Below are 70,310 nucleotides of genomic sequence, written 5' to 3'. Positions count from 1 at the left end.
AGGGAAGGTAATTTACCCTTCATTAATCAGCTCCATACGGAACGTGTAATCCCACAACTAACTCCAGGTACATATACGCTATTAACCAACATAATTCCATTAGTACTTACGTCACTGGAGTATTCTACCACCATTTGCTTTATCTTATGTCAACACTCTAAAAATGTGCCAAACCTTTATCGATTTTATGGATTGCAAACACCAAGTTCCTCTCTTCTTTATCGGAACAAAACACCAGCCACTTCTAACAAGCTGACCTGCCAAAATCCATCAAAATGCATTCCAGTCCTATCAGCCTATTGCAGGATTTCTTAACCCTTTGAACCCCTGCTAGCAGAAACCTCCACAAACCACGGTTCTTTCTTCGGAGGCACCGTTGCACATCAGGGTTTTAGCTCTTCATCAGAAATGCTGGTTCGCGTGTGACTTATCTGAGCTGCACAGTGCACGTTCCCCATTGTCAGTGGTTTTGGACTACTACCTGTTTCAATTTTTAACTCGACAATGGAGCACGTATCTGGAATTTAGTCTTAGCCTGCTCAACTGAATTCAGATCATGTGAACAACTCATAACTGCCATTTTTAATAAAAGTGAGGGAAAACACGTCACCCAGTATACCATGTTTACCAGGAACAAAATAAAAACTTGGAATGACCCCTAAACAGAGTCCACCCATCACAAACTGTAAAACACAAAGGACAATTCATATTTAGCCCTTCCCAAGCCTGATGGCGTATGCTCAAAGGGGCACCCTCACACAGGCCTGCAAGCCGTTGTTTTCCAGGCAGTCAGGTCGTCCAAAAGCACCTCCCCGGGGGCTGCGACCCAGCTGCTGGGCCTGGCCCTGGACGAGAGGGTTGAGGTCTCAGAGGTCGTGACTGCGGAGCGTGGCAGCTCCCAGGCCTGACCTCCCCCCCCCGAAATGATGCCGCCCGCACAACCATGCCCGTCCTCCCCGGGAGCAGCCCCAGTGCCCTTCACCCTCAGCATCCCCTGGAGACCAAACGGCTCCGACGCGGTGATCCGCGCTCCGGCCACCCCCGACACCCACCCGGCTCCAGCCAGCAGCGGGGCCTGCACCGGCGGCGACCCCTCAGCCCCCACTGCAGGGCCGCGGAGGCTCGGCCCACCCCGCCCCAGGGGCCCGGCCTCCCGGGGTGCCGCCGTCATGGGCGCGCCTCCTCCCACCGAGCAACCGATCGCCGGGCCCCGGGGGCGGGAAGCGGCGGAGCAGGGAAGGGAAGGGCAGGAGCCCGCCCGGCCTCCCCTCAGGCCGCCCCCAGCGCAGCCCGCACCGGCCCTACCTGCGGCGCGACGCCGGCGACGGACCTTCGCCGGTCCCCGGTCCCCTCAAGCCCCGCCCTCGCCCCATTCTCTGCGCGCCCATTGGCTGCGAGGGGTGATGCCCGGTGACAGGCAGTACCCGCGGCCAGTCGGAAGGCAGGTCGCCCCACCGCGTTCTGAGGAGCCGGAGCGCAGCGCCTTCCCGCCCCGCGGAGCTGAGGGGAGCGGGCGGCGGGCGGGCGGGCGCGGGTGTGTCCCCATCGCCGGACCTGGCCTGGGGCAGCTCCCTCCCGGCTCCCCCCTCGTCGGGCCGGGCAGGCTGCCGCGTCCTGGCGCTGGGCCCCGCGAGAGCCCCGTTCTCCCCCCGAGCAGCGGGCGCTCCCCTCAGCCTTGGGCCCGTCGCACCGCGGGTGTTGCTGTGGCCGTCAGAGGGGAAAACCCGGTCCGCAGTGGTGCCCCCGGTTGTGTTCTTTGGCTGGTGGATGGTTATAGATGATACTCATGATCCCCTAGGCTCGAAGGCCGTGGGTCTGCAGGTATTCTCTGGTGTCAGGAACCAACGACCCCGTTCTGCTCCATCGCTGTGCCAGGGAGAATGCTGCCCCTTCCCAAGGCCGCGGAGTCTTGTGTCTGCCCAAAGGAACGTTTCAGAGATCTGTCTCTGGAAGCGTCTCGGGTTTGCCCCGTTGTCTGCGGCCGCGGCCTGAACTTCAGGTGTGCGAACGGCCTCGGCCTTGGCCCGGCTCCCTGGGAAGCTCTGCTTCTCTGCTTCTCTGCTCGCTCCGGTGTTTGGTTATTTACCTGAGCTCTTTGTGGTGCCGGATAAAGTCAGGATCTAATCCCTTTTCAGGTAAAAAGCTTCTGCTGGTGGAAGGGGGGGGGGAAGAGACCCAAACCTTTGGTTTAACTCCTTGTAACCGTGGCTCTGTGTAGTGATGGGGCCCCGTCCACCTCGGTGGCAGGAACCTGCTGTGACCAAAGCCGCGTGGAGCCGTGGCCGGTGTCGGAGGGGTGGTTCCTGTCCTGCCAGTTTGCTTCTTCGACAGAAATAAAAACGAGAAGACTAAGGTGAGCCAGGTATATGTGTAAATCAGCAGGGAATGCCTGTCTGGCATAGAGAGTTTAAACTGTTTAGGAAGGAGTAAATTGATGGAGACTGCTTGTTTTAGGGTTTGTAGGATCGGCTGTGGAGACTGCCAGCCTTTGAAATGCCCCACACTGCCCCGTGCACCCAGGTATGGGAATTACTGATGTAAAAGCATTTTCTCACCCCACTGCTGTAACATGTAAAATCGTGACCCTGCTGTGACTGCATTCCCCGCACACTCAGCTGGAGTCTGTTATGGGACCATGGCCTGCATCAGCGGGACTGATCCAAGGAAATATTCCATGAGAATAATCCTGGGTATTAGATGCACATGGGACTTTTAATTCTTTCCTCCTACTCCAGTGCTGCCAAGCGGAAGAACCTCTTTGGTGCTAACTCACGGATCTCACTTCAGAGCAGAACCTTAGTCCTGGCTGTGGGACGCTGTCAATGTTGTGAAATGACTGAGATTTTGCAGGTTTAAAAGCCAGATGGCCACAGGGATTTGAAGTAACCAACTTTCCCAGCATGACTGATAAGGAGGTATTTTTGTCTTCTCTGCCATGCCTGTTGTCACAGCAATGTTTTTCTGTGTTCTTTTTGGAGCCCAGAGGTCCATATCACTGCTTGTTGTGGGGCTGGAGTAAGCTGGATAGACACCTGGAGGAAGCAGCCTGCGCTGGTGACAAGACACCGAGCAATCCCCTTGGAGAGAGTAAAGGCACGACCCAGGCAGCTGAGACACTGAATGCAGGGATCAGGTTTTTTGGGTGAGTGCCTCAAAGACAGACCCACCAAATACAGGGTGAGCTTGAAAGCTCCATTTCAGTTTCAAGTCCCTATTTCAAGAGACTTGTTTCTGGTTCCTTGGAAGGGAGGGTTGGCTGCATGTGCATCTCCTTTGTAGTGATGGGAGGAAGATCTGACACACAACACCTCCAGGAGACTGTTTTCTGTTCGCTTTCTTGCTGGCTTTCCCCCAGCCCATCAGCCGTCTTGTTTGTCCCAGGTAACTCGGACTCAGCAAGCTCAGTTATCTTCTGGATGTCATCCCTGTCGCTGTGTTTAAAGCCCAGCAGCAGTGGAAATAGAGGGAGTTTGGCTGGAGGGAGCAGGATTTGCTCCTTTATTTCTCCCTACCTGTTGCTCAGCCTTGTCCTCATTTGTAAAGATACAACTATACAGATCCAACAGATGTGGTCATGTTTCCTAGTTTGTCGGTCTGCTGAATGCAGGTCCTTTCAAAAATCTGGCTCCAGTAGAGAGTCCTGAACCTTTAGAGATCTTGCCTGGAGTTCTGAGTAATTTGGGTTGACGTTAGCCACAGCAGCTGGCCTGCAGACATCTGTGACTTGCACGGTGGTTGGGCAAGAGGCTTCATCGTACTGTGGAGACCACAGGACTAGCAAAGGCTTTGCAGGGCTGTTCATTCCTGGTTTCTGCCTCTTGCTTTGTTGGCAGCAGGTGGGTGGCAGAGGTACCTCAGAGGAACCTTCCGTAGGCAGTGCCCTGGGAATAGAGGCCAAACACAAATGACTTGGCAGGGAGGGAAAGGGTATCAGAGATCAGCGTAGGAAACAAAGAAACACAAATATGTAAAAGAGGGGAAATGCATCCGAGTCGCTGTTAACGCCCTGAAGTCTCCCCTTACTCATGTAATTAGTTCTTATTGGTATTCGTGGTGTCATCTTCTGAAGGACAGGTGGCATTTTTGTTAACATGACCAGCAGCTAACGACACACAAGAACAACTAGTCCTTGTTCTTTCTGGAAAAGGGTGCTAGCGACTACACTGTAAACCTTTTTCCAGCACAACGATAGGGTCACATCAGCTGCCAGATATTTAAAGGGCAATTTATTTTAAATTGTATACAGAGAGATTGACTTGTAAATGTCCTGGAGACACATCCTACCATTATAAAAGGCATCCTATAATTCAGGGAGAAGACATTTCGTTCTTTATCTGCAACAAAATGATCTGGTCTTTGTATTAAGGAAGAACTTCTTCCCTCTGAGGGTGACGGAGCCCTGGCCCAGGCTGCCCAGGGAGGTTGTGGAGTCTCCTTCTCTGGAGATATTCCAGACCCGCCTGGACGCGGGGTGCTGTGCAGCCTGCTCTGGGTGACCCTGCTTGGGCAGGGGGCTGGGCTGGGTGACCCACAGAGGTCCTTTCCAGCCCCTGCCATACTGTGATTCTGTAAGCACAAAATGAGATTTGCTTTCAAAATGTTTTCAGAATTGTAAACTTCCAAGAAAGGATGCAAGGGTCCTTGGTCATTGGGCCAGCCTCCTTGAGCTGTCTTCCTCGTGTGGGATGGTTGGTTAGACCAAGGAATAGCAATTCTCTCTGCTGTCAGCTCCCTTACAACTCCAAGGAGGTGGCTTCTGGTGACGTGCCTCAGTGTCCTCAATCAGATGGTGCACAGGGTATCTGTGAGGGTGACTGAAGAACTTGGGAGGGTCACAAGAACTGCTTGTAAGGGTGTGTTAAGGTCTCAACATGAGAGACCCGACGATCTTAGAAAGATGTATAGAAGCCTCACAGAGATTTCTGAGCATATGTCAATGAACAGACATTGTCAGTCACAGGCAGGAGCAGCTGGTGTGTGCGTGGGGCTTGACAGAAGATGTGGCTTTCCCAGAACACTGGACTCTGATAACCCAGGAGATATGGTGTCAGTACATGTCCTTTGGTTGTGAACAGACCGGCTGACGTTGTGAAGGACCCTCTGTCAAGCATGAACTCCCATGGGATGAGCGGGGTAGAAAACAACCATTAATGTAACAGCCATGAAAGGATAAATCTGGACCATGGAATGTGGTGTTGGGTCTCGCGGCTCACAGCTGTGCAGCAATTGCTCACTCGCACCTTGAAGTGCCAGGGTGAGGAGACTCTGGTGTTGGCAGCAGGCTGTCTCTGGGGCGGCGAGGGGGAGCAACCCAGACAGGGCTTATGTCCCAAAGGGCTTGACTCACGCTTTTCCACCTTAGTTGTGTTTAACTGTTTCGTAGGCTGCTTCTGCCCCTGTATTGGAAACCGTTTCCAGTCTAAATATTCATGGTTTACAAACAGGACAGCTGAGAAGGAAGGCTGTGTCCAAGTTCACCCAAGCTTCTTGCTGTGCTAAGACTAGAAGAGAGAGCTACTACACCCCAGGGCACTGCTCTGGGCACTGGTCCACTCTGCTTCCCTCTACTTGAGTTCGGTGTGCTTTCCCAAGTAAAGACCAGAGGCCTTGTTAGAGGGAAAAGGGAATTCTCTGTGGCCAGAAGTACTTTACAAAAGCCGATGCTCCATCCTGGAGCCTGTGAACCTGTGTGGTGATGCAGCCCTATTGTCAGCCACACAGGAGCTTGAGAAGCAGCCTCATCTTGCTGGAGCTGCTGTCTGAAGGGGTGGGGGAGTGTGCTCTTACGGAGCTGGGGCAGATGGAGACCTTGCAGAGCCAGACACAGAACTGTTTTTCATCTTTGCAGACACCAGCGTAGATCACTGCCTACAGAGGCGGCGCTTACAGCACATTTGGGGCTGTAGATGTCTACGAAGCATCAGTCACACGCTTCCTGCTCTCCTCCCACTAACGTATGTGTGATGTGGGGGAAGAGCGGAAGGAATCAACTCAGGCTGGGTGGGACAGATCGTGTTTGTGAGACTGAGCAGCTGCAGCCTCTGGTGACAGTCCTCTGCTGTTTGATTGCTTTGCACCCATCTCTGCACTGCGCGGGCTTCCCTGTAAGTCTCCTTCTGACTTGGCAGGGAAACACTGCCGCTGGCACCCTTTTCTGTGACACCTGGTTGAGCCAAAAATAAGTTTCTCCAAGTTTTTTGATGGAGTGGCATGGAACACTGGAACATTTAGGCCTAAGTGTATTATTGGCATCAGGCCTGCTGCGACTTGGTTTTGCATTCTAAGGTCATGCTCCTGCTGGGCTGCAGTCATCCCAGCCCATCTCACGCTGTGATCTGCTCCTGTAAACTTTGTCAGCTAAGAGCTTTTGAGCTGGGCTGGTAGTCAGGGATCCCTCTTTCTGGTTCAGAGTGGGGCAAAATACTTCACGTGAGACCAAGGAATGCTTTGCTGTCAGAGGTCGCTGCTTTGGGGACAGTTCCAAGCCAAGTCCCAGTGGTCTGGAAGGGTTGCGTGGTGCTGTGTTTGGAGCAGCAGTATTGGACCAAGTGTCTCGGCCCTCTTCCAACTTACACAGCTGGGGTTTTGTTTCCCTAAAAATTCCCAAGTCTCAACTGGATACGGCATTCGTTGCCTTCTGACCTGCCATGCTGTGCTGCTGCTGAACAGCTGCTCTGTTTTAGGATGGATGAAGTGATTTCTGTGGAGACCCCTGGGCAGGATGAATTTCCAGTGTGTGAAAGGGCTGGTGGGACTGGGAAGGGGGCTCTGGTTATAGGATCCCATCTGTCTTAGGCTCCCTTGGAGCAGCGTGCTCTCCAGAGCTGTTAGTAGCAACTTGGAGAAATTATTCAGTTGCATTCCGAGGAGGTAATTTTCAGTGTAAGTAAAGTGTATGCTCAGTTTCTCTGGCAAAGAAAAGAATGCAAAAATGTTAATAAATGGGCAAGTTCCCTCAGTACAACCCGAACGCTGTGCCTTCTTAGCCGTGCCATCAGCTTTTCGTTTGGGAGTCCCCAGGTGGGCCATCCCTATGTCTCCATCAGTGTGGACGGGAGTTTTGCCTCTCGCTTCAGGGCTGAGCCTCAAGGAGGAGGGCAATGGAGGCTCCAGCTGCAGCAGCTTGTCATCTTCTGCGTCAGCTGACTCAGCGGGTTTGTCAGCGGGTTTTGCAGCTCTTGGAAGAGGGACAGGGAGTGATCAGAAGCCTTTTATTTCTATATTACTTGGAGGAATTAAAATGTAAGCTAGAAAAGCAAGCACTGACAGGCAGGTGGGAAGCCCCTGAAGGCTCCCCGTGTTACACCGGTCACTTTAATACAAGTACATAAGTGCACCTATGTGGGATGACCATAGCATCTAGCCAAATAGCCTGCTTCTCTCTTTGTGTGAGAGCGATGCGTAGGGCAGGGTACAGGAGCCATGCTAGTGTACGAGGATTCATTCCTTGGTTTGCCTCACAGGTCCTTCTGTCTGTCTTAGGAACTTCCTGAAGCAAAGCTCATTTTAGTATTTAGTAGCTGCTCAATGAACTTTCTTTGGAGAACAGGAGTGTTGGCCTAATCCACTGGTGTCTCTGCAGCTTTTGTTGTCAGCTGTAGGGGAGTACATATATTTATCATCAATTATAGTGACATATTACAGTGACATGATGTCATCAGCAGTCACCTGAGCTGTGCTGAAATTAACCCAAACTGTTGTATTTCCAGCTGGGGGACTCCTATCCGTGAGGGGCTGCCCGTGGTGTGGGATTTCCTTGTACGTGATCTTTTCGGGTCAGACTTGCTCCCCAGAAGGCAGGGACACTTTTGTTAGAAAATATTCCACCCTGTCTAAATTAATCTTTTTGTTGCTAATCTTGGAAGTAATAAGATAGCAGTGTGGCAGGCAGTGTGCTCATCACACATGTAGGTTGTTTTAAAAATAGGCTTTAAAAAATAATTTCTTGGGCCCTTTTAAAATGATCCTGGACCTTTGTCAAGAGGACTCCATGCTTTTCCTCCCCCAGCATTCCTCTCTTCTTGGAATCCTGCTTCCCTTACGTCTTTTTGGTTAGCCTTGCTTGCTGCCGTAGATATAATTTCTCATATTATATTTCACCTTCCCCCTCTCCATGTCCCACTGCAGCCACTGAACAGGACAATCCCTCGTTCCAGTCTCAGCAGGACAGGAGGAGATAATGTTGCTGACAGAAGACTATACGAGGCAATTAACAGCTTTTACCAGCAAGTAGACACTGATTGGAAAGCAGGTTGTCCTGTACATGTCAAAGAGCCATTCCTTACTTGTCAGACAGCCTTCTGCTTGGAAGGGAAGGCAAAAGAGGGCCTGGGCACAGAAGCTGCTCTGCACTACTGCTGCGGTGGCTTTCTGCTTGGTCAGGATTTTTTCAAGAGTAGGTTCCAAGTGGTATTTTTTGACAGGAGTGGCCTGTGCCAGTGTGACACGCTACCACTGAATGCTTCCACATCACGGAGACCTGCGCTGGATTGTTCTGGGCTTCTGGCTCTGGGTAACAAAGGGTCCCATGAGCAGTAGAAGTGAGCCAAAAATCATGTTTCTCTCCATTGCTCTTTTGGGCTCAGTGAAAAAGGGGTGTATAATGCAGAGCAAGATTCAGCCTCTGGCTGTAGAGTAAAGAAAGTCTGCAGAGGGAGGTATTTACCTGTGCTGTTGAAACATGGGTGATCTGCGCTGCTGGGACTTGCAAACCGCTGAGAGCAGCCTTTGTGCAGAGGGACAGTTCTGGGCTCCCCAGTTCCAGAAAGATGAGGAGCTACTGGAGAGAGTCCAGCGGAGGGCCACGAGGATGGTGAGGGGACTGGAACATCTCTCCTGTGAGGAGAGGCTGAAGGAGCTGGGCTTGTTCAGCCTGGAGAAGAGAAGGCTGAGAGGGGACCTTATAAATGCTTACAAATATCTGCAGGGTGGGGGTCAGGAGGATGGGGCCAAGCTCTTTTCAGTGGTGCCCAGCGACAGGACAAGGGGCAACGGGCACAAACTGAAGCAGAGGAAGTTCCGTCTGAATATGAGGAAGAACTTCTTCCCTCTGAGGGTGACGGAGCCCTGGCCCAGGCTGCCCAGGGAGGCTGTGGAGTCTCCTTCTCTGGAGATATTCAAGACCCACCTGGACAAGGTCCTCTACAACCTACTGCTTCGGCAGGGGGTTGGACTAGATGACCCACAGAGGTCCCTTCCAACCCCTACCATTCTGTGATTCTGTGATTCTGTGACAGGGATGGGGGCTGCTCTGCCAGCAGGCGTTTGGTGCAACACTGGAATATACTGGTAGGTTATTGGAAGCTGCTGGTAGGTTGGTGGTGGTATCCTGCACCAGAACACACTGCCAGTGGTGGAAAGGCTGACACCAACATCAGCGAGCGCTGCACCGGGCATCCCAAGAATCTCCTGAACCTCACCGTCAGCTCAGCATAGTCTGCTGCAGGGATGTGGGTTCTCTGCTGGAGCCTTGCTGCAGGCGTTGGAGCAGTGTGGGCCTGTGCTCCTGAGGTGAGAGGAGAGCTGGAGAAATGCCCAGAGCCAGTCTGCTCTGGAGGGAGCTTGGGATTCATTAGTGATCTGCCAGACTGCCCCAGCCTTGCAGGGTCAGGCCTTCGCTGCCTAGTGCTGTGTTTACTTACCACTAGCTCCCTCCAGACGTGTGCCCTGGCCTAACAGATATCTGGTGGGTGGCACTGTACATCCCCTGTTCCTCTCCCAGTTGGCCCTATTTATAGATTTCAGATGTTGGCAGGTAGGGGAAAGGAGACATCTGAAGTATGAGGGACTGTCACCAAGAAGGCAGGAGTGTTTATCTGAGTTGATGAAACTTCTTGTCATTGCGCAGTATTAGGAACTCTGCACATGTCTTCTGAATCATCATTTCCAGGGCATTGGTGGGCTTGTTATTCAGCACAGAGCAAACAAAAAGTTGTTAGAGTGCGAAGACTGATTTCTACCTGAATAAATTATACCCAGTTATCACCACCTGGATGGCAGTGACATGCCAGGAAATCTCTCCTGAGGGCTGAGGGCTAAGATAACATCTCTCCCTTTATATTTCAACAGTCTGATCTCCCAGACCAGTATCATTTGTCTTTTCCATGCACACAGTGCAAACTGAGGGAAAGCCCACTCAGCTGCGTGCCAGATGGGCAGAAATCTCTCCCTGCTGATTTAAAGACAGTGGAGAGTGTCTCCATTATTGCCCCCATTCCTTCTTTTTTCTTATCTACAGGCAGCTACTGCTGGTGATGTGCCGTTGCTCAGCAGCAACCTTTGCTGCTTGCTGCTCAGTCCTTGGTTCCTCCAGACTCTTGGAGGAGGGCCCTCAGCATGTCGTGAGACCCCCTTAGATCTCTATATGTTTTCTACCTCAAGTGTAACAGAAATAGGGAAAATTCTCCTGGAAACTGGTCTTGCTGTGATGGGCAGATTTCACAGTTCCTTCTCAGTCTCAATGACTCTTTCCTTGCTGGGGAATACTCATGAATGGTAATGCAGGGATGGCCAGATAGTCCGTAGGAGTGGTGGCCAGCTCTACAGGGTGTCCCAGTGGCAGGAATTTCCATTGCATTCACACTAACCAGTTCATACTGGTGCAGAGAGCTGCAATCCTGTAAACCACTGCCATTTTTTCTGCTTCTCTCCCATGATGGAGCTCTAGCCTGCCAAAAATACCTAAGCAAGTACAGGTCCAGATAAGTTTGGGCTTGGGTTAGAAGCTTCCAAAGTCACTTCCCTTCTGTGATTCTGTGTTTTCTGACACAGACATATGATTCGAGGCATTGCACAGGGACCAGTGATCAGCAGAACACCACTCTGTAGATGGCTTTTCCAGAAGGGATTCATGTCAAACCCAAGGCAGCTAATACTTCAGTGTCTCTGCAGACTCATCTCATGTTTGCCCACTCATGCCAAGCAGATAGTGGTAAGGCAGGCATGCACACCTTGAACACTTGCAGCGTAGGCAACCCACAGCCCAAGTGGCCTCAGACAGTGCTACCACTGCTTCCTGGGCCACCTCCATCACAGCTGCCGATGACAGTCCGTCTGCTGCTGCTGCTGGATGGAGGTGCTCTCTTGCTCACCAAGACCCAGGAGGCATCTGCCACAATTTAGAGAGCCAGGGCTGGAGCAACAAAGCAGTTGAAGAAGAAAGGGTCTTCATTTCATTGCTGTTTCTTCTCCTTTGACAAATATTTCAGTGCAAATGCTGAGCACCTTTTATTTCACATTAATTTGCCTATGTGTGCCATTTCTTCCAAAGTCAGTCCCTTTTTGGGCATCCTTAGGTCCCTCTGCAGGGCTGTAAGAGCTAGATTCTGCGTATGTACAGTCCTGTTCTGGAGCAGAGAAATGAATTTATTCACCCTCCTCAAAGGGCTGGTGAAATATCTTGCTGCTGGTCACTCATCTGAGCATGACCAGGAGCTGGAAGGAGCCAGCTGGCAGGACGTTAATGGCAGCACTAGTTTGTACACTGAAGAGGCCAGAGAAACATGACGCCAGATCAATCCAGGGATCCATGTCCTCCAGAATCTCACCTCTCCCAGTACCCAGAATTGTGGCCATCATTCTGCATGCTCCTGGAGGAGAGGCTGCCCTCATCTCCAAGCTCTTCTTTTCTCCTGGGCAAGTCCTGCAGGGCAGTAGTCCCCAGCCACCCGTTAGCCCCAGCCCCTTGGAGATCCTGCCCAGGTCACCCTCTGTGTGCCACCCAAGCAGGCTGCCACAAGCTGCAGCTGCACGTATGAAGACTGATGGCAGCGCCAGGGAGCACTGCAGTAGGGGACAGTGGGTTCATGCTTCCCCTGAGACTTTTTTTCCTGAGCATGATAAAGCTGAAAGCTGAAATGGGCTCTCAGACCTGACTGGACAGTGGACAGCTGCAGTAGGAGCCATTTTCACAAAATTTAGTTGAACAAAGGTGATATAGAGTGTGGAAGGGACAGTGTACAGCGAGTGTTTTATCCTGAATTGCTCCTGTGCAGAGGAACATTTCACTGAACATTGCAGAGCATCAGATCCTCTTCGCTGGGTGCTAGTTTAGGGGCTGGCAGATGAGCCTGCCGAGACAGGGGTTAGTGCTTCAGCCAGGCTCAGCTTTCCTTGTCCCAGTGTGAGGCCATAACAGTGCTGAGGGGCAGCAGAGGGACAGGGCCTGAGGAAGCAGAGGGGGGAGCGGGTGTGTGCCCCTTCTCCGCAGCCTTCTCCCACGGCAGAGGTGTTTATCCTAATGACAAGTGCTGTGCTCCTTTCATAACTGCTGCATTAGCAGAGGATCGGGTAACACTTAATGGGAGCAGTCTCCCTCGTGAAGTATGATTGAAAAGGTCACCGAGGTGGAAGGGAAAATATTTGCAGCAGGCTGACATAAGCCTTGGCTTCTGATTGACAACAGGTGTATGTTTTATGGGCTGCCCTCCCCATCCAGCATTTTTGCTGCCCTCCCCTCCTTCCGTGTACTGGCTCAATGTTTTGCAGCGGCGCCATGGAGCATCTGCTGAGCTCGGAGGGTGGCAGACGGGGGGAATGCAGCCCAGCCGCAGAATTCAGGGAAAAGGTGATTTGAGGCCAAGCGTTGGCTTCTGAATTAGCGAAAGCGAGGGAGTCAGGCGAGGTGTAAACAAAGCGTTCTTGTGAAACTGCTCCAAGCTGAATTGGGAGGTTGACCGTGGCTGGGCTCTTCACTTCAATGATACAATAAATAGCTTTACTCCTCAAGGCTACTGGTTTTGCTGGGTTTTGTTTCTCCCTTCTGCTGGCCCTACCATGGATTTGCTGAAATGAGGTTGCTGGGTCTCAGCCAACCTATGTTTTGAACATCCCCAGTTTGTCCAAGATGGCAGAAATCTGCACTGCTGCCCCTGGCAAGCCTGTCCCTGAAGTCACAGGCACATATTGATTGCTTTGCATGTCTCCTCACCCTACTCTCTTGCTGCTTTTGGTGTCCCATCTGTCTTATATGGTTTTGTTTGGGAGAATGCAGGGTATTCAATCCAGGCCAAGCTGCTGCTGACAAGCTAATGAAAGATCTAGCAAGAGAGGAGTAGCCTAATGAGGGAGAGGTGGGAGGAAGGGCAGTTTGCCAGGACTGTGCTGTGACACTCTTGCTTGGTGGAGCTAATTGTGTGTTGTAATTGATGGTTCAGGGGAGCTATTCACCACACAGGCTGTAGGGCAGAGTAACAGAGACCTCGTTTGATGGCACGTTCTGAAAGGCTGTGATGGGATCACAACTTCCCAGGTCCAGTTCTTCCTCTACAGTGCCAAGTAAATATCTTTAACATGGAGTTACGCTGTCTCAAACTGCTGTGATAGGTGATCTGGAAAGTATGCTACGGCCGTGTCAGTGGAGACAAAAAGCCTAGAGCAGGAATGACATCTTCTCAGGAGTGCTAGTGGTCATGCTGAAGGTCATGTGCTACCCAGCAGCCCTGGTCACGAGCCAGTTCACCTTCCTGCAGTGTACAGTGCACAGAGAACAACGGTTGGCGTGAAAGGGAGGTGGATTCTGGCACTGGCTGGAGTAGATGCTCTGCTGGATCATCTCATTAGGAACGTGTGTGCTGGGAACTCGCAGGGTAATGTGGGGATGGCCCAGCTCATACTTGCCGGGAGTCAGCGGCAAACAGCCAAGTCACAGCAGCTTGCTGGCGGTGAGGCTGCTGACAGGGCTGCGTGGCAGGGCACAGGTCTCAGTGCCCCACCCTGTGTCTGCTTCTCACCCAAACTAGCCAAAGCAAGGCAATTCTTCACCTTTGGGGGATGCTGGAGTGTGAGGAAAAGCTGATTTATGAGTAAGGAGAGACTTACTTGGTGTTGCTTCCTGCCTACTGTTTCCGTGATGAATTTTCTTTCTGAGTGGTGGCACTGGGATTCCTTTGATTCACAACTAAATTAGTCAGTGCATCTCACCAAACACGGAGAGATGAACCAGAGAGCCTCCGGGTGCTCTCTGTAGCTCTGAAATGGACTGTGGACTGTAGAATGGTTGTGTCAGGTCTTGTGTGTTTTTTCCTGAAGTCTGGAGAAAGATTTTTCTGGTAGTTTCCTTGGGAATGCTCATTTCTCATGTGGAGTAAATCATGCAGCAGCTCTGTGTTTCCCACCTCCCCATGAAACAGCCTGGGGATTCAGGGTCCGGCAAAATGTTCTTAACCAGAAGGCGCGGTACAAGTACTGGTGGTGTTGTAGCAGTTGTGTTCAGCACAGGCCTCTGCCAGGGAGATCTGTTTGCAGAGAGAGCTCCTGTCCTTGAAGCCAAGTGCCCAGCCGTGTCAGTAGGTGCATACAGCCACATTCATGCTGTCCTCCCTGCAGCTGCGACCTCTCCTCGCAGCTTCTAAAATTCCTCTCACCAGGGGGGTTATTTCCTTATTATTGACGGCTGTTTGGACAGGCAGATGCGCTGACCGCTTACAGAGCCACTAGGACTGAAAACTTTTATGCATAACTATATCAAGAGGTGTTAAAACTGGCCGTGTGTAATTTATAGTCTGCGGCGGGGGACTCAGCCCACTAGACGGAGCGTGCTGGAGCATTAGCTCTGCTGTCAGCTCAATTGTCAGCTGGATGCCGAAGGAGGTGGAGTGCATACTCTTTGGGTCACAGCTTTCCGCATTCTTGGTCAGAAGTCAGCAGAGTCATGAACCCTGAGGCAACTGTTGTGATTCTTAGGCCCTGAAGCGCTCAGCAGGTTCCAATAAAATTCCCTCCTGCAGACATGTACACACACACATAAACACACACATACACACCAAATGATGGAAGAATCATCACTGTGACTGGCAGAGGAGAAGACAGACGCACAAAAGTAGTATTGCTGTCTGGATGAAATACCAGTCTGTGATTTCCACCTAAAGGATATGGAGGGCTTGCTAGCAGGTAAGAACTGGGACCTCCTATTCTAAGGGCTTCACTGGCAGGGATGTTGGTAGCGCTCAAAGCTTGTGTGGTGCTGCCTTGTTTGTTCAAATGAGTGCACTGTCTTAAAGCTTTCTTCATGGCCCTACTGCTGGCCCCGCACACATGGGAGCCCTAGCACGGAGTGCACGAAGTTCACTATAGTCTGACTGTTGAAAGAAAATGCCCAATGCTAGGGACAACAAATTGGCAAAATAACTGAACAGCAAGTGACTCCCAACTGGCATTTACTGCAGCCAAGAGTTTCTGAGTTCAGTGTCTCCTGGCCATTTGTCCTCCCAGACTTCTTTCCTGACCTTAGGAAAGATCGCTGGATTTGAGTGACAGAAAACAGTCACAGAGTTCCCATTATAAAATAAATAAATCTATGTTAACTCTGCCAGATGCTCTGCCTATATTCCAACTAGGAGACTGTTAGTCAGATCTGATGGTTAAAAATCCCAAGATATTCCTCTTTATGGTCAATTATTTCCATTTGTCCTGCTGTCACTTTGTGCTCCCTTTTTTATTTACTTTTGCTAGGTATTTAATAGTATTTTCTCCCATCTTTCTGTTGTTGGCCTGAACAAACTAACCTTATTCACTCTTTTTTAACACAGCTTGCCCTCCACTACCTTGAGCAGCCCGTGATGCCATCTCTGTACATCTTCCTCCTTGAGCAAATCATTCTTGAATATGGACAAACAGCAGAGTTCCCTGTATTCTGGTGGAGGCCTCAGAAGCTGAGACCAAAAGCTGGCACTGATATTTTTCTAACAGCAATACTTTGTCAGCTAGTGCTGGAATTGCCCTTGGAGTTTTCCTTCCACTGCTTCCATGGTAATTTCCATTTCTGTATCCTCTGTTCTCAAGTCAGCTTTATTGTCATCGCTATTGCCATCATCATTATTTCAAACTGAGGCTTCACACATTCTCACCCTCTCAACACTGTAGAATGAACCCATTTTCTTTTTTTCTTCTAGATTTTTTCACTGTTTGTTTGAAAGAATTCTTACAATCCTACCTACACTGATATTTGTCAATTCTTACTTGATCAAGCACATCTGGATTTTGAAAACATACCAGGTTGGAAAAGACATAAAACCTAGTAAAACCTCCTTTCTCAAAGTCATCAGGACAAAGAACCTGACAGAATCTGTAGATGTGAAAAAGGTGTCAAAATACTACACTGGGAAATTAAGGTCATAGCAGAAAAACCCACAATATTTTGTTTACATCTGTGTTCGGTGTGTAGGTCCCTACACTTGGGTCTCTCATTTGTGAGTGTCTCCACTGGAATCTGTCTCAGACTGAAGGCTCAGAAAGTTATGGAATGTACAGATGAAATAAAATGAAACCAACAGGTTTCAAGGACCAGATAGATGAAATCTGCCCCAAGGTAGGGATGAAATAGCTGAACCACTGTGTTACACTTAAAACTGACTTTGTACCATGACAAGACTTAAGGAGTAGAGTCAGGGCCCTGAGTGTAGAGTAGGCCCTGATGCCCTGGAAGAAGTGGCATATTCATACCACCTGTGCAAGGTCAAAGGAACCTGATCATTCAGGGTCTCTTCCTCACTGAAGGCAGATGAAAGCAACTTGTATCCTCTCTGGGCATACACAGATTTACTCCTCTAATAAGGTAAGACTGCCCAGTTATTAATAATAACTGATATCAGACTGCAGCATGTCAGGAATTAATCACAGGGCCTTAATGACAGACTTTCATGGCAAGAAAACCATTAGAAGAGAAATGTTGCCAGGAATCCTAAATGCCTGACTGGCATGCTGAGGTTTGGATGCTTCTCCCACAGCCTGCCTTGTAGGGGATGGTTTGTCAAGATGGTTTTTAACTCTCAGAAGTTCTCTTTTCTGCAGTGCTTGCCCTTCTTCCTTTATGGTCATGCTTTTGCAGATACTCACTGTCACTCCATCTGCATTTTGATCTCTATTGTATTCGTGATTGCTCCTCCTTTTAGCCCTTTATCAATTTCCACATTTTTTAACAAAGCAAGTTCCTTCAGTTTTGCCCTAGTACTTCTACCCAGAAAATTTGTATGACTGTCTCGTGTTCAATGGTTAAAATTAGTACAACCATTCTACTTGCTATAGTTACTATTTTGACAAATTTAATTAACTTCAGTGTTATTTTCCTCCTTCTCCATCCTTTTGCCCACTGATGCCTTTATCCTTCAGTTTGTCCTTTTTTTTGGCTAGTCTTTCCATATTCTGGGTCAAATCTTGTGCTCAAAGAATGACCAGTTTGAGAGTAGGTTCCTCTTCAAAACTAGATTAGGTTGATTAGGGCTTTATGCAGTAAGATTTTTAATATCTCCAGAGATGGAGATATGGTGTCTCTGGGCTGCTGTTCCAGTGTTTGACTAGTCTCACAGGATTTTGTTTTCCTGACATCTAATTGGAAGTGCTCTTGTTGCACCTCATATCTATTGTTTCTTGTCCTGTTGATGTGCACTGCTGATAGGAGTTTGGCTCTACCTTCTCTATAAGCCACTCTAGGTAGCAGAAGACTGAAATTCAGTCCCTCCACATAATTTCTTCTTCTCCTGGCTGAATAAATCCAGCTCCTTCAGTCTCTCCTCTACCTTATGGACTGCAGCCCCCTAATGAGCCTTCTGTTTGTTGGCTTGCAGCTGGACTTGCTCCATTATGTCCATGCCTATTTTTTTCTGGAACTGGGGGGCCCAAAACTGTATGTAGTACTTCAGATATGGCCTCATAAAAGGAGGGGAGGAATCACCTTCTTTGACCTTGGTCTTGCTGATGCAGCCCAGGATGCTGTTGGCCTTCTTTGGTGCAGGGTCTCACTGCTGACTCCTGTTGTTTGTCAAGTCGTTTTCTTCAAAACTGCCTCCTAGCCAGTCAGCTCTCTGCCTGCCCTGCTCCACGGGCCGATTCTGGCCCAGGTTCAGTACTTTGTATTTCGCTTCACTGAACTTCAGGGAATTTCTGTCAGCCCATTTCTTCAGCCTGTCCAGGTCCCTCTGAATAGGAGGCCCTGCTCTTCAGCACATTGACTGTACCCTGCCTGGGTTTTGGGTTTAGGTTGTGGGAAGGGAGGATAGAAGAATGTCCCCCATAGATTTGTGTCACTGCACTCAACTTGCACTTCTCACAGCTGCTGTCAAGATCTGAGCGCGGGGTCCCATTTTTCTGTCTGAGTTTGGCTAGCAAGCCTGATCCTTTACGTGTGCCTTTCTTTTCACTGGTTTTGGATCCCAAGGACTCTGTCCCAAGGAGAACTATGAGACTTTCTCTGTGAGGCCTTTCCTGAGACCTCTTACGGTTTTCACACCCTCTGCAATATTGTGTTGCTCCTTCCTGTCTTAGCTGCCATTTGGTAGCACCATCACAACTCTCTTCGAATGGGGGTTCATGGTTTCAGCCCCCAACCTCTGCTTCCATCCCAAATACAGTGGATCCGAAGTCCTGTGGGGCTGTTCTGCAAGGCAAAATCCTCAGATCTCCAAGGAGAAAGGGCTGAGGCAATGTCCCCCCATGTGAGTGGCTTTTCTGTCCAGTCCCCAGCTTGCCGTTCTTCAGATCTGTTTTTAATTATGTAGCTGAGCGTATGCAGAGACAACAGGCTGCTACAATGAGCAGCCTGGAATAGGACCTGGGGTCCTTTAGGAAAGGACATAGATGTTATGGTAGATGCTGAGCTGAATATGAACGAGCTGTGTGTGCTCATCATAAGGCTAACTACATCCTGGGCTAAACTGGAAGGCCTGTGGCCAGCAGAGCAAGGAGTGGTCACAACGGTGACAGCGACAAACATTTCTTGATGGTGCCAGATTATAACAGGCAATGGCCACAAGTTGCACCTCAGGAAGTTCAGACTGGGCTGAAAAGACTTCTCCAGGTAGCTGGTCCCAGCTTGGGACAGGTCATCAGAGAGGGGGGGACCTCTGTCCTTGGGGTGATATGGGTGGTTGTTAAGACTTGGTGGAAAAGCCATGACTGCTCCAATCTGGGTTCAAGATAGCCCTGCCCTGATTGGGAGGTTGGACTGGGGACCTCCAGAGCCCCCTTTCACTGACACCTCTGTGATTCAGTGACCGTCAGTGGCCCAGCTGCAGCTCTCCTTCAGCTGCCAAGTTAGGTGGCTTTCAGGTTCACCAGGGCTTTGCGTGTGCCTGAGTCTTGTGCGAGTGCTGTGACCTTGCTTCCCTGGAAACAATGGTTAGGACAGTGTGATGTTCCAAATAATAAATCCTTTTTAATAAGCACAGCTGAGAGCACTGCAGGCCTTGGCTGCTCTGTAGACTCTCACAGCTTTCCTGCCCCCTTCTGATCAGGTCAGCGTGACTGGCTGCCTGGGACTTGTAGATGGCTTGCCCGATACACCGAATAGCTGAGGGCAAAAGAACATTTCCTGGGTGAAATGTTTAAGGAACTGCTGTAACTACTTGTGTTTGAAAGAGGCCTCAGTTCATTGAGACTTGTAAAGGTAAACTGGGACCAGCCTTCTCCTTTCACCCTCTGGCTGAGCTCAGAAATCAGCTGACATAGTTAAGCTGACAGTCATTAAATTTATATGTCCTTTGCTTCTGGCATTCTGTCCTCCTGTCTGATCCGGCAATTTGGGTCTGTTGACCTTTGTGGCATGTGGCAAGGCCAGTGTATCTTGGCTTCTGCCTCAGACGGCTGTGGCTTGTTGTTGAAGGAAGTTTATTTCTCAAGGATTTAGTCATAAGTCAGCAATGCGCAGGTTCTATTTTTGCAGGCATACCTAGAGAGTCAGGAAGGAGGCCAAAACCCTTCCAGAGAAGACAAACTGCAGATCTCAACGTTCTTATCAATGAGATGTAAGATCCTGAGGTACAAAGAAGATACAAATTGTACAAGAGGATAAATAAAGGGAGAGGCCAGGGAAAAGAAAGGTGCCTGGTATACGAGATAGCCACTTAGAAGGTAAGGGATGAATAGGAAAATACTATACTAGGAAGAAAAAGATGAAATTTTAGGGTAGATTTATGGGATAGAGAACTAAAACTATACTTTGAAAGGTGAGCATGGAGTCTTAATGAACACGAAACCCACAAATTCTGTCTTTTATTCTTGCAGAAGGTGAGCAGCAACAGTTAATGGTTTACTTAATTGCTCCTTGCTTTTTAGAGTTCTTTAAAGTTTTACTCTGTATCTTCCTGGGCTGCTAGGAGTCTTGTTCTCTGCCTAGATTGACCCTCCTGCATCAGCAGCCTCCCACTCTGCTGCTCCTGCCAGTTTGGGGCGGGACCCAAGTTCTTTAATATTGCCATGAAAGGAGTGGTAAGGATGGCCGAGAGGAGCATCTTGCTAGTGCATTCCTCCTCCCAGCAAGGACTGGGAAATTGTCAGCGTTACCCAGCTGGCCCTGAGGAACCAGGGGGAGTCCAAAATTGTAGCGGCACCAAGGAATACAGGCCAGCCCTCGCAGATGATAAACATGTGAGGTTCTCCTGTTTCCTCCACCATGGGCTGCATAAACACCTCTGCCGCTGTATGGTCACTGTGGGAGGAATAATACCTTTGCTCTGGTTACAACCCCTTCCAAGGAGACACATTCACTGGGTGAAGAGAGAGGAGTAAGTGGTGAGTGTAAAATGAAATATGCCCGGAAAACAAGGTGAATGAAGCTGAAAAGCACGTGAATGGCTGAGCGGATGACCCATTCACTGTCATGGTCATAGACTGAACTGTCTGGGACTCTCAATCTGTCAGTCAAAGAGATTGACAAGGACATGCAGGACTTTGTGAAGGCCCAAACTGCAAGCAAGTTGCTTGCCGTTCAGTTTGCCAGAGAGCAACAGACCAGTTCCCTCTAAATGCAGGGTTAATCAGGGCCTTTGCATGGGTCTTTTTTCGTCCTGCTCAGCTCCTGGCACTGGTATTGTCTGCCCCAGCCGCCCTTCCCAGAAGACGGTCCTCCCTCATCCATCACACAGGCTGACACTGGATCCGTCTCTGACACCCACTCCTCCTTTCCTCCCTGCTCCTCGTCTGGCCGTGATGTACCAGCCCCCCTGACATTACCCTGCCTGTTGTGGTGATGCATCTCTCCATCCGTCTGCCCTGAAAAGTGACCTGCTCACTACGTCCCTCCGCCCTGCAGGCAGATGGGAGCCTGCCTGTCTGCCTGACCGCAAGCAGGCAGAACGCGCATGGTGGTGGAAAATACAGCGCGTGCGACTATGCGACACCAAAGGCAATACATAAAATTCATCTCCTGGAGACCGTCAGAGACCAGGCTGTCAACTGGGCTGCAAGATGCAGTGTCATCATCCAGTCCCTATTCACAGGCTCTGCCTTTCCCAGGCAGTTGCAAAGTTCGCTGTGTTGTAGGGAGGGGTGTTGCAACAAGGTGACAGAACTCAGTGCAAGACCTTAAAGGAGAGGAAGGTATTTTTATTTTGAAAAAAAATGTTTTCATTCACTCAGACTCTCATATGCACGTACCCACAAGGACCAAGATGTATATATTCCAGTGGTCTTTCCAGCGTGTGGGCACCAAGGCATGTGCATCCAGGTGATCCCAGTGACGTGAGGGAACACTCCAGGTACTCAGTACCCGTTAGTAATGTCTGGACACTTCAAACTGAGAAGACTTAAAAAATGAAGTTTTGTGTCTTCAGGAGCTTTGAAGTACCGACAGTGACTTCGTCATCTAAGGCCAGGGCTAAGCCACCTGGCAGTCTGACCGTCATTCTTTGGTGCTCTTTACTGGGCATCTCCAGTTCTGTGCTTGTCTCGTCCCTGGGTCAGTGAAATAACTGGCAAAAGGAGACCCCTGTGCTTGGGTTCACAGCTGGTACAGCTTTGTGGCACAATGTGTGGTGCATGCCCTAGCAAGGAACTACTTTGCTGAAGATTGCTGAGATCTTCCTGCAAGAGAGAGCGGCAGTTTTGATTCTGTGATGCTTTTTAGAAAGTCAGCATTACTGTGAAAAGCAAGGCAGTAGTTGCATCTCCAGGGATGAATCTGGATGAAAGCTATTGTGCTAGACAGTGTTGATCAACCCGCTGCATGTGCTCAAGGGAAGAAAGGCACAGGAATAAAATTAAATTTCTTGTGAAAAGTCTTGCAACATTTGTTAAAGGTTAAGACAGTGGGATCTCGTAGATTCATCCTAGAGACTGAGGGAGCATGGAAGCGAGCAACATTTCAGTTTGGAAATCTCAGAACAAGAGAAACTCCTAACAAAAATGGACTTTCCCCTTTAGTTCCAATGTAGTGAATGGTACATTCATGAAATAGTACAATTTTTCCTGTCATATGCTGAGGAGAGAGAGGAGAGGGAGGTAAACCTCCCTGTATTTGACTGTCTGCCTATCCATTGCTCAGTGCATTCTCCGCTTGCTCCCTGCTGCTTCCCACGGCTCCGCTCCCACTGTTCCCTTCCATCATGAACAGTGAAGGCACGGGAGGCAGATGAGTGCTGCTGAGGGCACGGGCGTGCAGAGGGGACAGAGAGGTCATCTGGGCCTGGAAATCAGCAGGAGAGCAGAACCACCCATAGAAGCAGGAGGATTTAGGGGAGGCGGGGTGGGAGGGGGACCTGAATTTGAGGCTGATGCTAAGAGCCCCTGTTGGGTGCAAGGCTTGGGTGAGCTGGTGAGTCACAGAGAGGAAGTTCTCCTGCAATCCAGGGGCAGGGCTGTGAGGGCACTAACAGGCCTTAATTGCTCTGAGCAGCCTCACATGGGACCCCTTCCCACACCCTCTGCCCATGGCTCAGGAGGTCTACTTAAACTCAGACGTGGGTCTTCATTCCCTTCCTGCACTTTGCTGTAGTTGTATCTGTTTTCAGGCTGGTTCCTGAACTGTTGTTTCCATTTCCCAGGTTGACCATGGACCTAGCATTTTGCCTTGCTGTTGACGATTGTGGGACTGTTGCTGGAGCCTGTTGCCATCACCTCTCTGCTCACCCACATCAGGTGCTGGGTGAGTGCTCCTGGTCAGGAAGGTCCCTGCCCTGCTTCTGTTGGGGCTGCCCCTTCATCAGGGCACAGCCTCTTTCTGCTCCTCAACATCCAGCTCTTACAGGCATTTCCCTGCTAAGGTTCCTGGCCTGGCCTTGTGACTGGTAGTGAGCTGTAAAGGTCTGTGTCTGTCACACATTTGGTCACTGTCACATGGGAGAAGGAGTGAGGGAACTGACTGCCACGGGGTGCTTGAGGGCAAAAAGCTCAGCTGCCTTCATGATGCAGTAAAAGCCCTTGCAAGACCATCAAGAGCCTTGCAACTGTCAGCTAAGACAGAGTGACGGGGTGATATCAGACCTGCGTTGGGCCTGGACCCAAGACGGCATTTGTAGGCTGGACTCTTACCGTCTCGCTTAGTGTCATCTGGCCGGTTTTGTGCTCACAGGCAGGAGGTCAGATTACCCAGACAGCCATCAGAGCTGACAAGGGCAGGCTCCTCTCTGTTAGTGGTGCTGGGTCAGGTGAGCCCCACTGAATCTCCTTAGGCACACGCTTCTTCCATTTGAAGGAGGCTGGAAGAGGTGAATCAGAAACCATGTTTGGTTATTCCTGCTGCTTAGGTTTTGGTCCATCTCTTTTTATGTGACTGAATGGCCGGGGCATTCTCATGTCCTCTTCCTGCTATTCTGAAGGTGCAAGTATTGATCCAGTGGATGTGGGTGGCTGAGGGGTGGGGGAAACGGACATGCAATAGCTGAAAAAGAAGCTCTGGTGGAAATGGCCCTTAGTTTGTCTTGTAGCTGAAACAAGGCTCTGAGTGCTTTTGGATGCTTCAGAAACTTGTCTGCCTCACAGCTGCTGACAGCTCCTTTAGCAGAAGGCTGTAGGACAACTGAGAGGGGAGTTTGGCTTTACTCCCTGGGCGTGGGTAATGGAGAGGATCTCCAGCACTTTACCTGGGAGAGTTTCTGTCTTTGAACCATACCCTTCATGTCACGTCTGGGTGCGCACACTGAGCTCCTGGCTGTTGCGTAGTCATTCAGCTGGGTTGGTTCTCCACAGAATCTAGCTACCTGACATGCCTCACCACAGGCAAGACTTCCAGTGATTGCTGAAGTAGTGTGGCCTTTGAAGGCAATAGTGGATTGTACAGGCTCAGGTGCCTGAAGGGACTGACGGATGCTTGAGAGATGGCAAAAGTGATCAAAATAGACCTTTGGCCCTTCAGAGAGATGCTTTGCCACCAGGCTGCATCCTGGTTTGGTATGGAGCCTGTGTTGTGGATCTGGAGCAGCGTTGTAGTGCCTTACTGTAGGACAATCTTGTCAAGACTACATGCTGGGAGCCTGAAAACCAGCTGACATGTGACAATTTGTACAACTGTCTCTGGTGTCCATGTCCACTTCCTTGAGACTCCATGCTTCTTGGGCATAAAGCTTGAGAAGGGCACAAAGTAGATTGTGTTCTTAGCCTGTTACAGAAAAGGTTCAGGGTTCTCAGGCTTAATGTACTAATAGTTCATTTCTGTGTTTTATCCTCATTTGATGTAGAGGTGAGAAGGTTTTTGTGCCCTCAGTACAACCCCTAACAGGCAATTTAATGACTGGGCTGCAAACATGAAAGGGGAGAGGGCCAGGGCTGGCTGAGCTAACAGTGTTTTAGGGTAATACTCTGTGGGAGGGTAACAAAATCTGTCTATGCCATAAATAAATCTGAATGGCTTATTTTGGCAAAGAATATTCATTCCTGACAAATGCAATTTTGAGACAACCAATAACCACTTGCTAATTTGGGATGAAATTACAATTGGAATCTGACATCCTCAGGTCAGCTCAGATGTAATATTTGGTGGGTTTCCAGTAGCGTCCTCTCACATGTCTGATAGGAAATGATCTTTATGAGGGCTGTCAAAGGGAAGGGAATACCCAGGCTTACAAATCATTGAAGTGGGTTATTGGAAAAGGATGTGTCAGAGGATTGTTAAGTAAAGTACATTACATCAGGCTGCCATTTGGGTTTCTGAGGTCTAGTAATTGGGACATATTTTCAGGTCTATCAGACTGATTTTCACATCTCCTGGGTTATTAGTACTGCTCTGCTTTTTGAGGCAGAAGGTGGTTTTGCCCTTCTAAATGGGACCTTCTATGTTTTGCTGACTGTAAATGTGCGTAAAGGTGTGTAAATACGATTCTTTGGGATGTATCATCTGCGCTTTATGACTTGAATCTCTTACAGTATAACCTCAGCAGATTGTGCGACAGCTCAAGCTCTTTCACCGACAGGAAGGATGCTTAGATATTGAGGGGCGAGGTAGGAGATCCTCAGTAGATTTTGGCTGGCCACTGTGATGTCAAGAGACTGAGAATCTGAACTAAAAAACTGGTTAATCTAAAGTAAAAGAATTAGGGAACAACAATTCCATTTGGGTTACCTGATTTCTTGGGAAATACGTAAAAGTACATGCAAACCTGCTGACCTCCTGCTAGTTCATCTTTGTACCTAGTTCATCTTCGCACCTCTCGCTGTGCCTGCTTTACAATGAATTGCTTACCCAGGCTTGGTGCGTTGGAGGCATAGTTTTATGCAGGGGACCAATAGGCCCGTTACCTGTTGTGTGGGGGATTACTTTCAAGTGGTTAGAAGAAAAATCTTTGAAAATGATGTTTGTTTAGATTCTTCCTTCTCCTGGTGGATGGCGCTGGATGAGGTGGCATGATTCCAGGCCAGGATGCGTTGTTGGGGCTGTGGACTTTGCCCACCTTTCAGCTCTTGAAGTCCTTCATGCACAGCCTATCCCACAAGCATGTTTTCTTCCCTGAAGAGGACAAGCTGCTGAACTTTATCCATCTGCTTTTTAGAAGCATTCATGTCTACCCCCCCTCACAGTATTGTATGGGGTTGCCTTTCATATTACTGAATATGACTGACATTATCACCCAAGGTGTGAGAGTTTGAGTGGTCCATGGGTGGCCACTACCCTCTGCGAGCTGAGGAAACTGTGCCTGTAAACATCTTCATCCCCTGCCTTGAGCTCTTTTATTTTGGGACTCTGTCTTATTTCTCTTAAGATTTACCTAGGTCAGCTCCAGGTGACTCTGGATAAATGTCTCCTAGCAGAGGAAGCCTTTGCTGATAAGGAGAACCTAGTCTGCAGGTGCACCTGATCTCCAGTTCCAGCCTGACCTAAAGGTTCCTAATCCTCTGTTAATGCTTCTGAGGTACGTTTTATTCCCAGGGCTGTACAAGGCTATGTAGGTAAGAGGCTGCTCTCAGCCATGTAACGAGTGCAGACTCAGGTTTTTCAACTGCATGCTAATGAACTCACATTAGCACTGTGAGCTGGTGCTGTGGAGTGCTCTGCCCATCTCATATCTTCCTAACATTAACTCTTCAAAGAGTTATTTAACAAAGGAGCGTAGCTGGAAAATCCTCATCTTGAAATGTGCCTGGCCACTCACTTTGAACTGCAGTCCAATTGATCTGGTCAGTTAATAACGCTAGTTATTCTCAAGACTGATTTCAAACCAATTATGCTGCAGTTTCCTTTAAAACATATAGAGCCATGCAGTTGTGTCGAAGTTTTTAAGGAGTTGCCGTGAAGAGGAAACACAATCTGCAGAAAAAGCACCACTCCAACTGACTTGTGAAATGTTGAAGAATTATGTTAATCTCAAATTTGTCCAGGACCATTGCTGGTATGGCCTGAAATAATAATGAATAGGAGGCAGGTGCATGGGGTTCCCGTAAAAAAAAAAAAATCATCTGGATGTCTCACAGGCTAACAGCCCTGTGACAGGCTTCACCTACTAGAGGGAGAGGGCGAGAGAGAGATCAAGTGTGAGAGAAGGGGAGGGAGCAGCTGAGAAGGATCCCAGGGACCCAGTACTGACCCCACAGTGGAGCACTGACTGCGGAAAGGACACGGGGGAGCTGCAGCTCTGACAGCACTCAGGGGAGAAGAGGGCTTCTAGGGTGTCACCGGCAGGTAAGTGCCGTGTACCTGATTCAGGTAAGTAGCTGTGTTTGCTGTGAGCTGAAGTGTGTTTGAGCTCCTTGTGATCGCCTTCACAAGGCAGGAAAGGTGGCTGATGGGGAGCGAGTGACAGACCCTGCTAGTTTCATTCCTGCACAACGGGGAACACTGCGACCCTTTTGTCAAACTACAGGATTCCTGCAGCAAGTAGGGGTGAAAGAGGAGAGACAGATACCCTCCCCTTCCGCTGTGATTATTTCTGTTTTGCTTATTTCTCCATTGGATGCTGTGTTTTCTGGTTCTGGATGACACTTAGTTTATTCCTGTATTTTAGTGCTGGATAAGGAGAGACTTTGACAGAGGACAACCTTCCAAAGAAAGGGGACGGCATTCCCAGCAATGGGAGCCCTCTGGCACCTTGTGGGTGCCAGACATGAACTTGTGCAGTCAAAGGTCAGGCAGGGCAGTACGAGGACAATGTTGAAAATAATGTTCATATATCCCACAAAGAAAGCAGGAAGGTGTTGCATACTGTGGCCTCTTGGAGTTCCAGAGATTTTCTTAGCGTTTGTTTCAGTGTCAAACTTCCTGGCACATCAGGGCATGAAATATTAAAGTAGCTCGTCGTGCGAGGACTGTGCTTTTTTCATCTGTTGCGGAAATAAACAGAGAAATCAGAACTGGGGTATTTGTTATGTGGTCTAGTTTGAAGGACGTGGAGGGGATGAGAAAAAGCCTTATGACTTGAATCTGTTGTTGCATCTGAATAGCACAATTTACTTTTTTTTTACTGCATGTAGTGAGTTTTATTAACCCTCTGCATGCCCAAGGGGTGCACATGCAAAAGGATTTGCATATGCATAGTTAATTTTAGCTGGAGCAGAAGACGTTCAGCAAAGTCCAATGGCCACACAGGGTCAAACGAAAGTGGTGCAGGCCTGCCTGATTCTCTACATTCATTAAAGCACACGATGGGTTAAAATGTTCTTTTCTTCAGTGTCTCAAGGAGGTGAAAAGTACTGATGGGCTGATATGTCTGGTAATACGTTGACATTTAATCGCATCTTTGGTGAGTCTGTATTAAACATCTGTTCCCCTCTGCTTTTTTTTTCTGAATGGAAGAGGGTAAGTAAACTTCACCACTGGCCAGCCCAGGCATTGGAGCATGCAGAAAAGTTAGTCATGAGGGCAGCTATCACAAGGTAGGGATGTCAGGTTTATAGCAGCCAGGCTCCATCTAAATTGTGGATTGTGCTAGCAAACCCCTCGGGTCAGTCATGGATGCAAACAGATTTAATCAGCACTGAACAAGGGAATAGAAGGAATTCTGTATGCTGTGGGAAGGAGGGAGCTAATCCGCAGCGTGAAAGCAGAGCACTGGTGCTTCTTGAATTCGTTATCCTGATTCTAATCTTTTCCTTATGTTGTGTTGTATCTCAGCGTGTGAAAGTCCAGCTAACTGCAGTGGGTCTAATCATGGCTCGGTGTGAACAGTGATGACAGACCTCAGCTTGCTGGTGACAGTGGGGCAGACTGGCATTTTGGGTGTGGGAGGTAAAATAACAAAGGCTTCGAGCATTAAAATAGTCCTTTAAATTTCTTCTGGAGTGTACAACATGAATGATCTGGTGTTGAGGGACTGGGCTGAGTATGGGCATCTTCCACTGAAATCAGAGGGAGCTGCAAGTACTTAATACTCGGTGCATCACATTTATTTAAAATCAAATATTCTGAGTCCAGAAGATTCATTTGGGGCACTCGCGTGCATGGTGTGACTATTCCTCATTCTCCTGGTATAAAACAAATACTGTTCTGAGACCCACCTGGTCCATGGCCTGATCTGAACAAAAGAATGTCCCTTTATTTATACATGACCAGCAAGGTCAATACAGTCAGACTCACCTGATTTGATATAGCATGTTGGGTGGCTGCAGGGCTGCAGGTGACTGGTAGTCTATACTGAATTGGGACCTTTAATCCATTTTCCATGCCCTTGCCCATCCTTAAATGAATGTAACTTTTTTTTCCTTGTATGGTGTTTACGGGGTTCTCATTGCTATTATGTCAAAGCACACTTTGAACCTGACTACTGAGCTTTGCATATCTTGACCCATTACATCTCTGAATATTTCTGTCCAAAAGCCTCCCTGACATCACCTTGACCTTCAGCGCAATGACTGACCGGACACCCATACTGCAGGGGAATGGTGTGGCTTGGCCAAGTGACTCAAGTGTCAGACTGGCTTTTGACCTTGGTCATCTGTTCATGAACTGGAAAATCCAGTCAGCAAGACCTACCAGGTCTTGGTTTCTTCAATTCTTGCTCTGCCTGAGCCATGCGGTGAGCACCAACAGTCTGTAGGAAGAGCCAGTTATCACGGGTCAGAATGGGTAGACTTCATACTAATATACCAAGGAAGGGAATGACAGGGAAAAGAGAAGATCAGAAGAGTCTCGTTTCCAGATAAGATGTACTTTTAAATTCAGTCCTGAAGTAACTGTCCTGCAGCTCTTGCCTTTTGACACTTCTTCACTTTCCTTTGTCAGGGGAATGAACTTGCTTCCAGGGCAAAAGATATCCTCTTTGCAGTGAAAACAGTGACTGCTGCTGAATGTACTAGGCTTCGTTATAACATTTTGCAGGTTTTCAGTGGTAGGCTGTAGCTTACCCACTGGCGTGCAGGGGTTAACAGGACTTTTGGGTGGGCGGGTGGAAAACAAGCTGTGAAATGGAAGAAGGTCAGACTCTTGGAGGAGTTTTGCTCTGTCACAGATGGTTTTAAGTTATCAGTCCATCTGTAGGAGAGGTCTCTATTCCTTTCCCCCCAAGAAAACTGTAAAACTAGGGCTGCAAAGAAGGCAGAACCCTATCACGTCCAGGTTCAGTGGACCAGGCAGAATTGTGGCTCTCCTGGTACTTGCTAGACCCAACTGTCTGTCTAATTAGGAATTCCTCAGTTGTTCAAGCCGACCCCAACAGCTAAATACATTTCAAGACTAAATAGGATCAGCAGTGCACTCTTCAGTGGGGTGCAAATCACTGGGTAGGCAGCGTACATGGGAATGGGACCAGCAGTAAGTCTTGTGGCTCTGGATAGCTCAGGTCCTTTGGTTGGGCTGACTCTGCTAAGTGGAAGGCTCTTGCTGCAGTTGATGAGAGCTGAATTCAGGCTTCAATAGAAGCTGACAAATGCTTCCTCTGGGAGCATTCCCATGGCTTACATGAAGTGTTACTGTCTTTAGAGACTTGTGTTGCAACTGGTTTTATTAAACGTACTTAAGGCTACAGCATCCGATCAACAAAGTAACATTACTGCTGCCCTGGACTAGTAAACTAATTTCTAAGGAAGCATCGTTGGCCAAAACAGGTGGAGGAAAGGCTGTGGGAAACCCACTAGGACAGTGCTAGAAAACAGTGTCTGCTGCTGAGTGAGGGCATTTTCAAGCAGCAGATGGAGAATCTTTGTTGTCTTCTTTTCTTAGCTTGCTAACTTCTAAATTGTTTACATTTGACTTTGGAATTTCTTCTACTTTTCTATCACTGCAAGTGCTACAAGGCATGTAGAACTGAATGATCTTTGCCCGAGCATCAGTTTGAACAATTGCGTTTTCCTCTATTGACATTGTTTTCACATGAGCTGGGAAGCTATAAATACTGTCACCAGCAATAATTGTCAAAATGAAAGAATGAATGAAGAAAATTACTCCAGAATTTTCACATTTATCTTTCAAATTTTTGATTAAAATGGTGGTCCCCACCCCTGCAAAGGAGAAGGCTTTGATATTTGGATCAGAACGGCTGATGGACCGTACTGCTACCACCAGTGTCTTTTCCACTGAAAGATCATCTCTTTAAGACTAGTGGAAATGGTGCCCTTCATGGTTCTTCTGTCTTCATCCTAGCTAACATGAATCTTAGCTCCAGGACCAAGTTTTTGCTGTATGTTTCCTCCCCCGCTAACCACAGATTTTAGAACTCTAATCTGCTGATCAGAAACCAGAGGAAAACCTTGTTCTGGTTTTGTCAGCCCGGACGTCATGTGAACCATGGTCACCACGATAAAAATACTTTCACTGCCAACTTCTGGAGCCAGCCCTTCATCTCAGAGTTGAACATGAGGACTCAATATGAATATATGGCACACAATGCAAAGGAAAAAAAGATTGTATGCTCTCAGCCAGAAGTGAATGAAAGTAGCCTCCCAGATGGAGAAGGCTTTGTTGCCTGCGTGTAGTGCTGCTGGGAGAAGATAGAATTTGCTCCCAGAACAGCCATCTCTGTGAACGTCGGGAACTAAACGGAGGTACCTGTGCTTCTAAGTGAGCTTTCTGAGTGGAGGAAGGAAGGTGTACAAGTTGTAAGGGTAAACTGGAAGCAAAAGGTTTTGGAGCACAATATGCTGGGCTTGCACTTCTAGGGTAAACGTGTCCATGCAAATAAGTAGCCTTGCTGCTGCTCACGGGAACAGGGATCGGGCTGTGGCTGTGCTGGGAGGAAAGACTGCAAATTGAGATGTCTGTTTTGGCTGTAGCAGAGAAGCTGTTCTAGGAGGAACTGGATTTCTTTCAGACCTCTCGGAATGGCACAGACTGAAAGACTCTACTTATGAAGGCCAAGCCCAGGCGTTCTTGCCCCATACGCAACTGCAGTAATCCACTGTTCTTACTTCTCTGCAAAGGAATTGTGAACTCTCCTAAGGACTTGTGGCCTCTGAGAACCAGTCTACTGGTGTGTCCTACAAAACTTGGATGTACAGCTTGTCCCTTCCTTGGATAAACCATTGATCTGCACAAATGTCTGCGCTTCTTTGAGGCACAAAGTCTTGACCCAGCTAGCGCTTGGAAATCCAGCATTGCCTTGACTGATGGTCGCATCTGACCAAGTTGGCCCACTGCCTTGTTTGGGGCTCGCCAGAGGCACCAGGTCCAATCGCCCCTCCCCTGGTGCTGTGGGAAGCGTGGGTGTATAACGAGCCCCCTACAACTGCATGCAACACAGTATAGAGCCATCCTGGCTGGGCAGCTACTGGGCACAGGCTTAGCTTCTAGGAGGGTGGAGAGGTGTTTGGGGAACAAGAACTTAGCATTTCTTTTGCCACTTAGTGACATTTACAACAGACTAATATGGGGTGTGTCTTCTTTCATATAGATCACTAATATCTGTGACCAAGAGACCTGTTGGACAGCTATGAAGAGCTCTGTGGTCTGAGTCAACAGACAAAGCCACCGTGGTCTTGGGAGACGCAGTATTGACTTCAAGCAGGATCATCTCAGAAGCTCAACCCGTAAGGTAGTGAGTTTGGTCATATCACCACTGAGGTTTGGGGGGAGATACAGATCTGGGAGTATGAAGTGTCACCTTCACTGTCTTGGTAGACATTGCTCTGTGTTGCTGTAGGTCTGATAATTGTTGTAAATGTTCTGGGAGGAGCGGTGTCCTATAGCGTGCACTGATTTCCCTAGTAAGATGGCAGGCTGTTGAAGATCTGCCGTAACTGCCCCATGGAGCTAAGATGGGACTAGTGGCACAGGTACGCTGAGGTTTCAAATGTTTTTTATCTTGGACACATTGTTTCTTGGGACAGTAAATAGGGATATGTGGTTTTTTTTCTTCTGGACATTTAGTAAAACTCTGTTGTATTTGCTCTGCTGATACTTGCTTGAAATTTATTGACTGTTATGAAAATACTTGTCTACGTTATGAAAGAATTCATGGGTATGTTGTGGACATTGAAAGGAACAGACTGACCTGTTCTTGTGTTGTCATCCCATACCTACTTCACCAAAGTGGTGTGAATTCACTGTCTTGTTCGCCGCTGTTAGGTCTTAATTGCTTTCCTTCACTTAGAAAATATAGATGATGTGTGTCTCCTTTTGGCATTTTGTATTAATGCCACTTTCATAAATAAATAGCTATGGAGTATCTGGTGTGTGCATACGTAAATAGTGGACAGCATGAGCAATCACTTATGTTATATTCATAATCCCTGTGGCAGAAGAGAAGATCAAGTCAAGTATAGATTTACCGAAGGGATAAGTCACACAAAATCTGATCCTTGGGCATTCCTCCCCACTCTACACAAGACCTCCATTCATCACTGGAGTGCTTGTCACGTTCCCCCTCTGTGACCTGCTCGGAAGTTTTCATGAAGTTGCACTTCTGCAGTTGCTGGCCTTCAGTTCTGTGGTTCTAACCAAAGTCTTTGAGATTTTACTTTAAAAAATTTTCTGAAATGGGAAGACTCAAGCTCAAAACATTACTTAAAGTTAACAAATAAACAAAGAAAGCCTACCCAAAGCTCAAAGAGAAATTTTAGGTGAGAGATTCCACTTCTCAGTGAGTATCTGGTGTACAGCACAGCTAGAATTTGAGACTGAGCACAGAACAATTTCGTATTTTGTTTAGAACATTTGCTGTCGGGACCGTCCTGATTTTTATGAATTACAAAGAGAAACAGAATGCTGCATCTGTTACCGATTAATTTATTATAATGGCATTCGAGTCTTCTGCTGTGGTCTGTGGTAATGGCTTTGTACTCTACATTTACTGTGCTTGTGCCAATGTCTGTGGTCCATCCATGCCTCTGGACCCACCACCTCTGTACGAACCACGCACTGCATGTCATGTCTCTACAAGTTTGGCTAATTTTGCTCACCGGTCTCTGCCAGCAATTATGTCACATCTTGTCTGTGTGTTGCACTGTCTGAACCTCATAAATAACTACTTGTGACACCACTAGTACCTCCAAATCCTGTGACTCCCAAATGTTTTGCTTATTCACCTAGCTGATTTATGGCCCTATCATTGCTGTCCAGTTAGACTGCAAAAGGGAGTGGGCTCTTGCTCTGTGTCATCCAGACAGATTGATGGATAGGCCAGATGAAGGGCAGACCTCCCGTCCCGTCTGGCTACCTGGTTTATTTTGGTAGATTAAAGATATTGTCAGTAACCAAGGGCTTGCTCCTACTTTGCATTCAAAGCCATGGGAGCTTTGCCACTGTCTCCAAAGGTGATGTCTCTGCAGCTGAACAGCAGAGACACCTCTGCCTGGGAGGAGAAATAGCCAAGTCTTGGTTACCTGAACAAAGCTGATGCATGACAATGATGTGTTTTTCAGAGGAGTGAGAGTGTTGAGCTACTTCCAGTGCTAGCCCCGTTGTGCTGGGGACGTTGCTCAACAGCATTTCGCCTGGGGGGGGGGTTGATTGTACATTGCCTTTTGGAAATACCTGTCTGCCTCATTTGTATGAATAGCAATCTCAGTGATCACCTTTAGTGTGGATACCTATGTTTCAAGCATCTGTGAGTGAAGATAGGAATTACACTGTGACAATGTTTGGAAGGCTTTTGTTGTCTTTCATTTCTTTTAAAAATTCTGTGATTTCTTTTTCTAGGGTTGAACTGAAGTCAAAGCAAAACCATGGTTATTCATGTAACAAGGGAGTAGAAATTTTAAAAGTAAGCAGGGCAGGTTCTGAATCACTTTGCCAGCTGGTATGTTATTTTCTGGTCCTCATTTAACACAGAAGACACTAGAAAATGTGATGTGGTTGGATTAATTACACTGAAGGAATGTTCTCTTGCATATCCTGGCACTGTTATTTTAACTGTGCAATCAACGTGTGGCATTAACATGCTTCTGTCTCACTCTCCACAAGGCAAGAATTCACAGCAGTTTAAGGACTCACAGCAGCTTATCTTTAATCCAAATTAATTTCTGAAATATTTAAGGCCCTGTGTACTCAGCAGTTTACGCATAGTGTACATAGTGCATATTGTACATTCATACATGGTGCCTGTTACTACCTATACAAGTATTGTTAGTATTTGGGTTTTTTAAACCAAGCTGGAACGTAGCCATCTCTCAATAGGTTATAATTATTTTAAGATATATCCACAGTCACAATGGACTGAGAACAACTCTCTGACATGATGCATTTGGTAACATAAGAAAATAATAAGTTTCCTGATGGCTTTGGACCTGAGAATTTGGACTATGTTCATGTTTCAGTGTAGATGCTTGTCAGTATTGCCTAGAGTGGAGGGAAGAAGTCAGGAGTAGCAAAGGATAAGTGTAAGCGTAACATAAAAAGAGCTTTGCAAGCTAATGTCAAGTGATCATGTTTGTTGAAAGTTGTAAGCGTTAGACATTGCAGTTGCAGGAGTGGTGACAAGTTTAGGAAGATACAAGACTGCAGAAGGCAACAGGGGATTTTAATGTTTGCTACTAATACAGTTCAGTACTTCGGAGGACAAATTAAGTCCAGCAGAAGAGGGTGATTAAGAGCGTCTGAAAATCTCTGCCATTTGCTGTGCAACGCCCTGCCCAGTGCAGGGCAGGGTGTCCTGGAATCATCTTATTTTCATTTCAGTTCTGTGTTTCTTCCCTCCACAAGCTGTTTGTTCCCTTCATTTGCAATTTATGAAACATCTACCAATGGTTTACAGAAGGGACTATGTGATATGCCAAAAAATCAACACACAAAATCTGGAACACTGAAATGTAAAACTCTTGTTTTGGTGGATAGCAACACAAGTCACCCACACCAGACTGGGGAGCTGATGGAAAGAGAGGGCTTGGCTGTTGTTCGCACAGACCCATAAATCATTTCCCAATTCTGTTTTTTCATGTGCATTTTCACTAAAGTCAATGAGGCTCACAGAATGATTTTCCAAGTAATCAGTAGTGATCTGGTAGTTAGTTATGGGATTTTTATAGTGTGCAGAGCTCTAAAATAAGATTTGTGTTAAGGACAACAGAGGAGCCAGTTATTGTGGTGAGATGTCTATGTTCCTATTTGCAAACACTCATTAATGGAAAAACGAAGTGGTTCATAATTTGACCCAATACTGTGAGTTATGCTTCTTTACAGAATCACAGAATGGTAGGGGTTGGAAGGGACCTCTGTGGGTCATCTAGTCCAACCCTCCTGCCCAAGCAGGGTCACCTACAGCAGGCCTGTCTATGGGACATACAGCACAAATGATTTTTGTTAGCCTAGTTGTTTTTTACCCTTAGCTGAAACCAAGTATCACACAGATAATGCAACTCTAAGCTCAATGTATAACAAGGAGATATTGGGGTCCTGCCTAGAGTTTTCACCAGGTATACTGTGGCAATACTATATCAGGCAGTTGGATGACTGCCTGATACAGGGAACAGAATTCAGATCACAGGTGTGCTGATGAAGTCCATCTGCCTTTTAAAACTGTTAAGTTGCATGTTCTTCTGTGACTCTGTGTTGACTGAAGGAGTGCAGAGGGTAAATAGAGACACAGCATTAATCCCACGTGGGAATCTAATCTAATTGCTCTTTCAGAGCTTCAGTAACTCTATAGTTTCTGAGCATCTCTCATATGACAAGGAATCTGCCTTCACAATTTGCTTGCAAGATAGTGATGTGTTACATTACACGTGGTCCAATTTATAAATACAGGGAGAGAGACACCTTTGACAGAAGGTCACGAGTGATCTATAACAATAACTAGTTAATGCCAAGTTCACACTTCACTATTTCCTTCTAAAGTAAGTAGTAGCTTATAGTCTTCTCCCAGACCTGTTGCTAATTTAGAAAATCTAATTTAGATCAGGATGTGCTGCCACTTCATGCCCTGGTTTAGACATTCATCCCTGTGGCTTTCTTCTCAGCAACTGCTTTTGCCATCCATCAGAACGCACCGCGTGAGTGCCATGTGGTGTAATATTTGCCTGAAACACGAGAGGACGTCTTTGGAGGAAAGCCAGATGACATGGAAATGGAAGAGGTGGCAGAGGGATGCTGTTAGATGTGTACATTTTCCATTTAGGGGCCAGACTCTTTTGAGTGGTGCCCAGCGACAGGACAAGGGGCAACGGGCACAAACTGAAGCACAGGAAGTTCCAGCTGAAGAGGAGGAAGAACTTCTTCACTCTGAGGGTAACAGAGCACTGGAACAGGTTGCCCAGGGAGGTTGTGGATTCTCCCTCTCTGGAGATATTCAAGACCCACCTGGACAAGGTCCTGTGCAGCCTGCTCTGGGTGGCCCTGCTTGGGCAGGAGGGTTGGACTAGATGACCCACAGAGGGCCCTGCCAAACCCTGCCATTCTGTGATTCTGTGAAACTGTGTCATGATGTGTTTTGGAAAGACATGTCATAATGTGTTGATTAGCAGGCCTTTCTCAACTGGCTGCTAGCATGTGGCAAGTGAGGAAGGGCAAACTGTTGTAAAAGTGAGCAGTATTAAGGTCTGTCATTTCCTCTGTGAACTGTAAATAATGAAACGATTTGTCTTTTTCACAGGAGGACCTGTAGTCTGTTTGTGCTGACCACAGGCAGCTGAGCAAAGCATCATGACCAGCCATCAGGCAGGTGAGAGAACAAACACAACTATGAGAACTGTCTGGGGTACCTCTGAGAATAAGCCCACCTTGCTTTTCTTGTTTGGCAGTAGGGTATCTGTCTTTTGCCACCACGGACACTGGTAACTGGCCCATCAGGTTCTGCTGGCCTTTGCAATAGTGTTTTTCTCATGGCAGATTTTTGAGTTTTATTTGGAACAATAACTGAGGTAAAGTGTTCTCTATCCAAATTGTTGCTACACCTGTAAGCCCATGTGGCCCTGCACTGCGATCTTGATTGCAGATTTTCCCACTTGGGCCCTAGCTTTGCAATAAGTCAGGACAAAATCACAGACCAGAATGCTCCAGCCTTTGGTCACGCCTACAGCCTGTAGCACTAAAATGGAGGGGTCCTTTGTAGTCCAAGAGCAGCTGAGCAGGAACAGTTACTGTTCTACAGAGAGGCAATGCAGATTGAGAGACTGTTTCTAAAGGACAAACATGTTATCTTAATTGAATGTATTTTTCCTTCCCTTTCTAGTAAAAATCTTTAAGAAATCTGCTGTCCCAGGAGTTGTTATCAACCAGTTTGTGGATGATATTCCAAAAGGATGCAGTACACCTGACTTTGAGCGGAAACCTGTTACTCTGACGTTGCAGGAAGGTGAGATTCTTGAAAAACAGTAAAGTCGCAGACCTGGAGGCTTGACTCCATGTCACACCTACATGAAACAATTATCATTAAATCCGGCTAGTTTCTGAAGAGATTTGACTAGACCATTAAAAAGTGTTGTGTGGCCAAAGACGTTGTTGTACTAATGAAAATTCCATCAGTATTGATGCAACTCTCCTGAGTTTTCACTAGGGTATGTGAGATCAAAATCTGGCTCTTAATGGATATGGCAAATCCTATGAATTCTGCAGGAAGTTCTCAAAGTAAGTGTTTTGCAGCAAAAGATTAAGCACACTGAAAAAGTTGTTTTCTCCTGTTGAACTAATTTGTATTATGAGCATTCAGCACCTAAGATTAACTGCTTTTTCAAGTAGGATTTACTGACTGCTGATGCTATTTAGGCTGTGCTTCTTCCAGAAGCAATATGCAGAGTGCAGAGAAGGCAACTAATGAGCCAAGACGAAGAACCGATTGGAAGCCTTCCAGTAATCTCTCTGCCCTCGGAGAGAGTCACATATTTTTTGGAGTGGGATAGCCTGGCACAGATTGCGTAGCTCCTCTTCCCTCACACGACTGAACCGTTTCTAGCACCCTGGATTTCAGGTGTGTTGTCTCACCCATCTGTTGATTTTAACCGTCCGTTGAGGTTTTATGAAGGAGCACAGTGGCCTCTAGTGGTACATCCCTCCTCCACCTTCCTGCCACCTGCCAGTCTGAGGCACGAACCAAGGTGGTGGTCAGTCACTCTGCCTAAATTTTCCAAGTTATTTCATTTACAGTAGGTTCCTCATGGTTCCTATAGAAAATGTTAGGGCATTCAGGCCGGTCGCTGTGTAAACTGAATTCAGTGTCTATGCAGATGTGTGATTGTCTTTAGATCATCATCACCCCATTGCATTCAGTGCATGGATTAGCTGATACTCCTAGCTGGAGATTTGTGTCCTCTGACGGGTGGCAAGCGTGGGAAATTGCCGCCAGAGTGGCTGAAGTTTGACAAAGGTATAATCCACTGGAAACAGACTGTAATGACAGATAGTACCGCAATCTCAGAAAAACTTGGAGGATGCCCTTTGGTGAGAGTCTGTTGGCTACATGGCAGGAGCTTGCTGCATCAAAGGAATATTTTGGTGGTGACTGCAAAAGGGTGTAGGAAATATTGCAAGACTTTCTGGGGAGAATTTTTAACAGTGTTGGTCACCTGAAGACCAAAACTGTTGCAAAAGACAGATAGTAATCATTTACACCCTGAGCTACATCCATGGACAACTCATCTCCATTTTTATCCCCCTGTGACACACCCACTTACCTACACGAGTCACTTCTTTGATGTGTTGTTTCAGAGTGGTTTTTATGTTTCTGAAGCCTTTTGGAAGAAAAAGAAAAGGTTTGTACTAGGCAGTGGTAAAGCTGTTGGAGATTTCTGTGGGCAGTTGCAGTATACTCAGGTTCTTAGTGGACCAGAGATGAAGGAGAGGGCTCACAGGTAAACATTCTCTTGTCTCTTCTTTGCCTCTTCAAATACCACAGCTCGGTGTGTTTGGAGTGCAAGGTGGTACCAGGCTAGCAGACAAGGAAGATATTGCAGAAAGATGACATGTAGGGAGTACACTGGGAAACACCCTACCCTGTGTGGGTCCTCCCAGTTGTGGTACAGTGTAGTCTGTTAAGAATGTGTTTTCTTAAATGTGCAGAGGGGTTGTCTTCTTGTTTCCACCTCCTGATAAATCCAAATTTATCCAAATGAAAAAGATGCCAGGAGCTGCAGCTATTCGCAGATGAACTTCACTGATGTCTAGGGACAGGAGGCTCCAGCACAGCGCGTGCTGTGTTATTTGACATCCTGCCCAGCATGGTCACAAGAAAGGGAATGGTCTGAAAAAGTCGAGAAGGAATGGGAACTTGTAGGGGAATATGTGTGTGATGAGGATGGATTTGGGCATTTCATGTTGCCAGAGGCGAGCCTAGGCTGAACTTGCTATAGTGGTGTTGATTTCGGAGGTGATCAGAGGATGGTAGCAGTTGCGTCTGGCAGGCTAACACCACATTTTAAAGGCCTTTTATGATTGAATACAGGCAAACCCTGACATTAGTGACATGGGGAAAGGTAGCCTAGTCTGGCCTTGAGCTAGTAATTGTCTCCTCTTAGGCCCTGCCCAAATATTGAGGGAGTTTGAAATCAGACCAAGATACCAAAAAATTGCTATCTTGGGTACGTAATTTCTCTGGCTGCGCAGTAGAAACACAGGCAGAGACTATATGTGTTAGTGGTGAATTTTAAAGTTAGTTTTCAAGTAATCTCTTTGAAAGCCAGTGAGTTAAGAGTGGAGATTATGGCAAAAGTCTTGCAGGAATTTGGGCATTTAATGCAACTTAAACTGGTAATTTAGGAATAAAAGATCTAATTATGTTTGAAGAATGTTTCTGTCTAAAACAACAGAGATGGCTTACTCTGGGGATTGCTCTATTGACAACATAGGGAGCCTGGCATGAGAGTCCTTGTGTTCAAGCCTGTCTTAAATAACTAATTTCTTGCCTCTTTTCAAAGGTAAAACTGCCATTTTCAGAGCAGTGGTCAAAGGTATCCCAACCCCTGATGTGAAATGGACACGTATACAAGGAGGAGTGGATGATCCTGCCAAATACCAAACATTCTTCAATAAAGTTACAAATGAATTCATTCTGCAGGTAAAGATCAAATATTTCAGACAGGACTCACGGAAGAGAGAGCAATGGAAAGGGAAAACCTGCGCAGTGGACAGGTAGTTATAGATGTCACCAGATTTGAGAGAATACAAAGATAAGCAAACAAAGCTTTTTAGAGTCATTCTGGGAACAGAAGAAAGATCTGAGATGTTGTTGAGTAGCTGTTTTATTAGAAGCTGAAGGTGTGGGAAGTGAGCTGCAGCATGTCGCTGTGAGCTCTTACTCTGTTCTTCTTTTAAGATAAACAAAGTCACTACAGATGACAGTGATTTGTATCGTTGCGTTGCTGTGAATGAATATGGGGAAGCTGCGTGCTCTGCTGGCCTCAGGATCATACAAGGTAGGACTGACAGGTTCTGTACTCCAAAGGTCCTGTAGTCCCAAGTAGTTGGCTTTGCTGTCCTCTGGGGGTGGATGTTCAGAGCACTGTCTAAGTATCCTTGGTGTGAAGGTCTGTTTTTCACCTCAGTGAGGACTGGGGGTTTTCTGTGACTCCCCCTGACTTTGGAGGCTTCGTGACAGTATGAGCTTTAAGGCAAGGGAGGAGAAAGTGATGTTGTGGTCACTGCAATGGGCCATAATCAGATGCTCTGGATTTAGGACTGAATTGGCTCAGTCCTTTCTTTATGATGTTGAACGAAGCATTCTTTTGGGGCGGGTCCATCTCACTTCACTTCAGATGTCTGTGGTGTCCACCTGACCTAGTCCTCTGCTTCCCTTTATAGTCCGTGGAGAGAAATGGGCACTTTGTGGGTAACATATAGCTGACCTATTCTTGGAACCCACTTGAGCAGGAGGTGGACTATGTTGGAAGTGTTGATTTAATTTGTATGCCTGTAAAGTAAATTTAGAAGGCAACTGTCTGCATTTGGCCAGATAAGCTTTGCACCTTGGCTTTCCATCTCTAAAACAAGATGTGAATATTTCCTACCATTGCTTAAACCATAAGCTTCATAGGGCAGAAACGGTCTCCTGCACTGCGTAGAGCATCCAGTAAGCAGAGAGTCAATTGCAATAGAAATGTTGCATTTATACATGGAGATTACGAGAAGTCAATGTCAGATTGACAAGGAAATCCAAACTAGGATTTCCTCTTGCGTTGGTAACAGATACAGAGGTTTTACAGTTCATTGGTTTACTGGTGTTAGTCTGAGTGTTATCTTGTTCATCTTATGGCTTGTTCTTTCTCTTGTTTTCTCCTATAAACTATCAGTTGGCTTTAAGAGGAAAGCGAAGTATGTTTCTGTTCATCCTGCTGATGGTAAGTTAGATATATTTTGGAGGGGAGGGGAGGAGGGCATAATTAATACTCGTCTATCTATAACATTATTACTTCCCCAAAATTGTTAAGAATAAAGTAAGAGAAGGGTTGATGACTTTCTAATGTTCTGTCGTCTCTTTCTGCTTGCCTTTGGGTAAAGTGTAGATGTTGGACATCGCTTTGACCTCTTCTAATTACCGATTCTGCAATCAGTAGCGCCAGAAAAAGATTTTTGCGATGTTAAGTACAGCTGGATCAAACATGTTAACACAGCTGGAAAATAATGGGTTCCTTGAGTGTCATCTCTAGAAAGAGAGGAAAGCCATGGCAGAGAAACCTGGCTTGAAGTTTCAAGACAGATTTTTTTTTTTTTTCTTTTGGAAAGTGTGGGGAAAAAACCAACTAGATGCAAAAGCATGGTAGAATGGCCTATTGTCAGTGGCTGTTTTGCATTATCTTCTTTTTGGGGATATGTTTTACAGTGTTGGGTGTCTAAATGTTTGTTGTCTCCCCCCAACAGAGTTAAAGAAGAAGCTTCAGGACTTCAGGAAGCTGCTGAGGAAGCGGTAAGCCTCCATGATGAAGGCCATTGTTACACTTCCTAGGTGTTTCTTGATAATAGGGGATGGCTTCACAGATCTTCAAGGCAACACTGCTTGTTTCCAAAGTTGTGAGACTCAATGGGGAGAGACATAACAGAACAGTTTGCCACTGTCTGTGAGGCTGAGATAAACAGAAGGTACCAACCTCTTTTTGAGGTGTATGTTCCTTTGCACCACAAGATTTTGACTTAAAAGATCTGTTTCTCTGCTTTCGTCTTTTTAGCTCACAAGTAGCTTCCTGGCTAAGTGACAAGTCTTCATGTAGTGATCTTTCTGGCTAATCAGGGACCGAGCCCTGGCTCCCAGGCCAGCAGCACAAACTGCCGTGTACACATGGCAGAAATACCTTCACTTCCTAGGTGGGAACCTCCAAAGATTCCCTAACAGGAGTGATTTCTGGTCTGTGCAAAATCCTGAATGGTGCTGAGAAATTACTTGGGAGAGTGCAAGTTGGCCTGGGCCAAACTGTGCTAGTGACTCTGCTGATAATTTAACAGTGTGGACAACTGCATTACAGTCTTGTCCTATCTGGCCCAGGGCAAGAGCATTCTCTGGCAGCATTTAATTTGTAGTATAGATGTAGAAAACCTGTTCTGGAAGAGTCCCATTCTTTCATGTCAACATCTACAGGGCCAAGTGGACTACAGAAATGATGGAGAGAGAGATGAAAGAGGATTAAGTATAGAAAACCAAGGCATCTTGTTGTCTGTCAAAATGTCTAGATTTTTTTTCCCCTGGTTCTAAGGGCCCCAGCTCCAAAACCAAAACCTGTGGACAAAGAAGCAGTCTGGCAACTGTTGCTGCATGCAGATAGGAGAGATTATGAGAAAATCTGTATGAAATATGGAATTGTTGACTTCCGTGGGATGCTGAGAAAGCTGCAGGAGATGAGGAAGGACACAGAGAGCGAACAAGGAGAGGTAAAATAAACTCAAACCAATGAAAGCACTGTTTTTTAACAAACTGCAGAGTCCTACAGTTCATCAGCAGCTTCTGCAAACCGGCTAAATGTTCCTAAATTGCTTTGTAGATGAAAATCTTATTGTAAGACAGAGAATGATTTATGACAAAGTTTTAAAGAAGTCGTACTTCTATACTCATGTAGGTGAAAAGGCTACTGACTTTTTTGAAGTTCACTTCATAAATTTTAGGAGTTACTGACCGTAGAGTAGTGCTTTTATTAAACCGCAAGACTAAAATCTGTATTCAGTTGCCTCTGATAAGAATTTGGACCCCAAATTGAACAGTTATATACCTGAGAGTCAAAATTGGCCTTCACGTACAGGGGCATGTAGAACCCTGGATGGATAGTGGTTGCATAGTGTGTGAATGACCAGGAGTTAGCACATAAAATATAGTTTGCCTACAGGAAGAAGCTGTAGAAGCTTACAGGTGCCTTTTCTATATGCACAAAGTTAGCGGTAGCTCTTTTTTGTGCAGATAAGAAGTAGATTTCACATTAGTTCAGCAGCTTAAGAGCTTCTGTCATGGCAGCCTTATCATTTACTAGGTTCTTGTATTTTTCTTTGCAGTTAATACACAGTATCAAAAACTTTGTACACATCAAAGTCAACAAGGAGGGAAAAGCTACCTTCAGTCTGGAGATGGACCTGAAAAACAGCAACAGCAAAGTTTATCTCCTTAAGGTGAGGGTGTGAGATGAGTTGCCCAGCTCATAGCAGCCGCGGAAGTCTTCTACATAAAATGCTTCATCTGCTGGGCAGTGACTGAGAGCAAACAAGCTTCTTAAAGTTGTCTGTCCATTACAGAATACTTGGTTGACTGGGGAGAAGTGTTGGTGTGGGAGTCCAGGTAGTCTTTGGTGGTTAATATCACTTGGGATTTGTAGGTCCAAGTACAGGGGAAACAGTCAGTTGCTGACATAATTTTGACTTCAAGAGCTCTTTGGGTAAGAGGAAATTCTAACAGTGTCTTCCGGCTGCGGAAATTCTGCAGTGTCATGTAAGAAAAACAAACTGATTTTATTCACTTTCTGGAGTGTGTTATTCCACTATAATTCACTTCTGTGAAAGAAGATCTCAAGGAAGTAAAACATCCCATCTAGTTCTGTACTCGTTCTGCTGTGATCCTCAGGTGAGCACTGCTGTGGATGTTTTTCTAGAAGATACATTTCAGTCAAACTGTGGTTAGTGGCTTTAGTACAGGGAAATAGAAATCCATTAAAGAGGAGGTCAGACTAACTATGAACTTGTGAATGAAATGCATCGCATGAAGTCTGTGCAGCCACAATGTGGAGAAGGTAACCCAAGTGTGGTACAGATAGGAAAGTGGTGAGCTCACCTGCTTATCCATCTGTGAGGATGCTAAAATCTAAGCAACGTACTTTGTCTTCGAATTTACAGTGACTGTGTATCAGTTAAACTTCAACACCTTCTGTGAGCTAGCAAAGTACAATTCTCTTGCCTAGCTTGAGAGACTGATGCTCTGTTCTGTGCAGGACTCGGCGCACAGAGCATTGCCCAGGTGTTATGTTAGCAATGAGCCCTGTCCACTTACAGCTGTCCACTGTAAGTAGTAATAGAGTGCAGACTTCTGTGTTGTTACTCAATTATATCAGTAAGGCAATTGTAGCACATATTTGGCCTGATTTGTTAGAAATGCCTTGCACTAGTTGAGAATTGCCTTTCAGAATGTATTCTTTCTCTTCCTAGGACGGTGAGAGGCTCAGATATGGAACGGGGGATGAATACAGAAAACATTGCCTGAGACGAATTGGAAAAAGGTATAATTTCATTGTCAACGATGTGCAGCCAGAAGATGCAGGCTTGTATCAAGTCAGAGTGGAGGACGTACCTGTTTTCTCAACTGAACTGGAAGTTGAATGTAAGGAGTTGAGTTAGATATATGTGATGTGCAGCTGTAACAAAAAATTATTTTTTGTTGGAAAAATTTATCTAGGAGCATATGCAAAGCTCAGCAGTAAAACCTGGTAACTACAGAGGACTGTTTCTGTGTTGCCAAATAAGGGCACCTTATATGACACAGGTGAAAAAGAGCAGGAAGGTGATCAAGTGATGTGGGTGTTGCATTTGTAGTCCAAAGGATGAGGTTCAAGTAGCAATTTGGCTCTGGCTTCAGGACAACAGTGAGAAAATTCCTTAACTTACCCCATGCTATAGTTCCCTTTTTTAAGCTCAGAGTAATAACTACCAGCTTGATACAAGTATCATGCTGCTGAAATACGTTAATGGATATAAATTATCAGCACATCAGTGATGTATGGTATAAATGTCTCAGAAGATAATAAAGACAAAAATCTACTTTTCTGTCCTGTAGAACTGGGCGCAGTACCACATCTCAGATGTTCCTTTTTCTGCTTAAACCAATGCTCACAGGCATGGCAAGTTCATGTCCATCTGTCTTTCTTCATCTGCGACATGTTTTTCTTGGAAGCTAGAAATAGCTGTTTCCTTTCGACAGCTTTTGATTTTTTCCATTGCAGCCATCCCTGTGAGATTTGAGCAGCCACTCACTGATGTGCGTTGTCCTGAGGAGGAAGATGCTGTCTTTGAGTGCATTCTACGCACACCCTGCTATGATGCTGTGTGGCTGCACAAAACCCACCTCCTCGAGGGAAGTGAGAAGCACGAGATCTCTGTAACACCCGACGGTCTGACCCACCAGCTGATTATCAGAAATGTTGTGCCCTCTGACAACGGCATGTACACACTCGACACTGGACTCTGCTCCTCAAATGCCTGGCTTATTGTAGAGCGTAAGTGGCACTGTATTGTTCCTGTGGTGTTAGCTTGAGGTGTGTTAACAAAATAATATTATTCTCACTGCCGGATTGCTCACTGGGATGATTGTGTGCTGAGAAATGAATTGCGGAGCCTCTACGTTCTAAATTATATCTGGAAAATTGAAGATCTGGCTAGAGTCTCTTTCTTCTCCAGATGGGACAATTTTTTCCCGTTTTATTAGTTCGGACAAATCCTATTGGCTTATTTACTCTCCAGCTAGTAGGAAGTAGCATGTTCTCCATCAGTTCTCGAAAAATATTCCATATCTCAACAAGGGTTTTTGATGAAGCTGTTGCTGTGTGAACACAGTACGACATACAGGGGATCAAGGAGCTTTCAATGCTATCAATTCTATACTATCAATACTGTTCCATGCTATCTTGCTAGATAGTATTTTTCTTTCCAAATTAGAGGTTAAACATGTTAGAAGCTTCAAAGGAGGCTGGGAAGATGGGAAACACTCCTTTCAGTGCAAGCAGATTAATAGTTAGCTGGCTCATATTTTTTTGTTTCTGAAAGGTAGTTGCTTTGGTTTCTTTTAAGATCCTGCTGCAGCAAAAGGTGGTCTCTCGCATAAAGGCTTTTTGATGACCTTTCAGAAACAGTGCAGGTTGAGTATGACATGCAAACAAGCTGCCCACTGATTTCATTGAGCTGTTAATGCTCTACAGAAATTACATCTAGCCTGGAAACCAAAACTGTGTGAGACCTGCAAGCTCCACTGCGTGTCTCAGAAAAGCCTGAATTTTGGATTACAAAGCTGTTCACAGAACTGGATTCTTTAATCTTCAGGTTGGCCATCTCTCAAATGCCGGGACGCCCAATGCGCAAGCAGCCTCAGTAGCAGTGAGGTCCTAATTCAGGAGTGGGAAGTGATGGCCACTCTGTGCGTGGGTTGTTCTCTAACTCCTCCAGGGCTGGAGGGAGAACACAGAAGGAACTAATGAGTCCCAAAGACAACCTGAGCCCCTCTAAATTAGACCTATCATGATGGAAATTTGCCTTCTTTTTCTGCTTGTTTTGGTTTTGTTTGGTTTGTTTTTTTTAATAAGCATGTTTCCACTAAAAATAATTGTCTTTTTAACTCAGAAATGTAAAATTTTGTCTGAATGTGACACTGAAAAAATTCAGGATTTGAACTGAATTTAAATTCATTTAAATATACTATGTTTCTGTCTCCTAGAATAATATTATAACAAATGCTAACACATTTTCTTTGGTTGTTGAGACCTATTAATTGTCTGTTCTTTTTTTTTTTCTCTTTTCCTGTAAATTATATCTCCTCCAATCAAACAATACATCTTCAATACAGATGGCAAAGGAAAGAGGAGACAGGGTGAAGGAGATGAAAGAGAGAATTCTGAGTGGCTGAAAGAAACATTGCCAGATAAAGACGGGGCTAAGAAACTTCGACACAGAGAATATGTTGGTGATGAAGATCATCTTATGGACACTGGCATGGAAAAAGATGGCTGGTTCAGAAATGGTCAAGGCAGGAGTCAAGGCCACTCTACTGATGTTGATGGAAGCCGTAGACTTTTGGGAAAAGATGGGCTACGTGGAGCCCACAAAAATGGGAGGATGGGGTTTGGGCAGTTTTCTGAAGCAGACCTAGATGGAGACTCAATGACAACTGATGGTGGTAGCCTTGGATTAAAAGGCTTAGGAGGCAAAAGTGGATTAAGGCCTCTCCGCAGCACGGATGCTCTGACAGGCAGAGCAGATACTGGTGATGAATTAGGAGGTGCAGGTGAATGGTATTCTGCAGATGGCAGAGATGATGCTATGCTGGGTTCTGGTAGCGTTGACAGGGATGATGGAGAAGGTGTGGGCTCTCAGCATGACAAGGATGGTAAATTAGATGATACTAGTTACAGAGCTGGCTTTGGGGGTGTTGGGAGATTAGATGGAGATGGAAGTTCTGTGTTAAACAGACTTGATCCTGATTCAACCAGAGTGGGAGACGGTAAGGGTGATCTGTTCAGCAGGACTAGCCCAAGGACTGGAGCTAGAAAAAATGCTGCAGGTACCGAGATTGCAGGAGAAATGATGTCCCCCTGTGGCAAAGACGGTCTACCAACTGTGGTTGATATGAATGGAGCAAGTATAAACAGAGAGGGACAAATAGGGACTCACTATGGTAAGGATGGCCAGACACTTCATGCTCGTGGTCATTTAGGTCAGGCAGGAAGGTCTGGCTTGCTGTATGGCCCAGGTGGTCTTACAGCTGGAGATGGGGCTGTATCTGGAGAAGGTGGAACTTCTATAAGGGAAACAGAGGCTTTATATGGTCCAGACAGTCAGCCAGTTGCCGAAGGTGTTGGTGGTGCTGGTGTAACTGGCCCAGGAGGATTTGGGTCTCCCTATGGAAAGGATGGTCTTCCAGCAGGGGCTGGTCTTGGTGGTGCTGGAGTAGGGGCAGCTGGATCTCCCTATGGAAAGGATGGTTTACCAGCAGGGGCTGGTGTTGGTGTTGCTGGAGTAGGGGCAGCTGGATCTCCCTACGGAAAGGATGGTCTTCCATCTGGAGCAGGCTTTGGAGGTACTGGTGCAGGGGGAGTTGGATCTCTGTATGGAAAGGGTGGTCTCCCAGATGGTGTTGGTCTTGGTGGTACTAGTGTAGGCGGAGTTGGATCCCCATATGGAAAGGATGGTCTTCCATCAGGGGCTGGTCTCGGTGGTGCTGGTGGAGGGGCAGCTGGATCTCCCTATGGAAAGGATGGTTGTCCATCTGGAGCAGGCTTTGGTGGTGCTGGTGCAGGCGGACTTGGATCTCCGTATGGAAAGGGTGGTCTCCCAGATGATGCTGGTCTTGGTGGTGCTGGCAGAGGGGCAGCTGGATCTCCATATGGAAAGGATGGTCTTTTAGCTGGGCATGGTCTTGGAGGTGCAGGGGCAGGGGGAGCTGGATCTCCGTATGGAAAGGGTGGTTTTCCAGCAGGGGCTAGTGTTGGTGGTGGTGTTGTAGGGGGAGCTGGATCTCCATATGGAAAGGATGGTCTTCCATCTGGAGCACGCTTTGGAGGTGCTGGTGCAGGGGGAGATGGAACTCCATATGGAAAGAGCGGTCTCCCAGATGGCACTGGTGTTGGTGATGCTGGTGTAGGGGCAGCTGGATCTCCATATGGAAAGGATGGTCTTCTAGCTGGGCATGGTCTTGGTGGTGCTGATGTAAGGGGAGCTGGATCCACATATGGAAAGGATGGTCTCCCAGCTGGTGTAGGCATTGATGGTGCACATGCAGGAGCTGGGTCTCCCTATGGAAAGGATGGTCTCCCAGCTGGGGCTGGTGTAGCTGGTGCAGGGGGAGTTGGATCTCCCTATGGAAAGGATGATCTCCCAGCAGAGGCTAGTGTTGTTGGTGCTGGTGTAGGGGGAGCTGGATCTCCATATGGAAAGGACGGTATTCCATCTGGAGCAGGCTTTGGAGGTGCTAGTGCAGGGGGAGTTGGATCTCCCTATGGAAAGGATGGCCTTCCAGCTGGTGCTGGTGTTGGTGTTGCTGGTGTAACTGGTACAGGAGGATTTGGGTCTCCCTATGGAAAGGATGGTCTTCCAGCTGGGGGTGGTGTTGGTGGGGCTGGTGTAGCTGGTGTAGGAGGATTTGGGTCTCCCTATGGAAAGGACGGTCTTCCAGCCAGGGCTGGTGTTGGTGGTGCTGGTGTAGCTGGTGTAGGGCAAGTTGGGTCTCCCTATGGAAAGGATGGCCTTCCAGCTGGTGCTGGTGTTGGTGTTGCTGGTGTAGCTGGTACAGGAGGATTTGGGTCTCCCTATGGAAAGGATGGTCTTCCAGCTGGGGGTGGTGTTGGTGGGGCTGGTGTAGCTGGTGCAGGAGGATTTGGGTCTCCCTATGGAAAGGATGGTCTTCCAGCTGGGGCTGGTGTTGGTGGTGCTGGTGTAGCTGGTGTAGGGCAAGTTGGGTCTCCCTATGGAAAGGATGGCCTTCCAGCTGGTGCTGGTGTTGGTGTTGCTGGTGTAGCTGGTACAGGAGGATTTGGGTCTCCCTATGGAAAGGATGGTCTTCCAGCTGGGGGTGGTGTTGGTGGGGCTGGTGTAGCTGGTGCAGGAGGATTTGGGTCTCCCTATGGAAAGGACGGTCTTCCAGCCAGGGCTGGTGTTGGTGGGGCTGGTGTAGCTGGTAAAGGAGGATTTGGGTCTCCCTATGGAAAGGACGGTCTTCCAGCCAGGGCTGGTGTTGGTGGTGCTGGTGTAGCTGGTGTAGGGCAAGTTGGGTCTCCCTATGGAAAGGACGGTCTTCCAGCTGGGGCTGGTGTTGGTGGCTCTGGTGTAGCTGGCCCAGGAGGATTTGGGTCTCCCTATGGAAAGGACGGTCTTCCAGCTGGGGCTGGTGTTGGTGGTTCTGGTGTAGCTGGTGTAGGGCAAGTTGGGTCTCCCTATGGAAAGGACGGTCTTCCAGCCGGGGCTGGTGTTGGTGGTGCTGATGCAGGAGGACTTCTGTCTCTCTATGGAAAGGATGGTCTACCGGCTGGTGCTGGTATAGCTGGTGCAAGGGGAGTTGGGTATCTGCATGGAACGGATGGTATTCCATCTGGAGCAGGGGTTCGTGTTCCAGGGGGGTTTGGATCTCCACATGGAAAGGATGGTCTCCCAGCTGGGGCTGGTATTGATGGTGTTGGTGGCGCTGATGCAGGAGGAATTGGGTCTCCCTATGGAAAGGATGGTGTCCCAGACGGAGCAAGCTTTGGTGGTGCTGTTGCAGGGGTTGTTGGGTCTCTGTCTCAAAAGGAGGGTGTTCCAGCTGGACCACATATTCCTGGTGTTGGTGGTGCTGGTTTTGGAGGTGTTGGATCTCCTTATGCAATGGATGGTCTCCCAGCTGGAGCAGGCTGTGGCGGTGCTGGTGCAGGGGGAATTGGGTCTCCCTATGGAAAGGATGGTCTCCCAACTGGAGCAGGCTTTGGTGGTGCTGTTGCAGGGGTTGTTGGGTCTCTGTCTCAAAAGGAGGGTGTTCCAGCTGGACCACATATTCCTGGTGTTGGTGGTGCTGGTTTTGGAGGTGTTGGATCTCCTTATGCAATGGATGGTCTCCCAGCTGGAGCAGGCTTTGGTGGTGCTGGTGCAGGGGGAATTGGGTCTCCCTATGGAAAGGATGGTCTCCCAACTGGAGCAGGCTTTGGTGGTGCTGGTGCAGGGGGAATTGGGTCTCCCTATGGAAAGGATGGTCTCCCAGCTGGAGCAGGCTTTGGTGGTGCTGGTGCAGGGGGAATTGGGTCTCCCTATGGAAAGGATGGTCTCCCAGCTGGAGCAGGCTTTGGTGGTGCTGGTGCAGGGGGAATTGGGTCTCCCTATGGAAAGGATGATCTCCCAGCTGGAGCAGGCTTTGATGGTGCTGGTGCAAGGGGAATTGGGTCTCCCTATGGAAAGGATGGTCTCCCAGCTGGAGCAGGCTTTGGTGGTGCTGGTGCAGGGGAAATTGGGTCTCCCTATGGAAAGGATGGTCTCCCAGCTGGAGCAGGCTTTGATGGTGCTAGTGGTGCTGGTGTAGGGGGAGATGGATCCCCCCATGGAAAGGATGGTCTCCCAGCTGGTGTGGGCATTGGTGCTGGTGTAGCAGGTGCAGCGGGAGCTGAATCTTCCTATGGAAAGGATGGTCTCCCAGCTGGAGCAGGCTTTGGTGGTGCTGGTGCAGGGGAAATTGGGTCTCCCTATGGAAAGGATGGTCTCCCAGCTGGAACAGGCTTTGGTGGTGCTGGTGCAGGGGGAATTGGGTCTCCCTATGGAAAGGAAGGTCTCCCAGCTGGAGCAGGCTTTGGTGGTGCTGGTGCAGGGGGAATTGGGTCTCCCTATGGAAAGGATGGTCTCCCAGCTGGAGCAGGCTTTGATGGTGCTAGTGGTGCTGGTGTAGGGGGAGATGGATCCCCATATGGAAAGGATGGTCTCCCAGCTGGTGTGGGCATTGGTGCTGGTGTAGCAGGTGCAGAGGGATTCGGATCTCCCTATGGAAAGGACAGTGTCCTGACTGGGGCTGGTCTTGGTGGTGCTGCTGCAAGGGGAGTTGGATCCCCCCATGGAAAGGATGGTCTTCCAGCCGGAGCTGGTCCTGGTGGTGCTGGTATAGGGGGAGCTGGATCTCCCTATGGAAGGGACAGTCTCCCAGCAGGAGCTGGTGTTGGTGGTGCTGGTGTAGGGGCAGTTGGATCTCCCCATGGAAAGGATTGTTTTCCAGCTGGGGCTGGTCTTGGGGGTGCTGGGACACTCCGTACAGGGGGAGCTGGGTCTCGCTATGGAAGGAACGGTGTTCCAGCTGGTGCTGGCGTAGCTGGTGCTGGCATAGCTGGTGCAGCGCAAATTGAGTCTCCATATGGAAGGGATGGTCTCCCAGCTGGGGCTGGTGTTGGTGGTGCTGGTGTCACTGATGAAGGGGGAGTTTGGTCTCCCTATGGAAAGGATGGTCTCCCAGCTGGCATAGGCATTGATGGTGCTCACGCAGGAGGAGTTGGGTCTCCCTATGGAAAGGATGGTCTCCTGGCTGGGGCTGGTGTAGGCAATGCAGGATCTCCCTATGGAAAGGATAGTCTCCTATCTGGGGCTGGGGCTGGTGTAACTGGTGCAAGGGGTGTTGGATCTCTCTATGGTAAGGATGGTCTCCCAGCTGGGGCTGGTCTTGGAGGTGCTGGTGTAGTTGGTGCAGGGGGACTTGGGTCGCCCTCTGGAAGGGATGGTTTCCCAGCTGGCATGAGTGTTGATGGTGCTCATGTAGGTGGAGCTGGGTCTCCCTATGGAAAGGATGGTCTCCCAGCTGGGGCTGGTGTAACTGGTGCAAGGGGTGTTGGATCTCGCTATGGAAAGGATGGTCTCCAGTCTGGGTCTGTGGCAGGAGTTGCTCCATTTCCTTTTGGAGGTGAAGAAGCAAGAGGATCTCGCCATGGCAGGGATGCTATGCTGAACAGAGCTCAAGGATATATAGGTGGAGCAGGAGGAGATGGCTCATTCTCAGAAGGCAGTGGTGTCGGTGGCTCTGCATTACGGGGTGCTGGGTCTCCCTGTGACAGGGGCAGTGGGTCAGCTGGAGCCAGGGCTGGTGTGGCTGGTGTTGGCAGGTTGGGAGGTGGTGAAAGGGAGTTACATTCAGCCCGTGGTAAAGAAGGTGTGGTAGGTGCTGTTGGACGAGGTAGTGACTATGGACTGGACTTGCATCCTGGCAAATCTTCTAAGGGAGGTGAAACTGGTAAGGGCACTGGCAGTGATTTCAGAGGATCAGAGCACAAAGGTTCATCTCCTGACAGAGATTCAATTTCAGGTCAAGCTGATGCCAGGGGTGAGGGCAGAGATTTAGGACACTTAGGCTCCCTTTATGGCAAAAATTCAGCCTTTGGAGGGGCAGGGAGTAAATCCCATAACAGATCCATTGATGGGAGGAATTCAGGCAGTTTAGGTCAAGGTTCATTGGGTTATGGTCAGATGTCAGGTCTTTATGGTGGACCTCCTTCAATAAACCAGCGAAAACAGGAACGCAGCCTTGATATTAAAGCAAATGATTTCTTGAAGAATACGGAAAGTCTGGGAAAAAGAAGACGTTATTGCCTAGATGATCTGAAAGGTATGTGTTTAGCTGATGACTTCTGTACTGCTGGTCTTTGCATTTTGATACTCACATTCCTGTTCCTGGAGAGAAAGTGAATTTATGGTTTAGACAAATCGTAGAATGTAGCTATACCTAGAAATTTGGTTGTACTGCGATCTGTTCTTAATTCTACCACTGATTTGCTGTTTGACCTTACACCATTTGCTCAAACTGCCTTAAAAGTCAGAATGATCTTTGTCTGAATTATCTAAAGCAGGTGTCATCTGTTCACTCGAATAAATGATTTGGTACCACATGGACCAGACTTCCATTCACAAACATACCAGTTCCCATATAGTTTCAAGGAGTACGGCCATGTTTCTTTGATACTATTCCAGTTTAAAACTTCCTGTTTCACTTTATTTGTTCCAACATCCAGTGCAAAGATCTGTGTTTTTCCAAGTTCTGGGAACAAATCTGTGCCAGCTTATATTGGATTAGTATGCACTCTTGGCCTAATGCAAAGAGCTCTTTTCTCTTGTAACATCAGAAATAATGAGGTGTTGCATAGAGTAAAAGAAGCGTAATGTGTATGCAGCCATTTGACTAAGACCAGTGGGTACACGAGCAAGATGATAATGTGAAAAGCGTAGAAATGATAAAGTTCGTATGTATAACCGGAGGGGAACATTCACCTAAAGGAATTGCTGACAAGTTAGACATAATAAAGACAAACAAAACATAAATATAAAGAAGGAAGTAAAATCAACAGAATTGGATTTAATGGAGAATGAGGTGAGGTCTATTAGAAAGGGGACGAGGATATTAATGGAGAAGAACTTGGGAAGGCAAAGAGGAATACAGGGGGTAGAGAATAGTGTGACTTGGGGTGGTTTAGGGGGAAAGTGGTTGGGCAGCCCTCTGTCTGGTCGGTGCAGAGGAAAAGAATGATGTAGTAGCATACCCATACCCTGGAGTAGCCAATTTTTTCCCACTGGCTGTAGAGGGAGCCAAGACAATAAGCACAGACTTAAAATAGCAAATCTGTAGATGGATAGTGTGATTTGTGATGAATCCATTGCCCATTAGTTGATGTTAGGACTATATTGCATGCAGGCCACCTGGCACATTCCGTCAGTGCAAGGAGTTTACGCCAGCTGGCCCATGGTGTTGTGGCACAAAAAGCTGTCATGACTACAGTGTATGTTTTTAAAAAAGATCTCTTTTTTTTTTTCTCACGTGCACATCCATTTTCGTCTATACATTTCTCTCTGTCAGTGTAACACAGAGTTAGCGTATTTTCAACATTTTCTTTTCCGAATGTTCAGCACCGCGCTGTCGTGTCAACAAACAGTTACTGGATATCAGGGTCCTGAAAGGGGAACCAGCTGAGCTGTCTTGCACCGTCAGTAAAGATGAGGTGACAGGAACCTGGTTTAAAGATGGATTAAAGGTAGGTGTCCTCTAGCTACTGTTTTCTTCAGTTAGCAATGCTTTGCTCTCTGGCTCTGCCTCTTACATGTTGTGTCGTGTCAAGGTGTCCTTCTCTCTGCCAGACTTACTGCAGTTAGAGTATGGCCCTGGGAAGGATTCTGAGGAGCCTGTTGATAATAAAATTCTTGATAGGAATCCAGGAAGATTTCTTCCCCCTTCCTGCTATAAGACATTTCCATTCTTCCTGACAACAGGCGGCTTTGTGTTTTCCATTCTTTTTCATGGGTGGAGATGGTGTGGGTCTCTTCCTTGCAATGCAATCCTTTTTCTTTTCCTCAGTGAATGTGCAAAATATGCAAAAAATGAGGGGAAAATCTTCAAAGGAGCCTTCAGACAGGCCTAACGCAAAGAGTGCTCTTTCAAATTTGCGCTTAAAGTCAAGCAGAGACATCATATTCTGTGTTCCAAAACAACATTGAAGAGTAATTCCAGTTGTGGAATCCAGGTGATAGAGTAGGAGTTCTGAGGTCTCATACTCAAGCATGAGCCAAAGTTCTTGTTGTTAAGAATAAAAGGACAGAGCTTGGAAATTTTACTAAAACTTCTTTTTATGGACTTTGAATCAAGTCTTTGTGGGGTGTATATTGACAATGCTTACAGGCAACGTCATCAGATGAGTAATCCCAGAATATTACTGTAATTAAACATGCATATCATTCATAAGTCTTTCCAATTGCGTTTCAAATTTTTGTCTGTTCAGTTGAAGTTTGGATTGCCCCGTTTTTCTTTTTGTGCTTTACCTTGTAGTTAACAAACATGGATGGAGTCATTTTTGAAAAGGAAGGTCTAGTCCACAAACTAATTATTAATAAAGTAGAAGATATTCATGCTGGGAAATACAGGTTTCAAGGTGGAGATATAAAAACTGAAGCTTCAATTTTTGTTGAAGGTGAGTCTATTCGAATTACCAATGCAGCATGCTAGCCTTGATGTGCTTGAAATGTAATATGTTTTCTCAGAGACCTATAGCTGATTGAGACAACTTCATTATAAGGAATCACCATGTAAATTTGGGATAGTTTTTGTACACATTGCTGCATTTTGTATTTACAAATTTAACTAAGGAGGCTTCCTGAATAGCTTCTATTATTAACTCCAGGATTTTGGGGTGCACATAACACTTTATCAGACCAGATTCTTCATTCTTGTGTTTAGTGTATTGCCTATGAGAAATTTGCTTCAGTGAAAAGGACAGTATGATACCACAAATACTTTGTGATAATTATCCTGTAACAAAGTATATGTATGTATGTGAACCACAATAATACAGCTAAAGGTGAAGGTCCAAATGTAGTGAGCTGCTAAGCATTATTGGCAGCATCAAGAGGGAAGCCCTCCCCTCCAAGGTGAGTCTTATCCTCTTGAAATTGCAGTTTTTAATGACCTTGTATCATCTGTTTAGATCCTCCACAGGTTGACAAAGTTCTCCTCAAAAACTTAACAAGTGTTCCTACTGTGGCCAAGGCAGGGCAGAATGTAAAGATCAAGATCCCTTTTGAGGGCCGGCTGCCAGTCAGAACAATGTGGCTAAAGGACAGAATGGAGCTGGTAGATGACACAAGGATTCGTGTTGATAAAACGGAGACCTTTACCATGCTGTCCATCTCCAGCAGTGAGAGAAAGGATTGTGGGGATTACAAAGTCAGGCTGAAGAATGACAGTGGGGTCCTGGAGATCAACTTAAAGCTTGTGGTAGTAGGTAAGAGCCCCGTAACATCCCCTATGGCTTTCATTGCAAAGCTGAGGTGGGGAGCCCATTACACTGGCGACAATCTTATTTAGAGCTGCTGGGCATCCCAAGATGAACAAGACTATGTAATTTTCCATTAAATCAGGGGAAAGCAAAGATTGTTGACATGTTTCTTGCCCTTTAATACAAGGTGACACAAATCTAGTTTGGTTTTGCATGGCCTCAGCAGCTGAGTTTGGAATGTTGAGCAACTCTAGGGGATGGGACTATGTGCAACAGGCAAATCTAAAATAGATTATCAAGGCCAAATTCAGCTTTACCATAAGTGTCTGTGGTCTTTTGGAAGACCAGAAAGGGTGTTCTTCCTTATAAGTGAGCTGAATTTGTGCAGTGTTTATGAGAACAATTGGCCTATGGAGCAAGGCCTTGGCTTCCCTCGCGCCATCAGAAGTTAGAAGAGTGGAAGCTTTGAAGAGGCAATTGAAATGCCCACCCTCATTCTGCAGCTATGCATGTATTCTGCCAGGAACTGAGTCTTGTGGCTGGTGAGCAAGAAACAGTGTCTGATCCAAACCCAGAAGCACGTCTGGTTTGGAGCCAACTCAGAATGTCTCTGTGTTCATCTTTTCAGACAAGCCACAGCCACCTGCAGGACCCATCAAAATAGTAGAAAGCTCTGCAAATGACATCACCATTCAGTGGAAGCCGCCAAAGGATGATGGGGGCAAACCAGTGCAAAGCTACATCGTTGAGAGACAGCAGGTAGGCAAGAACGACTGGGTGGCTTTGGGAGAAACCACCAGGAGCTGTACTACCTTCACTACTAACAAAGTGGAAGAAGACATGAGCTACTACTTCAGGGTGAGAGCTGTGAATGCCGAGGGAACCAGCGACGCACTGGAATCGGATGAAGTGAAGGCTGTCAGTAAAGGTAAGGAAGAACTTTTCGTAATTGTATTCAACAACCATCTGGGAAAATTCATTATCAAAGCTGACATCAAAGAAAACTCGCTGTGTTTTAGATGTTGTTACAGATCTAAACTTGAGTCATGGCTGTGAAGTCTTAACACAGATCTGTGGAGATTGCACTCTGAGACTAGAAGTTTATTGTAGGCTTCAGTGATGCTGAGCGTGATGGTGTTACATTCTCAGTTATGCTCCATTCTGAATTGGAAAGCAAGTTTCATGGGGGAAATGCAACATGCATCAAGATCAGAGAAAACTTTTCCCGGGGTGGCTACAAAGGGAACATGTGAGGCCTTTTAGCTCCATAGGCAAAGGAGTATCTCTGTATGTGCAGCATTTTTCAGTATGAACACTTCATTACCCTGATTTCCAAACAACTAATTCTGTTTTTGTCCTTCAGTGAGTTTAAATACTAGAACAGTTTTGCCATGAGCATGACTGCAGTACTAGAGAGAAAGCAATGCTCTATTCTATTTCTAATGTGCTTCTTTCTGTGTTCTCCTTCTTGTGATTAAGAGAAGCCTTGTATGTTGAGTGCAGAGGGATAAGAAAATCCGTTCCATCTCCCGTTTCTGTCATTAAAAGCAAGAATAATGCTGACTTTTCCTACCATGTAAGAATGAACATGTCTCACTCCGTAGGCTGACAGTGGAATTGTCGTGAAGACAGCAGGTCATTCACAAAATCAAAATCCAGGAACAGAGGTCCATGCTGGATCTTGTTTGTGCGGGGAATAGGTTACACAGCTTCAGGTTTCAGGTTTTGTAAACGCATACCTTGGGGAAACTGGAAGAAGAAATGACATGGAACACTTTCTATCTTGCAATAAAAATATACCTGCTAATAATGAAACACTAATCTCTTTCTAGCTTCACCTGGTGCCCCAGATCCCCCTGAGATTGTCAGTGCCAGCAGAGACACCATCACAATATCCTGGAGAGCGCCTCGTAAAACTGGCAGTTCCCGAATTGTGGGATACTTAGTTCAAAAACGCAAGAAGGGTACCATGACCTGGCTGCCAGTCAACAATGTGCCTGTAGCAGGTAGGTAGCTTAAATCCATCGATAGACTGGAGGACTTGAAACAGACGGAAAGCTCCTCTGGGTTCTAGAGGTAACACATTTATCTTTGTGGAGTTGCTGCCTTCTAACTCCTTGCTTTTTGCTTAGAATCTTACACCTTTTCACATCAAGGTTTTTCCTCCTGAATTCTTGAGCTGCTGACTGTCTCCATCACGACTGTATTACACCTGCCTGAAGTTTTACTGTTTCTTATCTTTCGTAGCTCTAGTGTACACGTTTTTTCACAGGTAAGGTGTTTTCAAGAGTAAGGTTACACAGTTGTGCCATAGCAAAGCCAGGCCTCAGTTTTATATACAGCTGAATGCCTGGGGGGAGGATTATGGGTTTTTTCTAGGCAATGTGCAAACATATGGCTGGAGAAGAGTGCAGAGAAGCTCACTGCTGCATCCTGGGACATTTTCTCCTCTATAGACAAACTGATGTCTTCAATATCTGGAACTAAAATCTTTGTTTCACATGCAGAACTACTGCCCTTAGTCCTCATGCTAAGAACTAGGCAAACAAGAATTTATAAATGCAAGGAAGATTAAGAAACCCAAGTGATGTATATGAGCTCCAAAACGTGTTTTGACTATAGCTGTGAATTATCTATCAGTTGCAAGCTAGGACTTCTTATCTGGTATAGAAGAGTTTAGGATTATCCTGTCAGGAAAGCAGTATTTATCTAACTTAATAGCTCTCAAATACTGTTTGATTTGAAAGGGAGTACAATGAACACATCCCAGAAGTACACATGCAATAGGATAGGGAAGGGCAGGGGAATTGGCAACAGCTGCTGAGAATTGTTCAGTCCACAGTTCTATACGGAGTAAAGTATTACACTGTTATCTCACCCTTTCCTGTTTGGGAACAGCTCACCTGAGCCAACATGCTCCTTTTCGTTCTGCAGACAAGAAGCTGAAAATGACCAATCTGAAGAAAGGTCTGCAGTATGAATTTCGTGTGGCTGCTGTCAATGCTGCTGGCGTAGGAGATGCCAGTGAACCCTCACAGCCTGTCTTTGCACGGGATTCCATGAGTAAGTGCACTGCCTCTTATCCCTTTGGTTACTGCCTGTCATCCTTCTGGCTTGGGGATACATAAAGCTGGCGATGTAGGCTGTCGATGTTAGTGGAGAGGTGATGTTTTTAAATGCTTTGTATAAGTGTGTGATGATGACAAAGATCAAATAACTGGGGAATGTTTCATGGCTGAGAATCTGCTATCAGCATGAGGAAGGAATGGAAGGATTTTCTGTGATGTCTAAGTCAAGAAGTGGCAGACTCCCTGTGTGGGAGCTTGTGCAGGGTGGAGAAGTATTCAGGATGGGTTGCAGACAGTCTCAGCACTGTTGCAGATTGTACTGCATGGCTGGCAGGAGCAGGCACCTGGATCCAACTTTGAAGAACTGGGACAAGGCAGAGGCAAGACAGCAGGGTGGATATCCAGTGCACTTCAAGAATACTGGGGAATCTCAAGCAGTGACTGAAAAGAAGGGACAGAAATCCTAGAAACATAGTTTAAATAAGATCTCTCTTTTCAGAATCTCCAGGTCAAGTGCAGGACCTTAAAGTGAGCAGCAGCGACAGCACTAGTGTCACCTTGACATGGAAGAGACCTGAAGCAAAAGATGGGGGTGATGTGAAAGGCTACCAGGTGGAGATGCGGTCTTCTAACAACTTCAGCTGGACCAAATGCAATACTCTTCCCATAGAGACAACAACCTACACCGTTAAAGGCCTCCAAGCCAAGGAGATGTACTTCCTACGTGTGAGAGCCTTCAATGACAGTGGCCCCGGAGAAGCCACAGAGCTTGAAGCCTGCATCGATGCTGCTGCCCCTGTAGGTAAGTCAAAGTGGGCTGCTTTCAGAATGGACAAAGTCATTCCATAGGTAACAGGATGCAGGCAAGTTCTGTAGGTCACTGACAAGCTTCTTTCAAATCCCAGACTGTAGCAGAAGGATGAGCAGTACACTGCTCCTCTAGGGTATGGTCTTATTTGGTCACTTCATCAGGAAATTCTGAAGATTTAACCAATAATAAATATGCAATGCACAGCATTCAGCTCATGTCAAAGACTCATTATAATAAAAGAATGCCCGAAACTGTTGTTTTCTCCTCGGATTTACTTTTTCCCCCTGTGCAGAGCTGTACCACAGTCATGATCACCAGATAGAAATCACACATACCTTATTCCTACCTGTGCTCTTTTAAGGGAAAGATAGTTTTCAATCTATTTTTATACAGTCTTGTGGAATCAAACGTTTGATTTTCTTCTCTTAAATCACAATTGTTTTGTTGTTCTTTATAAACTTGATTTTCCTTTCTAATTTTCTAGTTTGCAAGTTTTCACCATTGTCACTTTTTCATCTTTATTTACAATCTGCATCTCTGGGTTTTTTTCCTGCTGTTTGGGAACATTGCAGAAATACAGAAGTGCGAGATAACTCTTTGAGGGATTCATCTTCCCTGACTTGGGTCCTAAGTGATAATGTCTACTTCTGGCCTATGCCTGGAGACTCCTTTGATAACCAGTCAGTAAATAGATAACTAGAAGTCCATATGGGAAGCAGTTTTGTCAGTTTTAAACTGGAAACACTGAATATGGTTTAGCGCTATTGTATTTGGCATTTTTTAAAAAATGCTGAATACATAGTGTATTATACTGATGAAATGAGAAAAGAAAGGAAAAATATTTTAAATACTAAAAAAGATTGTATTTAATAAACTCAGGCCAGTTTCCTAAGGGTGTTCTGTACTCTATATTGCACATGTATTTAAAAAGTGTCCATTGCAATTTCCTTTTCCCCAGCTGTCATTTTACCTGAAAGATCATCAATGTGGTGGAGTAAAGTGTGTCAAAGAGCCAGCTTCTCTGTGATTGAGACTTCACATGTACAAACATCGTTGTGAATGTATTTTTACATCGTTTTCCCTTGTTCAGTCATAGTGATAAATAAATAGTAATAAAATTTGAAAGGTGTAAACTCTGGTTCTGAATCAAAGAACTTTTTTTCCACAGAACCCCTATGAGTTTCTCCACAGCCTGCAGACTAGCTGTTGGAAAGGCGTTAGGGGTACTGAGCGCATGCATATGAGTTTGTCAGCTAGTGACTCTGTCATGGTGTACAGCTTTTTATTGTAATCACTGTCTTTTCCAGTTTCTCCCAGGTTACTAATAGATGACACAGTGAAAAGCTTCCTGGTTATAAAAGCAGGAAACGCCATCCGAGTAAATATTCCGTTTGAAGTAAGTATTCAAATGTGTTTGTAAAAATTCCCCATCTGTTTTTCTGTTGTAGTCAATAGCAGACATGAAGACTGAGCTACTGTTTTCTTGGCATGGAATATTGTTTACAAGACACTGGGCAAATCTGCTAACCTGCCTGTGCTGTGTGTACTTTCTGCATGAGGAAAACATGAACAAGAATTCAGCTGTCACTCTTGGCATTAGTGTTTTATGAGATTATGGTCATTCATTAATCTCTGTAAACAAGGCAGGATGCTGTCCATCCAACCACATCAATAGTATCATCATCTGATACTAATCTGTCAGAGTTTAAAAATCGGTCGATTTCCCTCTGAGTTGCTCAGAGGTCCTTGGCGTAGCATTTCTAGTAACATCCTCTTGACTGTGTTTGTCTTACTAAGCAGCAGGACTTAAGCTGTGTGACTTGAGAAATAGGCATGCACTGACAGAAATCCTGTGTGCTTTGACATAAGCTTGGAACAACATAGGTGAAGTCTGGGGTATCACGAAGAGGTTGATGAAGGCAAAGTGTGTGTGTTTGCTGACCTTTCTCTTAATCTCCTGGAGAACAGAGACCAAGGATGGCACAATGGGAATAACGAATTTGAGGATGTTTTCTATCCAAAACTAGCAGATCTTTTTAAAAGTAGAAAATATTAACTACAAATATTGTCTGTCGTTCTTGATCTAGCACACCTTGTTTGATATAGTTAGTCTGGATACCTTACTACAAGAACATTCGTAAAAGACACAGAGAAAAAGAAAAGTTACAAAGAACCTTTAAAGCAGCCCTTTATCCAGGGCTCTTTGATCCATCTTAGATCCATATTTCTAACTATTACTTTATTGTGTCATGTAGGTATACATTTGGGACAAGATGAAGAAACTGTAGATGTAAAGACACAATCTGGAGGCAAAACAAGCGGGTTATAACTCCTTTCTTTACAGGCATCTCCAGACCCAGTGGTGACCTGGTTGAAGGATGGGCTTCCTCTTCCAAACCGGGCTACAATAAACACCAAAGGTGGTACCACCCAGCTGCTGATCAGAGCAGCTGAGTTCACCGACAGTGGCACCTACACCGTGGAGCTCCAGAACAGCTTAGGGAAAAGAGAAACATTCAGCTTCCAAGTTCAAGTTACAGGTAACTCATTCATTACACACACACACAGCTTTATTGTGAATAGGCAGTAGGCAACGAGTAGAGTTCCACGTGGTGAGCCCTGATGCGGTTAAGCCATGCAGGCACAAGGAGAACTAGAGTACAGTTTTCTATGAGATTCAGTCTGGCCACTTTGTAGTATCACTTGGCCATGTCTGCAGGACAAAACTGTCTACTGATTAAAATTACACCCAGCTTCCAGAGTGCTTAAAAAGGGAAGGTCATACAGATGGATAGTGCAAACTACAGGAGAGCAGTTCATGCTCTTTCTGACAGTCTAAGGTTAGTGAGCAGTAGGCAGTAGGACATTTAGTCTTAGCTGTAACAACTCTATATGCTGTCTTCCTAGGAGGTGAAGAAGTTTAGCTGTACCAGCCCTCATCTCCTCCCTATAAGAAGGGAAGGAGGCCCAACAGCAGATGTAATGGAGCAGCAGTTAATAGCAAATGAGCTTCTGCAACTGGAGAAGGAATAATATTTTTCTCTCTTCTGCTGTCCAGGATGTTCACAGAATGGCAGGGGTTGAAAGGGACCTCTGTGGATCATCTAGTCCAACCCCCCTGCCAAAACAGGGTCACTTAGAGCAGGCTGCACAGGACCGGGTCCAGATGGGTTTTGCATCTCTCCAGAGAAGGAGGCTCCAGAAGCCCTCTGGGCAGCTTGTTCCAGGGCTGTGTCACCCTCAGAGGAAAGAAGTTCTTCCTCCTCTTCAGCTGGAACTTCCTGTGCTTCAGTTTGTGCCCGTTGCCCCTTGTCCTGTCGCTGGGCACCACTGGAAAGAGTCTGGCCCCGTCCTCCTGACACCCACCCTGCAGATATTTAGAGGCATTTCTAAGGTCCCCTCTCAGCCTTCTCTTCTCCAGGCTGAACAAGCCCAGCTCCCTCAGCCTTTCCTCGTAGGAAAGATGTTCCAGTGTCATCATCTTCGTAGCCCTCCTCTGGCCTCTCCCAGAAGTTCCTCAGCCCCCAGACATAGAATGGACTCAAAATTTTTAGGGTTCTGTACTGTGCCATTTTACCTACATTTTTTATATTATTTGCCTTCATCTGACAGATATCCCACAATCGCCTGGACCTGTTCACTTGGAAGAGAATGTGCCAAACACAGTGACAGTAACCTGGGAGCCATCAGCATCTGAGAAATGGGAAAGTAATCTCTACTACACAGTCCTGAAACGTGAATCACAGAAGGGCTTGTGGCAGCTGGTGGGTGACCTGATCTACACCAACAAGTTCACATTCACCCAACTGATCCCAGGCCGGGACTACTACTTTCGGGTTGTGGCAAAAAATAACTTGGGAGCCAGTGGTCCATCTGAAACTGTGCAGCCTTGGAGAATTCCAAAACCAAAGGGTAAAGCAGCTTTTACAAATAGTTATCTGTGTGTTGTCATGCTTTGTTTCTTTTGCTGTTTCTAACACACCATCCTGAAATGGGTCTCTCCTCCTGTGAGCATTTAGTTGCCCAGAACAAGAATACATAGAGATACCCTACGAAATTTCAGTTAGGCAGGGAAGGCCTATCCTTTCTGCACAGACGTTGTGCAGATAGATCCTTTATTTCCAGCCATTATATCATGTAATTCATCACAAAATTAATTCCCAGCAAAAGCTAAGGCTTAAGTTTTGCAGAAACCAAGGTTTCTGACTTCAGAGTTGAATTCTGGCTAATTTGAGAAGAAACACAGGTTACAATCCACAGGGGCATGGGATCTCTGGAAGTCTGCAGTGCAGAATGCTGGACATTCTGCACAACCAAGTGTCGTGGTTGAAAACTAGTCCTTTAAACCCGGACTTCTATTGCTGTGGAGCAGTGTCTGAGTGTGTGTTTGTATGCTGCTGGCTTTTTTTTACAGCTGAATTTCAAGTCAAACCACAGAAATACAGGGGAGTTAACCAAAACATGCCCCCGAGATTCCTCGTCGCGTTGAAGCCTCATGTGGTGACTACTGGGAGCGAGTGCCGTATGAGCTGTGCGGTTGGAGGCCATCCACCTCCAAAGGTCACGTGGTACAAGGACAGCAGAGACCTCTCCAATGATCCTACGTATTTTTGCACAAACAGTTTTGGTGTCTGCTCCCTGGTCGTCCCAGGTGTCACAAAACATGATGAAGGAGAATACATGGCAGAAGCCACCAATGAATTGGGCCGTGCATTTAGCAAAGCCTTCCTCACTATTAAAGGTAACAATCTTTAATGCTTCTCTTCCTTCACTGGGTGACATCAAGATATGTCCTTGCTGTCAAGATGCCTTGCACATGGTAGCCATACAGCTTTCTTTACTGAACTGTCTTCTATAAGGCAGTGTATATTTGGACGGCTTTATTGATTTTTTAATTAACCTACTAGTGATCAAGTATGAAACAGAAATAGAAATGAAAAGGCAGACATGAGAAAAACACTTGATTTCTACATGAGCCAGACTTTTTGGTTGACCTTGAGCAAATCTTTTAGAAAGAAACATCCCATCTTCATTTGACAAGATGGTATCTAGGTTGGATTTTTCTAGCGTGCAGGAGCTGCAGAACAGAAGGACCTGCAAGATGTGCAAGGTTAGGTGAAGCTGTGGGGAAACAGCTGGTGTTAGGTGGCCAGAGGCAACGAGACGGGAGGACAGAGAGGGATGTGATTTAAGTTGGAGTCATTGTGAATCCTGATGTGCATACAGAACCAATGTATTTGACTGAGTTGATATCCTTACGATAAACATCGTTGGCAATTTTATTCCGTTGGTTAAGAAATATCCTTTACTTTGAGTCAAATATCTTCCTTTCAGTGCAATTCATAATACCTCGGTGGGGTAATACGAGTGTAGAAATGGGTCAGTTCAATCCCTGTAATCATTTTACAGACATATAGTTTTTTTTGGCCCTGTAACATTTCGGGTCCCCCTTCCAGTGTACCTGACAGACTGTCTCCCTCATTACAATATGTTTTTCTCTTATTTTCAGACTCCACCCTGTAGCATGAGCTTGCTGAGAACACGTCTGCACAACCAAGTGAATGAGAAGGTTTTTAATGAGAACTGGCTCCATACGAAGGCTATGCATTTATTTTCAGATGTGCATTATAGTCTGAGTGTTTTATTTTTCAGATCCAGTAGTTGTGTTTTGAACATGATGCTGCACTGTAGTTAAAATGGGGAAAAAAGCTTTAAGAGAATTCTATCTTTTTGTAATGTTCGTGGCTTTCCACTAGACCTTCAGAACAAAGATGAGAAGCTTCAGGAACACAGAAGATGAGAGGAAAAATAATTGGCCAAAATGAAACTTGCTGTGGAGAACACAGGCTCATGTGAGAGATCATTCTGCCACACCACTCACCTGCTGTCAGGCTGCAACAAGAATGTTTCTTGACACCAGAGGTCTATGAAGCTGGCCTTGTAGCGTGTAGTCTTCTAATCTGAAGCAATCATTTTAGATTCCATGTAATTCTCAGCAGGTTTCTAATTCTGGTAGAAGCAGTTCTGCATGTATTCCACTACCCGTAGCAGCTAAGTGTATTATTTCTCTTAACCTCTTCAGTTGTAAAGAGTATCTGCCTGGCAGTTTTATCTGGGCAAGAGATAAATTCTCAGACTAGGCTAACACGGGGTAGTGCTACTCACAGTGAAAATGCATTGACGGGACTGAATGGAAATCTAGAACGAGTTGTATTAGTGTGAGCAAATCAGTGCTGTACTTAAAAAACCTACTAGAGCAAGTGCTTTAAAGAAGGATGTGTCAGTCCTAAACTACCACATCAGTATCGCCTTTGAAACATAACTGCCCCTACCTCATGACGTTGCTAGAATGTTTTTGCCTAATGCAAAAAGAGGTTACAAATCTTTCATGTTTTACCAGAAATACGAGGTACCGCCGGAGATCCTCTGCCATGGCTGGGGGATTCCATCACTGGGTGGAGAAAGACTGGGAAGCAAAACTGTGATGACGACTGTACGAACACCTAGCATTGTAGCCTTACTGCCAAAGGTACTCTGACAGCAGCTAGAAGACAGGAGAGTATAGATCAAGGGGTCAAAGCCACTGGATCCTCAGACAGCCAGTCAAATGCTTATGTGGGGCTGGAGTGTTCTTTTGGATTACATTTTGTACAATGTTGTACAGACATAGCAACAGTAGATTATGAAATTAAACCATACTTCAGTTAAGTCTACTGTGAGTAAGTGTTTATTTTGGAGAAGGTAGCCCAGCCAGTTCCTGAATGGCAGTCCATGTCTGCTGCAGTTTTCACATATAAAGGCTGCAGAAGTTCACCCTTCGCCCTGTATTGCATACGTAGATTCCCGTTTAATCTTTGAAGAGCAGGAGAACAACAGATATAAGGTTTTTATAGGCTTATTTCGTGCTAATATCTGAGCATGCTGATGGAGTGGTAGAGTAGTGCAGTCTTTAATCATGCAAATTGGGTTCAAAAAACATAATAACGTGCATGGCAGCATAAGCCAGCCACTTACTGACCCGGATGTGCCCATGGTGAGTGACCTCACACCTCCTTCCTTGAAGCTATCGATACCAGCTACTACTGGCAATATTTATGTTGCATGCTGATCTGAAGCAAGTATCGTTTTATTTAGACCGTGATAACCCTCACCACTGTACTGCGACCCCTGTCTCAGGCCCCTGTAGATCCACCCAATGAAGCCTGTGTACTTTCCACCTGTTCTATGCAAGAGAAATACAGGGCTACTCCCCTCCGAGTGTCGTCTTCCACGGGGGCGCAGCTGCCTGTCCTTCCCTTTTCCACCCATGTGGGCACCTCTGGTTTGTGTTCCCAGACTGTGGGCTGCCAAACCCCCCAAATCTTGTTACAGAAACCGTCTCCCAGGAGAGGGGGGCTTCCCAGGACTGCCAGCACGGACCCGTGGGGCTCCAGCCCTGAAATAATAGGTAGGGCAGTGCCGGCGCCTGGCCTGTGCTCTTTGCTATGCCGAGGCTGCTGCTCCCAGATGTGCTGACATCTTGAGCAGTTTTGGAGGCCAGGTCGGTCGAGTCCCTTGATACACTGATACTTGCCCATCCTTTGCAAGAGCGTGGAGTCTGGGCATAGAGAGTGTCCACTGAGCCATCTGCCAGCGCTCGGTGGGTGAAATGGGTGGCTGCTGAGATAGAAGCATGGAAAAGTGGTCAGGAAGGCAAGTGCTTGTTGATACTGCTGGAGGACATGCTCAGCTGGGAGATGCATTGCTGCACCTCGAGGAGGGTCCATAGGGATTTACATGTTTGCTTTGAGGTGGCTTCTTACTTTCTGCAAAGAGGAAAAATTTATTCCTGCTGCTCCCTCCCCTTGGAGGAGGAACGTCTCTGGTTTTGCTTCTCCACTGACAATGACCAAGATGACCTTCCCTGTAATCGGCATTTTTATGGATCCCAGCATGAATTAGGTTCATACCTGGAGATGAACTTGCTGCTCTTTGTACTTTGAATATGCGAAGAGGAGAGAGATGCTTTCTTGCAAGGCTGAGTGACAAACACGAAGTTTTCACTAGCTTTGGGTTGACTTATGCTGGTGAGGTACCGCAGGAGTGTGTGGTAGTTTGTGTAGCAGATGTGCAGCAGTGGGGTTACTCTGGCTACGTTCTTCTTGACGGATAAGCGTAAGGGCCAAGCTTGCTGGAAGGACCTGAACAGTTGAGTTTGAAGCCTGAGTGGTCTCTGGAAGGACCTGGCACACCAGGAGCAGGGGGCTTTTGCAAGACTTGCGGAGAGTTGCACTGAGATGTTGGTGCAACTGAGAGTGCACAGATGTCAGCACCCATTCAAGCCAGTCCCCTGTTGTTTTTCTCTGGAATATTTTATATTCCAGCCCCATGTGCTTAAAGCACTGGTACTTAACACCTGGGGAGCAAGGCTGAGCCAGACATGCCATGCAGGGCTGCAAGACAGAGAGCCTAACTGGTAGGGTCAGTAATTTGACAAGGAAGTCGTGGTGTGCACAGGCGAGACCAGTGCAGGAGAAATGGCCAGTCAGCATGAGAGGGGGGTGAGCGAGTGTTTTGGAGTCAGCAGCGCTGCTTGCTTATCCTGTGCACTTTGATTATAGCAAAGTGGTGCTCGCCCTCCCAGGAATCACCCTCCAAAGTGGAAGAGTGGACGTTACTGTGGGGGAGGCCAAAGGGAGAGAGCGTAGCCTGGAGGGAGCTGCAGCAGGAGCTGCCGGGCAAACTCTTCTGGTCTGGAAGTGGCTGGCCTCCCCAGTAACAAGCAGGAAAGCAGGCTACAAAAAAAGCCTTCGGATCTCCAGAGATGTGCTGAGCTCTATTTCCTGCATTTCTTGCAGTGGAAATCTTCCCATCCAGGTGGTCCCAAACCAGCTCTCTGGATGCTGGCACTGGGAGCAATCACCCAGTTACTGGCACAGCCAAGAAGGAGGAATCGTGCTGCTCAGGCAGTGCCAATAAATCCCTCCTGCATCCCCAGTCCTGAGCATTTGCCCCTGTGCCATGCTCCCTCTGGGATGGCCAACTGCTCCCAGCACCCAGGGGTGGCTGAACTCATAATCCAGCTTGGTGGCATTTAGAGAAATCATTGCCTATGAGCTGCTCTGCATCCCTGTTTCGTGGTTTGCTATCACTCTTTGCAGCCACTATTTGACTTTGGAAGACAGTAACTGGGGAACTGGCATAAGTCTGATGGCTCTTCCTTCCAAGAACAGCTTGTAACCATCAAAGGGTGTCGTACGGGTACCCGAGCCCGTGGCTTCATGTCACCAAGGGTGAGGTGATGCTGCTGGTGCATGGCACTGCTGCAGCCTCCCTCTGCAGCGCTCGCTTGCCTTGCCGTCCCTCGGAGCCTCTCCCCAAATTCACATCCGATGAGGGAGCGGCAATACCAGATTAGTGGAGTTTGTTTCTAAAACCAGGTTATGAGCACTGAGGAGAGCAATGCTCCTGAGCTGGGAGGGACAGACGAGCTCTGCTGCTGGCTCCCACCCCAGGTAGAGGACGCAGGGCGTGTTGGTGAATATGCTAAGCCGTGCCTCTGCCAGCGCCTGGATTTTTTTCCCCTCTCTTCACAGGTAGGGCTGGGCCCC

At 46.8% G+C, this 70,310-nt stretch overlaps 2 protein-coding genes across 5 annotated transcripts in view; one reads left to right on the top strand and one right to left on the bottom strand.

The window, feature by feature from the left end:
* Positions 1–1,357, bottom strand: part of TMEM9 (transmembrane protein 9) — an 8,214-nt gene extending 6,857 nt beyond the window's left edge. The window contains exon 1 of one of the 2 annotated variants that reach the window (XM_075442776.1): positions 1,306–1,357. The gene's annotated coding sequence lies outside the window, so the exon portion shown is untranslated. Of the gene's footprint in view, positions 1–1,052; positions 1,275–1,305 lie in introns of those variants that run through there. The other variant, XM_075442777.1, reaches the window with a different exon arrangement.
* Positions 1,358–26,688: 25,331 nt separating this feature from the next.
* On the top strand, positions 26,689–67,413 carry IGFN1 (immunoglobulin like and fibronectin type III domain containing 1). Of its 3 annotated transcripts, XR_012766202.1 has the most exons (26): positions 26,689–26,818; positions 31,956–32,096; positions 37,089–37,157; positions 37,668–37,790; positions 40,345–40,484; positions 40,743–40,842; positions 41,716–41,763; positions 42,284–42,329; positions 43,111–43,285; positions 43,898–44,011; positions 45,038–45,209; positions 45,829–46,101; positions 47,442–53,690; positions 54,983–55,107; positions 55,896–56,037; positions 56,551–56,847; positions 57,470–57,769; positions 58,674–58,847; positions 59,776–59,904; positions 60,409–60,711; positions 62,028–62,116; positions 63,065–63,260; positions 64,333–64,632; positions 65,135–65,461; positions 66,230–66,572; positions 67,121–67,413. XR_012766202.1 is itself a non-coding variant. In XM_075443064.1 (25 exons), exons 3-25 carry the CDS (start codon positions 37,139–37,141, stop codon positions 66,241–66,243), a joined length of 9,855 nt encoding a protein of 3,284 aa, XP_075299179.1. In that variant the 5' UTR covers positions 26,689–26,818; positions 31,956–32,096; positions 37,089–37,138; the 3' UTR covers positions 66,244–67,413. The 3 variants fall into 3 exon arrangements, 2 of the variants coding, with proteins under 2 accessions (XP_075299179.1, XP_075299180.1); XM_075443064.1 differs by having other exon boundaries at positions 66,230–67,413; XM_075443065.1 differs by lacking the exons at positions 26,689–26,818; positions 31,956–32,096 and adding an exon at positions 34,246–34,265 and having other exon boundaries at positions 66,230–67,413.
* The last annotated feature ends 2,897 nt before the right edge of the window (positions 67,414–70,310 follow it).

The sequence above is a fragment of the Opisthocomus hoazin genome, chromosome 25 (genome assembly GCF_030867145.1).
Source record: "Opisthocomus hoazin isolate bOpiHoa1 chromosome 25, bOpiHoa1.hap1, whole genome shotgun sequence".
NCBI lineage: Eukaryota > Metazoa > Chordata > Aves > Opisthocomiformes > Opisthocomidae > Opisthocomus > Opisthocomus hoazin.
The sequence above is the reverse complement of the archived record's forward strand: the minus strand, read 5'-3'. Positions and strand labels throughout refer to the sequence as shown.

Coding starts and splice junctions, on each gene's coding strand:
- IGFN1 (XM_075443064.1), top strand. Junction 40,843..41,715: donor TGGCCTCAGGATCATACAAG/GTAGGACTGACA, acceptor ATAAACTATCAG/TTGGCTTTAAGAGGAAAGCG. Junction 64,633..65,134: donor GAGAATTCCAAAACCAAAGG/GTAAAGCAGCTT, acceptor TTTTTTTTACAG/CTGAATTTCAAGTCAAACCA.